At 44.4% G+C, this 72,089-nt stretch overlaps 1 protein-coding gene, 2 long non-coding RNA genes and 1 pseudogene across 3 annotated transcripts; 2 read left to right on the top strand and 2 right to left on the bottom strand.

Moving 5' to 3' along the window:
* Positions 1–19,280: 19,280 nt before the first annotated feature.
* LOC115539377 (uncharacterized) lies at positions 19,281–20,090 on the top strand. The gene is made up of 2 exons (XR_003975859.1): positions 19,281–19,502; positions 19,871–20,090. It is a non-coding gene; the product is annotated as an uncharacterized LOC115539377 (long non-coding RNA).
* An 8,095-nt stretch (positions 20,091–28,185) lies between these two features.
* Positions 28,186–34,256, top strand: LOC115539353 (EP-cadherin-like; annotated as a pseudogene).
* Positions 34,257–40,132: 5,876 nt separating this feature from the next.
* LOC115539367 (class I histocompatibility antigen, Gogo-C*0101/C*0102 alpha chain-like) lies at positions 40,133–45,247 on the bottom strand (the record flags this gene model as incomplete). The annotated part of the gene is made up of 5 exons (XM_030350400.1): positions 40,133–40,481; positions 43,557–43,626; positions 44,351–44,377; positions 44,626–44,727; positions 44,980–45,247. Coding segments are annotated over 4 exons (462 nt in total), but the record flags the coding sequence as incomplete, so codon positions are not given.
* A 12,953-nt stretch (positions 45,248–58,200) lies between these two features.
* Positions 58,201–60,199, bottom strand: LOC115539368 (uncharacterized). Its single transcript, XR_003975846.1, has 2 exons — positions 60,093–60,199; positions 58,201–58,431 (listed from the first exon to the last, which is right to left on the bottom strand). It is a non-coding gene; the product is annotated as an uncharacterized LOC115539368 (long non-coding RNA).
* Between the last annotated feature and the right edge of the window lie 11,890 nt (positions 60,200–72,089).

The raw sequence follows: 72,089 nt of genomic DNA, 5'->3' as shown, positions 1-72,089 counted from the left end.
TCCACTAGAGAACGGTCGTTCAGCTCATTCAGACAGTGAAACAGATTGATGCTTCTCTCTGGAGAGAGATTACCATCTAACTTATGCTTGATGTAAGACACTGTTCCCTTGTTGGTCTGTGAGCTACTTATTGTCTCTCCCAGCAGACCTCGTAGGAGAATCTGATTGGTCTCTAGAGAGAGGCCCAGGAGGAAGCGGAGGAACAAGTCCAGGTGTCCGTTCTCACTCTGTAAGGCCTTGTCCACAGCACTCTGGTAGAGGAGGAGTTCATCTTCACTGGAGGTTGGTGGTTCTTCTGAGAGCAGATTGACACCATTGTGGATGAAGGACCAAAAGACATAAAGAGCAGCCAGAAACTCCTGGAGGCTCAGATGGACAAAGCAGAACACCTTGTCCAGGTACAACCCACACTCCTCTTTAAAGATCTGGGTGAACACTCCTGAGTACACTGAGGCTGCTCTGATATCAATGTCACACTTTACCAGGTCTGCCTCGTAGAAGATCAGGTTGCCACTCTCCAGCTGGTTAAAAGCCAGTTTTCCCAGAGAAACAATGATCTCCCTGCTCTGTGCAGTCCAGTTTGTGTCTGTTTCAGTTAACAAACGATACTTCCTGTCCCCTTGTATGGACTGAACCCTCAGGAAGTGGCTGTACATCTGAGTCACGGTCTTGGGCGTCTCTTCTCCTATCTGGGATGTTTTGAAGAAGTCCTCCAGGACTGTAACAGTGATCCAACAGAATACTGGGATGTGACACATGATGTGGAGGCTTCGTGATTTCTTGACGTGGGTGATGATTGTGCTGGCCAGCGTCTCATCTTTGAATCTCTTCCTGAAGTAGTCCTCCTTCTGTTGGTCGGTGAACCCTCTCACCTCTGTCACCATGTCAACACAATGAGCAGGGATCTTATTGGCTGCCGCAGGGCGTGTGGTTATCCAGACGCAAGCAGAGGGTAGCAGGTGGCCCCTGATGAGGTTTGTCAGCAGCATGTCCACCGAGGTGGACTTAGTGACATCATTCCATATCTTGTTGTTCTGGAAGTCCAGAGGAAGTCGACACTCATCCAGTCCATCCAAGATGAAGACAACTTGGAACCGGTCGTATCTGCAGATTCCTGCTTCTTTGGTCTCAATAAAGAAGTGATTAAGAAGTTCCACCAAGCTAAAATGTTCCCCTTTCAGTAAATTCAGCTCTCTGAAAGTGAGGAGAAATGTAAAGTGTATGTCGTGGTTGGCTTGTTCTTCAGCCCAGTCCAGGATGAATTGTGTGTTAAGATGGTTTTACCAATACCGGCCACTCCAGTTGTCATTATTGTCCTGATTGTTGATCGTGTCCAGGTAAGGGTTTAAAAGAGTTCGGCACATTGATTGGTGTTCCTTCATTGGCTGGTTTCCTGGAAGCGGTTTTCAATCCGTCTGACCTCATGTTCCTTGTTGGACCTCTCCACTGCCTCTCTCTGTGATGAAGATCTCTGTGTGAACTCATTCAGAGGTGTTGAATGACCTGCTTTAGCGATTCCTCAAACACACACGCTGAAATTTTTTCTTCAAATGAGTCTTGATTTTATGTTGGCAACTCGACAGCAGCAGCTCCTAAATGAGAAAAAACATTAGACATCAGTAGTGGATGGTGGCATCAGTTGGAACATGTCAATATTTCCTGTTGAATTATCAATTTCATGATATTTAGTGGCTTCATTACTTGTGGTCAGAAAAGCTGGTTGTGACAAAGACTGCATGTTACAGATTCAAAATGTTCAGGACTTTCGTTTTTCCACAGCAATATGATTGGTCTAATGATAATACTAATGATAATGAATTGTGTAAAATGAAATGCTGATATAACAAGATAGTGTTGCATCTCTTCCACTGAGTTATTCTGCTGTTGATCTGCAGCTTATGTTTAATATTATTATTAATTATAATAATATTAATAATTACATTGAATAACATTTTATTTCAAGGCGCCTTTCATGACACCCAAGTTCGCCTTACAATTCATAAAACAATCTAGGGTCAAAACACAGCAAGAGCTGCATCGCCAACAGCATGATCAAAACAAGACATAAGACCCATGTAGGAGGAGGGTAAGAACAGCAGTGAGGAGACCCAGGTAGGAGGGGGTAAGAACAGTGAGGAGACCCAGGTAGGAGGGGGTAAGAACAGCAGCGAGGAGACCCAGGTAGGAGGGGGTAAGAACAGCAGTGAGGAGACCCAGGTAGGAGGGGGTAAGAACAGTGAGGAGACCCAGGTAGGAGAGGGTAAGAACAGTGAGGAGACCCAGGTAGGAGGGGGTAAGAAACAGCAGTGAGGAGACCCAGGTAGGAGGGGGTAAGAACAGCAGTGAGGAGACCAGGTAGGAGGGGGTAAGAACAGCAGTGAGGAGACCAGGTAGGAGGGGGTAAGAAACAGCAGTGAGGAGAACCAGGTAGGAGGGGGTAAGAACAGTGAGGAGACCCAGGTAGGAGGGGGTAAGAACAGTGAGGAGACCCAGGTAGGAGGGGTAAGAACAGCAGTGAGGAGACCCAGGTAGGAGGGGGTAAGGACAGTGAGGAGACCCAGGTAGGAGGGGGTAAGAACACTGAGGAGACCCAGGTAGGAGGGGGTAAGAACAGTGAGGAGACCCAGGTAGGAGGAGGTAAGAACAGTGAGGAGTCCCAGGTAGGAGGGGGTAAGAACAGTGAGGAGACCCAGGTAGGAGGGGGTAAGAACAGTGAGGAGACCCAGGTAGGAGGGGGGTAAGAACAGTGAGGAGACCCAGGTAGGAGGGGGGTAAGAACAGTAGCCCAACGGGGATACGAGGGGAACCCCCAGTAGGGGGTCATTACAGCGAGAAGGCCAGTGGGAACACATGTGTTTTGAGGAGGGATTCAATGTTGTCAGGGAGTCTCTTTCAGTTCAGCTCAGAGCCCCAGCACCCACGGTGCTGAGAGCCCTAGCACCCACGGTGCTGAGAGCCCTAGCACCCACGGTGCTGAGAGCCCTAGCACCCACGGTGCTCAGAGCCCAGGCACCCACGGTGCTGAGAGCCCTAGCACCCACGGTGCTGAGAGCCCTAGCACCCACGGTGCTCAGAGCCCTAGCACCCACGGTGCTCAGAGCCCTAGCACCCACGGTGCTGAGGCGGGAGGTCGGGACGGTGAAGACCAGCTGAGGATGACGAAGGGAGCGGCAGAGCCTGTCCTCCTGGAGGAGGTCGGGGAGATAAGTGGTGGGCCACGTTGTGGGGGGCTTTGTCGGTGAGCAGAAGGGTTTTTAAGGTCAGTCCGGTGTTGGACAGGAGCCAGTGTAGTCGACGAGAATGGGGTTGATGGTGGTTGGGGGATTGGTGCTGGTAATGATGATGTTTAACATTCTTTAACCTGAGACTCCACCATTACCCTACATATCCGGATCAAAACCATTTAATCTGATACCCCACAACAACCCTACATACTGGATCAAACCATTTAACACCAAAGAGGAAAAGATTGTCTCCACATTGAAGTTTGAAGTCTCACATTATGTCATTTAGTCCGAAGAGCACAAATAATATTCTCCTACTGCTCATCAAAATGTGTATTCTTCCGTTTTCAAAATAAGAGCCTCTTACCGCCCCACAGTTGTCGGCCAGTTCCTCCTGGTTCATTCCATCAGCAGAGGATTGTGATGTCCACCACTCCCTCTATGGCGCGCCTCCTCTGCTCCTCCTTCTTATCATCCACCTCCTCCTCCTCCTCCACTCTCTGACCCTCTGAGCATTGTGGGTAATCTGAGAAGAGATCCCTCCAGAGCTTCTTCAGCTCCTTGTCTAGAAAAGCGTGTGCGTTCTCCTCAGCCCTCTGGAACAGAACAAACATCAAGGAGAACTTTACTCTGAACTCACTGAGGACATCAGAAGCATCTTGTCCCGCTGGACAAGAGATGCTTTCTAATGTTCATGGAGAGCTGAAGTCAAACGTCTCGGTGGACATTTACACACCTTGATCAGCTCTGTTTGATGTTGCAGAGACTGAGCACTGGTAACCTTTGACGTCATCTGGGTGTCTTTGGGGAACACACACACACACACACACCACACACACACACACACACACACACACACACACACAACACACACACACCACACACACACACACACACACACACCACACACACACACACACGTAGATATCAGTAAGTCTGAAAACAACCAAGTGGTCTGTTTCATCGTCTGTTTGAACCCCTACCTCTCCTCTCTGGAGGGGCGTCCATCTTTAAAGTACAATGGTACATCCATAGAGCGGTCACTCTTCATGGAGACACAGCTGGGTCCAGGGGAGTCTGTTCTCTGCTGCTGCTCTGGGCTACAAGTTAGGCTGGGCGATAAACCAATTTTATCGATTAACTCGAGTGTGTAGCTCACATCGACTTGTTTAAATGAAAATCGGTTTTCTCTTTTTTTTAAAGGACAGTGCACATTGATTAACATTTCTGTAAATGCGCCAGTGTTAGCCAGCAGGCTAATTTTCAACTGTAGTCCTTTGTAAAGATGTTATACTAGGCACATGGTGGCTGAAAATAAAATAACATTAAATCACACAGCAATTGATATACAGTAATAAAACATCTTCAACATCCGCCAACGCTTCCCTCTCAGCTGCCGTAGTTCGGAATGGGCTCAGCCCTCCCCCCGCACAGGGTGGCATTTACCAAAATGATACACAAACATGGCAGCGAGTGTGACAAGTTGTATACAACAATTTATTTCATGTATGTATAATCTATTTTGAGGTAAACATAATTCATTTGAAATATATCTGTGTGGTTTAATAATTCGTCGATCTGTTGGTAATGCCTCGGGGCTCCAGTAGGGGGATCGCGCTCCTCTTCCTCATTCAATACAGAAGAGTGAAGGGAAGAGCTGCGTGTGTGTCTTTCTCATTCTTCTCCCGTTACTATTCCCTTTTTTTTTAAAGGCAATTACCGTTTGCAAAACACTGTATATTTATGAACACATGTTGAAAGTTTGAATGTTATGTTGGCACTTTATCAGAACTACCTCTTATTATTAGTAATATGTTATGTTTACAGAAATATTTTATTTATATTTTACATTGTATGTAATGTTACAGGTTACACTGTTTACAATGGCAGGGCCTGCCATAATGCCCTTTTCTGTAAATCGATTTAAATCGGAAATCTGATTTTTTTGTGAAAAAATCGGGGATTCTTTTTTTAGGCCATGTCGCCCAGCCCTAGCTACAACACACACACACACACACACACACACACACACACACACACACACACACACACACACACACACACACACACACACACACACACACACACAACACACACACACACACACACTTCGCCAGATTTGTTAGATATCTGTAGTCTGAAAACAACCAAGTGGTCTGTTTTCATCGTCCGTTTGAACCCCTACCTCTCCTCGCTGGAGGGGCGTCCATCTTTAAAGAACAATGGTTCATCCATAGAGCGGTCACTCTTCATGGAGACACAGCTGGGTCCAGGGGAAACTGTTCTCTGCTGCTGCTCTGGGCTACAACACACATATTAGTAATATTTTATGTTTACAGAAATATTTTATTTTATATTTTACATTTTATGTAATGTTACACTGTTTACAATGGCAGGGCCTGCCATAATGCCTTTTTCTGTAAATCGATTTAAATCGGAAATCAGATTTTTTGTGAAAAAATCTGGGATTCTTTTTTAGGCCATATCGCCCAGCCCTAGCTACAACACACCACACACACACACACACACACACACACCACACACACACACACACACACACACACACACACACACACACACACACACACACACACACACACACACACACACACAGCCAGATTTGTAGATATCTGTAGTCTGAAAACAACCAAGTGGTCTGTTTTCATCGTCTGTTTGAACCCCTACCTCTCCTCTCTGGAGGGGCGTCCATCTTTAAAGAACAATGGTACATCCATAGAGTGGTCACTCTTCATGGAGACACAGCTGGGTCCAGGGGAGTCTGCTCTCTGCTGCTGCTCTGGGCTACAACACACACACACACACACACACACACACACACCACACACACACACACACACACACACACACACAACACACACACACACACACAACACACACACACACACACACACACACACACACACACACACACACAATTCTATTTCGCCAGACTTGTAGATGTCAGTATCAGTAGAGACTGATAACAACCAAGTGGTCTGTTTTCATCGTCTGTTTGAACCCCCTACCTCTCCTCGCTGGAGGGGCGTCCATCTTTAAACACCAATGGTACATCCATAGAGCGGTCACTCTTCATGGAGACACAGCTGGGTCCAGGGGAAACTGTTCTCTGCTGCTGCTCTGGGCTACAAGTTAGGCTGGGCGATAAACCAATTTTATCGATTAACTCGAGTGTGTAGCTCACATCGACTTGTTTAAATGTAAATCGTTTTTCTCTTTTTCTTTTTTTAAAGGACAGTGCACATTGATTAACATTTCTGTAAATGCGCCAGTGTTAGCCAGCAGGCTAATTTTCAACTGTAGTCCTTTGGCAAGATGTTATACTAGGCACATGGTGGCTGAAAATAAAATAACATATTAAATCACACAGCAATTGATATACAGTAATAAAACATCTTCAACATCCGCCAACGCTTCCCTCTCAGCTGCCGTAGTTCGGAATGGGCTCAGCCCTCCCCCGCACAGAGTGGCATTTACCAAAGTGATACACAAACATGGCAGCGAGTGTGACAAGTTGTATACAACAATTTATTCATGTATGTATAATCTATCTTGAGGTAAACATAATTCATTTGAAATATATCTGTGTGGTTTAATAATTTGTCGATCTGTTGGTAATGCGTCGATCTGTTGGTAATGCCTCGGGCTCCAGTAGGGGGATCGCGCTCCTCTTCCTCACTCAATACAGAAGAGTGAAGGGAAGAGCTGTGTGTGTCTTTCTCATTCTTCTCCCGTTACTATTCCCTTTTTTTTTTTAAAGGCAATTACCGTTTGCAAAACACTGTATATTTATGAACACATGTTGAAAGTTTGAATGTTATGTTGGCACTTTATCAGAACTACCTCTTATTATTAGTAATATTTTATGTTTACAGAAATATTTTATTTTATATTTTACATTTTATGTAATGTTACAGGTTACACTGTTTACAATGGCAGGGCCTGCCATAATGCCCTTTTCTGTAAATCGATTTAAATCGGAAATCTGTTTTTTTTGTGAAAAAATCTGGGATTCTTTTTTTAGGCCATATCGCCCAGCCCTAGCTACAACACACACACACACACACACACACACACACACACACACACACACACACACACACACACACACACACACACACACACACACACACACACCACACACACACACCACACACACACACACACTTCGCCAGATTTGTAGATATCTGTAGTCTGAAAACAACCAAGTGGTCTGTTTTCATCGTCCGTTTGAACCCCTACCTCTCCTCGCTGGAGGGGCGTCCATCTTTAAAGAACAATGGTACATCCATAGAGCGGTCACTCTTCATGGAGACACAGCTGGGTCCAGGGGAAACTGTTCTCTGCTGCTGCTCTGGGCTACAACACACATATTAGTAATATTTTATGTTTACAGAAATATTTTATTTTATATTTTACATTGTATGTAATGTTACAGGTTACACTGTTTACAATGGCAGGGCCTGCCATAATGCCTTTTTCTGTAAATCGATTTAAATCGGAAATCGGATTTTTTGTGAAAAAATCGGGGATTCTTTTTTTAGGCCATATCGCAGCCCAGCCCTAGCTACAACACACACACACACACACACACACACACACACACACACACACACACACACACACACACACACACACACACACACCACACACACACACCACACACACACACACACACACACACACACACCATTTTACTCAGACTAATGATGGAGTCATGATGCATCACTGCTGAGCTCTAAGAGTGACAGCAGTCACAGACAGAGAGATCCTCTTCTTACCTCTTAGCTTTGCTCCGGCGGCCATGTTCCCCAGGAAGAGGGGTCTTAGAGGTAGGACCTCCCTCCTCTCTCTCCTCATCCATAATAGACTGGAGACCTGGATACAAACACAACTCCTCCATCACTTCCTTTGCCTTCTGAACTTAGGCTGTTTATTGAGAGAGAAGTTCATAAAAGCATTATGGACGTCATAGACCATCGATATGAACCCCACAACATAACCGCACTGCCCTCACTACAGTACAGATGTGTACAGCAGATGACAGATGAATTATTAAACACCTTGTAACTGTGCTTAAACTACAACACAAAAAGGATATACAATAGACTTAAAAAATGCATTGCGGTACCATTAAAGTAAAGAACGTTAGAATAATTTCTCCACTGGACCAAAGTCTGAATTCTGTCACTTTACTGAACCACAGATTCCCTATAGATCAACTGGTGAAGCTCAACACATCGATAGTCAATACGCACAAATATTAACTTTTTTAAATATCAGCACATTGAAAGGACTTCTGTCACGTCCTTATTTTAATTCGGAGTAGCATCAGGACAAACGAATCACTTGAATATTGAACGCAGTGTTCGATTTACCACACGGGTCAGAAAAGCAGTGAAACATGAACCAAGGTTGCATTCTCTACAGTAAACTGTCTTTAATTGATAAGCGATACACGGAGACATATACCGAGATGAGGTCAATATTAACGAGAGTAAGCTGGTTGTTCATTATCATATACATAAACGAAAGACAATAAAAACGGTATACTGTCGGCCTACCTTACCTTATCTATTCCGTGATTAAAATGCGTCCATACGGTATAAAGTAATACAAGTATAAATGTAAGGGAAGAAACTGAGGTTAAAGTGTTTACCTTTAACCTTATACAAGTTAATCAGGTGAAAGGTTTAAAAAGCGGAGAAAGAAAGGCTCCAAGCTGCGAAAACTTATGAGGAAGTGAGCTGAACCGGTTTGACTCTCAGCCGCACCTATCAGCGCAGGTAACGTGTTTTCGGGGAAACGCACACGCGCACACACAGACACACAGACACACAGACACACAGACACACACACAGACACAGACACAGACACAGACACAGACACAGACACAGACACAGACACACAGGCACACAGACACACAGACACACACACACACACACACACACACACACACACACACACAAAATAAGAATATAAAATATATACATAGTACTGTTTATATACATGACTCCATGTGTTCTGGTCTACCGTTGTGACAGGTTCATGGTGCTGAGATCAGCAGGACTGTAGCGCCCCCGTGTGGCCGGACGGTGAACCGCAGCCGCCTTTGGGTGAATTATGAATGCGATAGTAGGAAAACAACGCCCTCACAAGTAAATGGCGTGTCATAACCGAAAGTACAGGACAGTAGTAAAAACCGACGCAAAACTATACAAAGATCAAAAACATGTGAGCAAAAAACAACACAAGTCAAGGTTATTAAAGTAATGATGAAATAGAACTCAGTATCTCCGGTGATGTGCTCGAGGTGTGGGTGTGTCCGTAGCGCTGCGGGGGGGGCGTTATCAACACAGTGAGAGCCGACTGTTCTGGTAGCCGTTGAATGAACCGGCACAACTGAAAGAGAAAGTAACCGAGTGACGCAGTAAACCCGCTCAGACCTGCTCCGCTCCTGGTTCCCGGTCAGACCAGGCAGTGGGCATTTCAGGCACGGGCAGCCGCCCGCGCGCCACTAGCAGTCAAAAATAATAATCATCCGCGACGCGAAGCGGTATTCTATGAAGTACCATAACATTGTGTGGGAAATTGGCGTATTGGCGCCCCCTCTGGCTGAAGGCGCACCGCTGAAAAGATGCCGTGCACAAGACGGACTAAAACTCCCACTGAAGTGGCGTAGGGTCATGATACCACCTCTCCTGGTCCCGGGTGAGGTCATCCTTCGGAGGCTGACACGATGCTGAGCAGCGCGGCGGTGCTAGGGTTAGGGTTAGGGTCAGGGTTAGGTTTAGGGTTACGTGTGTCATCATCATTTACTTTGTCCATACTTTATATTTCACTGACGATACCCGTCATGACCACTAGATGGAGCCAGATCTCCTTGGATTCCTTCGTCTCCGACAAACTGCTCCAAAAGGTTGAGAATGATCGGGGCCGCGGCAAGGTAAGTGCAGACCACTTTCCAGAGAGATTGATAGAACGACGTCCTTCTTCTTTTAGATAGTTATTCCCAGACTCTGATTGGCTGACGTTTCACCAAAGTAGGCTATTTTATTTCATTAGCCAAGTCCCTGATATATAAAAGCACTGGGCCGGTGGAATGCAGACATCATCCTTGAGGAAGTCCCAACGAATCTGTAACTAGATAATTATTCTGTCAACTGGACACCGCGATCACACAGTAATGGATTGGATTCTCCTGTAAACAAACAACTTTTGATTTTTTTTTCTCCCTTTTCGAGGTTAGGATTTGCTTGTCTCGTTTGTTTTTGTCCTCGCTTCGTGTATTTAGTGAACGATCATCTATAATCCATCTGTAAAGACGGCATGCTTACGGAAGTCAATTCCCTTTAGAATGTCTCTGCATGAGTAAAACATATTTTAGTACACCTGTGTATCAGGTGATTTGGCCGCCCCTGTCATCCCAAAATCAAGTTGGTCATTGCAATAATAATAACCCGGAATTGCTGAGTAGCTATAGGAATCAGATCACAAACCAGGTCAATTTTGTTATAAATGATTTTTAGCCTCCGAGCGTTTTTTAGTGAGTTGTGGGCCTAGAGGTAGTGTGCATACCTTTAAACTTTTATTTGATACATTCTATTCACTTCTATTATTCTTCTCGAGTCAATCCAATTAGTAGATCCTTAATCACAGTCACAGCCTCAAAGGGCTACTCTACTCTACTGTCTGCATTCGATTAAATTCTATTCTATTCTACTCAGCACTGCCTCTTTCTCTAGAGTCCCTGTACCGTAGACGTTCCTCTATCTCTGTGGTTCGTGTCTGTTTCTTTATATTTGACAGGAGGATGCTGTTGAAGTTGCGGGCGATCCTGCAGTATGGCTCTCAGCCTCTCCACAACGCTGTGGTCAAACAGAGGAGCTCCTTCAGTGAGACTCATTGCTCCTAAATGCACCACTGAGCACCACAGGAAGTCATTCCTGCCTGTGGCCATTAAACTCTAGAACTCCTCCCTCTGATAATCTGACAAAGGACTATTTAAAATAAACAAGCTATCATTTATTTATTCATTCACTCTTCATTTTCATTGCTATTTGCACATGAAACAGAACGTTAATATTGTATTGTTAATTTGTGAATCTAACCCACTAAGAGATGGCATGAACATTTCACTTTATGGGGTTTTCTAACGTTAATATGAGTTCCCCTAGCCTGCCTATGGTCCCCCAGTAGCTAGGAATGGCGTTAGGTGTGAAAAGAGCACCAGGTATTCTGCTCCGCCTTAGAAATATGAAAGCTCAGACGCCCCGATCTCTAATGTGGCCCCAAATGTCGTCCGAAGGGGCCAAGTTACCTCCCCTTCCTCTGCCTTAACCGCCCAGAGAATGTAGCCCACCAATGAGACAATGAGCTACGACCGTGCGAGCGCCACATGTGTGTGTGTGTGTGTGTGTGTGTGTGTGTGTGTGTGTGTGTGTGTGGGTAGTGTACACACACTGTAACGCAAGTGTTGTACACTTCTTTGTATTTGTTTAACCGTTCTGCTGTTGGTGTTATGGCGCGTAACCCGTCGGTTCTCTGACGTCTCTGGTCTTTCCACCATGAGACTCGTAGTGGGGGTTATCTCTGCCCTGGTTGAGAAGGAATTGGGGGAAAGGAACTTTGGCTTTGACTCCCTCAAGTGCATGAACCGCGACGTGGAGGAGAAAGGGATCGTCTCCCCCGGAGCCCCCGCTGCCCGCTGCCGAGGCGGCTGGTGCCTCGGCAGCGGGCAGCGGGGCTCCGGGGAGACGATCCCTTTCTCCTCCACGTCGCGGCTCAGTCTACTTCAGATTGATGTGGAAGTGGAAGAACCAGAGACGTCGGAGAACAAACGACAAACGACACAGTCGTTTTGAGGCGCACAAAGCCTTTGGCCGTGTTCTGTGAATATTCTAGAACACTCCGGGTGCTCCGGCGGGAGTCCTGGAGCTCTATATCTAAATAATATCATATAATACATAGATATCTATATCATATAATATTAACTATCACGGCCAAAAGCTGTGTGCGCCTCCAGACGATATTATGACTTTCAAACGACAGCGTCGGGTTCTCCGACGTCTCTGGTTCTTCCACGTCCACATCAATCTGAAGTGGACTGAACCACGACACGGAGGAGAAAGGGATTGGTGTCCAAGATTGTCTCCTCGGCAGGGGCAGCGGGCAGCGCTTAGGCACCACCGCCTCCTGCAGCGGGCAACGCCGAAGCGTGGTCCCTCGGCAGCGGGAAGCGGGGCTCAAGCGGGAGACAATCGCGGGCAACAATCCCTTTCTCCTCCATGTGACTCAGTCTACTTCAGATCGATGCAGACAAACCCTAACCCCAAGTGAAGCACCGAACGGGCAGAAGAGCCTCCAGAGAGGCCTGGAGACCTCCGTGTTAACCAGATTAAACCCAACATGAGACAGCAGACAGGGACAGACCCTGTGTGTGTGTGTGTGTGTGGTGTGTGTGTGTGTGTGTGTGTGTGTGTGTGTGTGTGTGTGTGTGTGTGTGTGTTAGCCCTTACCCTAACCCTAACCCTTGCCCCCATCTTATCTATGATTTTATTCATTCTAACCAGTTCTTTTAAAGTCCCATTCTCTAAGCGATCTGGTTTTTACCCGTTTCATTTCCTTCCTGTATGTGTTTGAGGGCCATCCAGGTACATTTATTGAGCAGAACAGCACTTTTTTATTCCTTATATTCCTTTGATTCCGTTCTACCCTTTTCACATCCCTGGATTGTCATTTATACAGTTCTTTTGAGAGGTAAGCGCTTACCTTGGGGGGGGGGGGGGGGGTTAAGGAAACTCAGGCCAAAGGACATCTCAAGGGCAGGCCTACCGCCTGGAACCCACCGACGTCCAGTACAACCCCCCCCCACCCCAAGGGCCCCCAGCCCTCAGGGCCCCACTAGGGGCCTCTCTCCAGTTAAACCCCCCCCCCACCAAGGGCCCCAGCCTCAGGGCCCCACTCGGGGCCTCTCTCCAGTTACCCCCCCCCCCCCCCCCCACAAGGGCCCCAGCCTCAGGGCCCCACTCGGGGCCTCCTCTCCAGTTAACCCCCCCCCCACAAGGGGCCCCGGGGTACACACCAGGCGCTTCCTGCGCTCCATCTTGTCCGGCCAATGGCGGAGCTCGGGCCGCGGGCCATCTCGGGGGAACCCCCCCCGTCTGGGTCTTCGTCCAGACGAGATAACCAAAAGCCTCCAGGATGTCCTGGTGGGGGCCGCTTCTCTCCACAGATATCAGAAAGCCCCCCCCCCCCCCCTCCACACCAAAGCCACTCACCCGACTTAAACAGCTCTTATATACTATACACGTAGGCACACTCAACACTCACATCGTCCAACACTTCCAAACTCACCCCATCACCTCACTGTTCATCACCGGGCTGGAGGTGAAGGCGTGCTGGGCGGACAGACAAGAGGAAGGAGGCGGAGCAGAGGTGGAGAGCCAAGCTTAAGACCCCCCCCCCTTGGGCCTGAACATCAGGGAGTGGGGGCCGCACTGGGACGCTGCTGGGGAGCGCTGGGGGGTCCTGGGAACTTCCTCCTGGGGGGTTTCCCTGCATGGCGTCGGGTCGACTGTGCGTTTTAATATGTTACACGTTTTATCCTTACTGTTGCTTCCTTCACATCATGATCTATTGAGGCCTTCCACCTCTTTCACTCTTCCTTTTATTCTGTTGGAGGCTTCTCTTATGTGAAGGATGGTATGAATGTGTGAATGGCTTCACTTATGCCTTATTTATCTTTATTTCATATACCCCATTTATTTATCTATTTACTCAGTTTCATCTATTTTGCACATTATCTGCCAGCACTTATTTGTGTGTTTTTAATACTTCCTGCATGCTTTTTGCCATGTTTATGTGTATTTTTATGTCTGTGCATTTTTTTAATTAAAAGGTATCCTGCATTCCTTCACCCATGAGTCTTCTGAGATCACAGTGTGCTCCTTTTTATTCCCATATTTTGTATTTATGCGCATGATTGAATGATTGACTGAGAGGAATGTGTATGGATGGTGCGTACTTTGCTATGAAATCGTTGTCTGTAGCCCTTCTCTGATCTCCGATGGAGGATACATGAAGGAGGCTGAGCAGTTCAGAGGTTATCTTTAATGGATTACCAAACAGAGCCACCCTCATCTCCAGGATTAAAGACGTGTCTTCCAGGGACTGTAGAAAGACGCGTGACTGATATGGATGAAAACGTACGACACCAGTAGACTCCTGTTCAGAGGAGCTGAACCGTTAGGTTTACCTCCATAGGTGACGGCATTTTAACTATCTTCACATTGCTATCATCGGAATGATAATAATTAATAATGTAATCATTATCTTTCATAATAATATATTTATCCTCCTACACATTCTCTATTTTCTTGTTTCACTTCTTGTCTGTTTCTTGGTTCTCTCATATTTCTTATTATTCCGATGTTTGGTCATCAACACTAGGTCTACCTTAGCGTGGCACATGGAGTCATTCCCGTTATCTGGGCTGGCAGACCACTTTAAAGAAGGGACATATTTGGAAGCATTGTTTTTTTGCAACAGACTAACGATGCATGCAGTGATGATATGGTACACTGATCGTTTAAAACAGCCCTTATGGAACGTGACCACATCTTTACTTTCTGTCTCCAGAGAGAGAGACCCGAGTCTCCAAGCAGTCAAGTCTCAAGTAGGTCAAGTCCAGAACAGTCTCACAGCAGGGAGTCAGAGTCCAATCTCACAGCATGGAGTCAGAGTCCAGTCTCACAGCAGGGAGTCAGAGTCCAGTCTCCCAGCAGGGAGTCAGAGTCCAGTCTCACAGCAGGGAGTCTGAGTCCAGTCCTCACAGGTCATGTCAAGCCTCAAGTCTCCAGCTCTGCTTTCACACATATTATTTTAGATTCATAATGACTTTTTTTTAAATTAATTTAGCAATTTGAATGTTATTTTATCCATAGAATGTGAACTATTCTAATGTTGTTTCAGACTGGACAGTCCCTGTGTCTCTTTAATAACCTGCTCAGGGTTGTTGGCCGAATTCTGCTCTGTTGACAAGTGATTGATGAGGACGCATCGACTCTGTGGGCAGCTATGGGATTAACACATTATTACCCAGCATACATTTGGAGGCGATACGCCTGCGTCTGTATGTTTTAACGTTAACTGCTAGTGGGAAAATAAAACAACTGTTCATTCAACACAAAGTTCACTGTACAAAAAAAAATCTTATTTATTTAATTGCTTGGTTGCAATCTCATTCTCCACCTAAAACAGCTGCTTAATAACATCTGTAATGTATTTGTAACTGTACATTGGTTACTTTATAAACCAACTGTAGATTACATGGAGAATTATCCACCCGAAACAGCAAAAAAACTGCATAATAACATCAGTAAATATCAGTAACAGTACATTAAGTTACTTTATAAACCAACTCTTGATTATAAAGCATTATCTCAAACAGCAACATGTATACATAATACTGTACACCAGTTCTAGGCAGTGGCGCCTCCAGAAGGTTATTCCAGTGGGTGGCCAATGAGGGCCACAGCAAATCTTAGGGTGGCATACTAAAAAAGAAAAGAACGTACGCAGTTACGTCTCCGGGCAGCGATTGTTGACGGTGGGGGGGGGGGTAGGGGGTTGTTGTATCGTGGACCTACGGATTCCAGTGACGGTTTCATTCCGTCTATACGAGCAGGTGTGCGCCTACAGCCAGAGGGGGCGCCAAAATACCTATTCCCCACACAATGTTATGTCGTACTTCATTGATAACCGCTACGCAGCGCATTGATTGACAGTATTTCTCTTATTCTTGTGTTGACGAACTTCACCAACTACCTATCAAATCTGGGGTGGCCACAGGGGTGGCCAATGAGCTTTCAGGGGTGGCCCTGGCCACCCCAGGCCACCCCCTAGAATCGCCACTGGTTGTAGGCCCATCCTGCCCCGCCATTCCTCTGCTCTCATCTCCTCCACTAGAGGCAGTCACGGCCTGTGAATGCAGAGTGACAGTAGGAGGGGTTATCTCCTCTGAGCCATAGAGTGGGAGGGGTTATCTCCTCTGAGCCATACAGTGGGAGGGGTTATCTCCTCTGAGCCATACAGTGGGAGGGGTTATCTCCTCTGAGCCATAAAGTGGGAGGGTTTATCTCCTCTGAGCCATAAAGTGGGAGGGGTTTTCTCCTCTGAGCCATACAGTGGGAGGGGTTATCTCCTCTGAGCCATAAAGTGGGAGGGGTTATCTCCTCTGAGCCATAGAGTGGGAGGGGCTATCTCCTTCAAATTCGCATATCATTGCGAATTTGAAGGATATAATATGGCTCTGGCCAAGGCGACTCTTGACCAATAGTCTATGAATGGAGTTTTTTATTTTTTCTAAGTCATTAGTACTGATATCAAATAAATCCCGTGGTCGTCTGAAAGAGAAAGTGACTCTTTCCTCCGCGTGGGTTCAGACGAGGCGACGCGGGCTGGATATCGGTTTACTAGACTGAACATTTATCAATTACTGCTGAAGCCTAATGTGACGAGACAGATACACACTTTAGGTCCTTTGTACCAGGAAACTACGTAGATGGGGTGTGTGTGTGTGTGTGTGTGTGTGTGTGTGTGTGTGTGTGTGTGTGTGTGTGTGTGTGTGTGCGTGAGAGGGAGAGAGGGAGAGAGAGAGCGTGTGTGTGCAGTGTGGGTATGTTTGTTTTGTGCCACAGGAGTCAGGAGACAAGATGGAGGCAATTTACAATACAGTTCATTAAACGCAACACAACATTGTAAAATAATCTTGTATCTTTAAATATGACTGTTAATCTATTACTGTGATGCAGTACTGTTAAAATATGACTATTATCTATTACTGTGATGAAGTACTGTTAAAATATAACTATTAATCTATTACTGTGATGAAATTCCGTTAACATATGAATGTTAATCTATTACTGTGATGAAGTTCCGTTAACATATGGCTGTTAATCTATCACTGTGATGGATTATTGTTTAAGTATTACCATTACTGTGATAAAGTAGGCTGCTGATAATATATAACTTTTAACATATGACTCTGAATAAGTATTGTAAAGTGGTAAAGTACTGACTGTGGTCATAGGTTGGGCCTCAGGAGCGGATTCTGCCCCTCAGTGTTCTCAGAGCAGCTGTCAGAAGAAGCTGGGATGTAGCAGAATGGGAGGAGGTGAGGTCATGAGCTAGATGTATCTAGATCTATAGAGCTGTATAGTCCAGTGAGCTAGATGTATCTAGATCTACAGAGCTGTATAGTCCAGTGAGCTAGATGTATCTAGATCTATAGAGCTGTATAGTCCACTGAGCTAGATGGTTCTAGATCTATAGAGCTGTATAGTCCACAGAGCTAGATGGTTCTAGATCTATAGAGCTGTATAGTCCACTGAGCTAGATGGTTCTAGATCTAAAGAGCTGTATAGTCCAGTGAGCTAGATGGAGCTAGATCTATAGAGCTGTATAGTCCACTGAGATAGATGTATCTAGATGTTTCTAGATCTACAGAGCTGTATATTCCAATGAGCTAGACAAGTCACCAAGGTCTCTGTATTGGTAAAGTTCAAAGTTCAAAGTACTTATTTGTCATTGCCATAAAGACAACGAGACAGTAGAGGCAACCAGACTTACACAGCTAAATAATAATAAAAACAATTGATAAATAGATTCATAAATATCATGCATAAAATAATAATAAAAATAATAAAAGCAATATATCTCCATATCTCCATATTAAGGTGCATCAAGTCTTAGAGTGCAGTCCATGGGGGGCAGGGAGGGCTGGGCCGGGGGCGGGGGAGATGAAGGGGGGTGGGGAGTGGGGTGGTCAAGCTGTTGAGGAGCCTTATTGCACAGGGATAGAAGCTCTTTGCCATCCTGGAGGTGCGTGCCTTTTTTGATCTGAACCTTTTCCTGACGGGAGTAACAGGAACAGATGATGGGCAGGATGAGAAGGGTCTGTGAGGATGCGTTTAGAGCGCTGCAGGCAACGGGAGGAGGAGATGGACAAGATGTCGGGCAGCTCTACTCCAATGATCCTTCCCGCTGTTTTAATCAGCCTCTGGATGGCTGCCTGCTCCGCCTTTGTACAGCCGAGTCAGCTGTTCTGTCGGCCCGGTAGACGGTGCGGCCTGCTAGCTGGATAGCTGCGTCTGGTGTGGTGCTGTCTAACCACGTCTCGGTGAAGATCATGCAGCAGCAGTGAGTCAAAGTCCTCTGTGCTGTGAGTCGAAGTCTAATCTCGTCCAGTTTATTCCGTATTGAGCGAACATTGGCTAGGAAGATTGAAGGAAGCGGTGGTTTGGATGGGTTAGCCTTTAGCCGAGCTCGTACACCGGCCCGCTTCCTCGCTCCTGCTTCCGCTCACAGCGTCTCCTCTGCCGGCCTGTTGAGGCAGAGCTTCCGCTGGCTAATCTGCGGATCTCGGCAGGGATGGATATCTCGCTTGACAGTCGATGTACATCACGATTTATGACCAGAGAGCTCAACACGGCTATACTGTTTTGCCAGTAGAGGGCACATTAGTGTTAAAAAAAACAAACTAAAAAAACAAAAACGTTTAGCCTGGAGAGCTGTGTATCCATCGCCATGGCAACCCAAGTAAACAATTACACTAAAACTAAAATAAAACTACAACTAAACTATTACGTACAAAAATCTTGGTCAGGAGACCCCCAAGATGATTGCGTGGCAACAACTTCACAATTAAACTTAAATTAAACTAAGACTACAACTAAACATTTATTGACAAAACCTAAGGCCCAATCCCATTTCTAGCCCTTACCCCTTCCCCTTACCCCTCCCCCTTACCCCTCCCCCTTAGGGTGCGTCCCATTTCTACCCCTTACCCCTCCCCCTTACCCCTCCCCCTTGGTTTGAAGGGGTAAGGGTGTCCCAATTCTCATTTTGGTTAAGGGGTAGGGAGAAGACAAAAGGCTACGTAGCCCTTGAAACGAAGCGAAAATGTAGCTTGAAACGAAGCTATCCAAGGACCACACTTCAAAGGGAGGGCTTCGAGGAAAATCCGGCCGAAAAATGCATTTTTACTAGTTGTTATCATTCGGACTCATGATGTAAAGTTGACTGTATATTCAGCTCGAAGTCATACACGGACAATGCGATCTCTGAGCTCGATATAAAACATGACATAACGGTAAATAACCGTTGAACTATACAAGATTTTAGCGCTCTCTAGTGGCCAACCGAAATCGCCAAATAAACAAACAGCAGCGATGGTTCAAGCGAAGGACACGCACACATGTAAGTATTTTCAGCACTTTAATTACGGCAGACTGGTGTAATAATACTATTTTCGAGCGGTTTTTAATTGTGAAGTTAGTTTTGAATCACTAGTCAAGTTTGTTTTGATTCACTAGTCAAGTTTGTTTTGAATCACTAGAAGCCGATGCTAATGTGTTCCGCTATCGCTATTTGTTGAGATAGATATCCGATAACCCTTGACATGACATGTTAAGGTTTCAAGTAACATTTGTGTGCAGTGGATATGCTTACTACTACTATTCCTTGGTTGATTATACCGGCGCACTGCTTTGATATCGGTAAAGCTGCCACCTAGGCTACGTCGCTCGCCTGTCAAACTGAAGATTTCCTTTCCACCTTTACCTCAGGGACACCACAGGAGACCAGACGGCTCATTCATTTCAGGGGGACCAGGGACAATGAGTTCCTAAAATCGGAAATGATCGCCAGAAAACAGTGGGAATGAGTCTTACGTTGTTCAATCTTTTCATTCTTGCGTCTGTTTTCTACTTTGGTATTTCTGTGTTGAGCTCAATAGCCCACTGAATGTCTGTGTCATTATACCAATTGCCTAATGAATGTATCAACCAAACGAGACCATTGTTTTTGTTGTAATTTAGTATTTTGGTGTGGTGTGTGTGTGTGGTGTGTGTGTGTGTGTGGGTGTGTGTGTGTGTGTGTGTGTGTGTGTGTGTGTGTGTGTGTGTAGCCGAGCTAAATTTAATTTGATTTTGTTTTATTTTTTATCATTGTTCATACCTTTTTTATGTGAACTCCACCAAATATTGGTTCCTAAGTAAGTTGGTTTCGTTGTTCCCTATGGCATGCCTTTGTTTCCCTGGGGAGTGGTTTGACGTTGCACCTGTGTGTACCTGTGTGTACCTGTGTGTATGTGCAATGACAACAAATAAAATCCTATCCTATCCTATCTATCCTATGGAAATGTTTTGATATGTTGAGGGAGTGTCTTATGTCTGCATTTATTTGAAAGAGCATATGCACAGAAAAGCAGACGGACGGAGTTACAATGGAGATCCAGCGAGTTTTTAAAGCCATGTGACGCGTCGCATCACATAGGGAAGTTAACGCCAGCATTTCTGACGTTTTTATCCACTAATTCATTATGTTATGTGAGGCAACGCAACGCAACGTATGCTTGATCTGAAACATGCCTACTCGTGGCTTCTGTTGACATAGCAGTCAGCGACGATGAAGCCATGAAATGGAGGGGCGTCCCATTTCTTAGGGGAACGTTTTACCCTCTGTATGAGGGGCAAGGGGAAGGGTAAGGGGAGGGGTAAGGGGAGAGGGTAAGGGGGAGGGGTAAGGGGAAGGGGTAAGGGCTAGAAATGGGATGGGCCTTACCCCTCCCCCTTTACCCCTTCCCCTTGCGCGGTATAATCAACCAAGGAATAGTAGTAGTAAGCATACCACTGCACACAAATGTTACTTGAAACCTTAACATGTCATGTCAAGGGTTATCGGATATCTATCTCAACAAATAGCGATAGCGGAACACATTAGCATCGGCTTCTAGTGATTCAAAACAAACTTGACTAGTGAATCAAAACAAACTTGACTAGTGATTCAAAACTAACTTCACAATTAAAAACCGCTCGAAAATAGTATTATTACACCAGTCTGCCGTAATTAAAGTGCTGAAAATACTTACATGTGTGCGTGTCCTTCGCTTGAACCATCGCTGCTGTTTGTTTATTTGGCGATTTCGGTTGGCCACTAGAGAGCGCTAAAATCTTGTATAGTTCAACGGTTATTTACCGTTATGTCATGTTTTATATCGAGCTCAGAGATCGCATTGTCCGTGTATGACTTCGAGCTGAATATACAGTCAACTTACATCATGAGTCCGAATGATAACAACTAGTAAAAATGCATTTTCGGCCGGATTTTCCCGAAGCCCTCCCTTTGAAGTGTGGTCCTTGGATAGCTTTGTTTCAAGCTACATTTTCGCTTCGTTTCAAGGGCTACGTAGCCTTTTGTCTTCTCCCTACCCCTTAACCAAAATGAGAATTGGGACACCCTTACCCCTTCAAACCAAGGGGGAGGGGTAAGGGGGAGGGGTAAGGGTAGAAATGGGACGCACCCTAAAAGTCTGGAGAGCCCCAAGCCGCTGCGTGTGTACGCGCCGCCGTGGAGACGGACTCACTTAGCAATAGTAGGTAGTAGCAGTAATCATAAGAGCAGAACTGCAATAAAACATATTTTACTCACCAACTGGTTTGTGACGCTTGTCTGAATCTAAGGATCAAGAGAAATGATTAGTGTTGTATCAGTGGTGAGTATCCTCATGTTATTATACTTTCATATTCCCCTCTCCTACCCACTTGAACTTCTTCTTCGAATGAGTCTTGATTTTATGTTGGCACTCGACAGCAGCAGCTCTAAATGAGAAAAAAAACAGTAGACATCAGTTAGTGGATGGTGGCATCAGTTGGAACATGTCAATATTTCCTGTTGAATAATCAATTTCATGATATTTAGTGCTTCATACTTGTGGTCAGAGAAGCTGGTTGTGACAAAGACTGCATGTTACAGAATCAAAATGTTCAGGACATTTCGTTTTCCACAGCAATATGATTGGTCTAATGATAATACTAATGATAATGAATTTGTGTAAAATGAAATGCTGATATCACAAGATAGTGTTGCATCTCTTCCACTGAGTTATTCTGCTGTTGATCTGCAGCTTATGTTTAATATTCTTATTAATTATAATAATATTAATAATACATTGAATAACATTTTATTTCAAGGCACCTTTCATGACACCCAAGGTCGCCTTAAATTCATAAAACAATCTAGGGTCACAAAACAGCAAGAGCTGCATCGTCAACAGCATTATCAAAACAAGACATAAGACCCATGTAGGAGGAGGTAAGAACAGCAGTGAGGAGACCCAGGTAGGAGGGGGTAAGAACAGTGAGGAGACCCAGGTAGGAGGGGGTAAGAACAGCAGTGAGGAGACCCAGGTAGGAGGGGGTAAGAACAGTAGCCCAACGGGGATACGAGGGGAACCCCAGTAGGGGGTCATTACAGCGAGAAGGCCAGTGGGAACACAGTGTGGATCTTTGTAGACCAATGGGCCTGTTTGGTGGCTGGGAGTGGATACTCCTCGTCTTCGCCCAGGTGAGATTTCCTCTGACTTTTGTGTGAGCTCCACGACGCCATTCTCTGTGCGTCCTACGCCTACTTCGTACTTTTACATTTGACGCTGTCCAGTGATAAGTTTTAAATCATAAACATTAAAATAATATAGCCTCGGCCTATTACATTTTCCATATTGCTCGCAGACCTTTTGTTATTTCGGGTTTTTTAGTGTGAATCTGCGTTACAAACTAATGTAATCATGTATTCTACTATACTAGTTTAACTAGTCATGTATTCTAGTGTAACTAGTTTTGTATCACAGCTTAATCAACATTTCAGTGGAATATGTGAAAACATTGGTAACTAACTAAACCTCATCACGTCGGTACAGGCCTATGAGCCTACATGCATACATGTTGAATTGAAATACTATACATACTACATACATACATACATACATACATACATATTGAAACACATAACATAAATGTTGAAAAACATTACATAGGCTACATGTGAAATATCGTGTGCCTCCTGGACCATCCTGGGCTACAATGATCTCTCCTCAAACCATCAGATATAGGTTCCACTGTAACTTATTCCCCTGAACGTATGTGCTTTTCTTCTACAGGCTTGGGCATCATCTCCTGAAAAGCCAAAATGTCTGCTGGTTTCAAGAAGGATTCTAACCTTTTCGAAGTAGACAGAAGACATCTTCATAGCGGACGGTCCTTGGCAAAGGTAACAATGGTTTTCTATATGCCGTCATGATTCTTGAGTACATACGGCAAATGTATATAGCTGGGCCTGGGCCTACCTATAATATAGACCAGTTCAACTAGTATACTTTAGCTGGAAATAATTCCATACGACTAATGTCGTGCCGTTCAGTGCACTTAGCTACAGACAGGGGAGTGGTGTATTGCTAGTTTTATGGCTCAACAACAGGGGCGTAGCCACATGGGTGGCCAGTCTGAAAAAATAAAATTAAAAATCCTCAACGGACATGGTCGAAAGAAAGCTGAAATATTTGCACTATTAGTTTGATCTAAACTTTGACTTATTATTCTTATTAAAGTGTTGTATTTTGACATTACGAATAAGTATTGCACTTAAAATACCACCCCCACCCCCCCCCCCCCCCCCCCCCCCCCCCCCCCCCCCCCCCCCCCCCCCCCCCCCCCCCCCCCCCCCCCCCCCCCCCCCCCCCCGAATCGAAATATTATGATGAGACTGAATGAGTATTGAAGTTGCCTTTCTCACAGTATTTCTTTTGTACAGTATACTAATTGTACGATACGACAAAATATACGATTACAATGTGCAAATTGTTTGGACAAACATAAAGATGATTATTGGGGAATCATTTATTTTTAATGACCTGGAAGTTACTTGTTGTCAACACCCCCAACGTCCAGGCTTGATGCTCTCATATCAGGGATGAGCAATGCCTCCTAATTTTCTTTTCAATTAGATACCAAAATATACCAATATATTTTATAGACAAGTATCCTGATGCTTTAAACTCTTCTTGTGAACACAATTACACTCATTATTTCGATTAATTGGTGAATTCTCAAAAACAACGCAAAATATGTAAGGGATAATGTATACGTCGGATGCAACTCCGCTCATTTACTTTTTTAAGCTGATTTATTACATTATAAATTTGCCGTTTTTTTCTCATTTTTTCTTAACTATTATCAAGGGGGTCGTCAATATCACTGTTTCATGTAACGCCGGATGCAACCACTCCTTTCTACTACTTTCAGTTGGTTTCATTGAAGCCGTCTGGTCAACCTCTGACAATTCAACACATTGTAACCAATTCATTTTTTAAATCAATGAAAAGATCTACACACTTGTATCTTCAATAATATCTAAGCGAAATTTCGATAGCTTTAATACTTTTTTCAGAATCACAGTTTTAGTTTCATACCGGCATAGTTTTCAGTTGCTGTCATTGATTTTCTTTTGTCGCCAGAGCGTGAGGACATTCATGCACACACGCAATAGATCCGCCACATAACCGCGTTTATGGACACTTTTGATCCAATTAGAAGTGGAAGAACAGCTCAATCAGAATTAGAAATTATCAAATATACGCCTCAATCGGAATGATCCATACATCGATTAATTGGCGAACGATCCAACTGCATCGATGCAACGCCCAAACATCGATGCATATCACCGTATTATACGCTTTTATTTTGACAATCTCCTTGCGCGGGTGTTAATGAAACTATTTCTGCGCAAGTGCGCCTATCGGCTCGTATCCGTTCATCAGTAAAACGAGGCACATGTGTGAGCGCGAAGATGTCTAGTTTCGGTTTGTTTTGCCAGATTTCCAGTTTTTCCAGTCTAACGTGATTATAAGTAGCCAAATTTGGTGGGAAAAGTTGCTCTATCTGGCAACACGAATGGCTTATCTTAAAAGCCAAGATGATTCCGAGGGATGTTTTGTTTTTAGAAAGAAACTATCCACACAGATAGGTATGGTCTATGTTCAAAATGAAAGCTCTTTAATTTAATAAGCTCTTTAATTTAAGCCATAAAAAAACCTTTTGCACTGAAATGCAATGTGGACTTTTATTATTTGCATTAAAATGGATTGTTTTGGTTTTAAATATCCGGAATAGCAAAGAAATAAAATGAGGAAATTATAATTAAGTTTATGTGAGTTGAAGTGAATGTAAGAGGTTGTGTTAAATGGGCATAGGATATCGCCTCATATCAATCGCATATTCCTGAATCAAATCGAAATCGTATCGCGGCAGATTTTTTATATCGGCAAATATCGTATCGTTGTCTAATGAATCGATTTAATATCATATCGTGATGAAACCAGAGATTTGCGCCTCTAGTGGCTGGAGCCACACTCAAGGCCACGTGTTTGGTGGGGCCGAGCCATGTTGTGTCTATGAAGTTTGTCTTATACTTTAAGTATCCGGGAAGCTTGACCCTCTCTCTAATGCTGTGCCGCCTGTTGATCCTTACTTCGAAAGAGTAAAAGGCACTTTGACGTCACGAAAAAAGAACACATCTGTGTTCGAATTGGAACTTTTTCACAGTTTGGCAGGCTCACACTAGCAATTTTCGGCTAGAACGCTAAGAAACATTCATTACTATTAAACTATCTCCCAACACACAACCATCTTGAATTTACATTTCTAATTAGTCATTGCGTTGGGTTGCTTTTCACCTAGTGTGCACTGGACTTTTCCTACTTGTGCATTCAACAATTCATTCATCCAGGCCAGATGTAGCATTTATTATAAATTAACCTCTTTAAAGTAACGATGTGACGTTAACTTAGCGTGGTTTTGAAGGCCACCTTTGGTTAGGCTACTGGTGCTTGGAAAACTATCTCGGGAAATGGGTATTTTAGCTCGGTTGCTGTGTTACACGACCTAAAAGCTGAGGCCAATTCAGTTTTTCTCACTACACGGAACCACTAACTGCGTTCACACCAAACGAATCACGCTGCAAAGACGCTTTGGTCGCTCACAAAGTATCGCTGCGAATATTTCTGTTCGCTTTTGTCGCTCATGACGTACAATTCAATTTTGCACACGCATTTAAAGGAGCCGTATGCTTTTAGTACAGACAGCCATATCAAAGAGTGAACTCCCATACACTTTGGCCATATTGCAAAGACGGTTTTGCTTGTTGGATAAATGCTTTGACAGCAAGTAGGACAGTGATTCCCCTCCTATATATATATATATATATATATATATATATATATATATATATGTATATATATATATAAAACTCCTAAAATGAAATTACAACTGAGAACAAAAAAAGGTTATATGCTGTAGTAGGCTAGTTAAAATATGTTTCACTGATCTGCATCTGCAAATCATGATCTGCACTCATTCGTCAAACAAATTGACATTGGCGCACATGGCTAATTTGCATACGTGCACAGGACTGGCTGGCTCCGCAAGGCAAATAATAGAACCTATTTATCCATGCCAATCTGTCTATCTATCTATCAACGCGTGTCTAGTTTTAATGTGATGTATTTTGTGTCCAGTCAGACTTGTCTCCCTTGTTCTATGTGGTCTTGTAGGCTACTGTCCTGTGTGAGCCGAATCACCTAAATTAATTCCCGACAATTTGTGTGTTGACTAGGCTATCTATCTATCTCGACTATTTAATTAAAAATGATTCACCTCAGGCTCCGTGAATAGTGGGGAATAGTGGGAATAGAGGGATAAAAGACAAGAGATATATCCCTTGTCATTTATCCCTCGTTTTGTCGAATAGTTTGTGTATGTGACGATTTCAAAAACGTGTTTTGTTTAAAGCATGACTACACGCGATTGGTTGGTTTGATTGGTGGTATGGAGAGCAAATGACAATGATTCCCGCTTAAATAAGAACGTTCTAGATCGCAAATATTTTCTATAAATACTCCTGCTTATCATCACTTTGATCAAAATCACTATGGATGTTGCACTCATTAACTATTGAACACACAACAGAAAACACAGCTGTCATTATCACTCTCACTGACAGCGATATATTGTTTCACTTCTTATGACAAATGTACTTATTGTAAGTCGCTTTGGATAAAAGCGTCTGCTAAATGGTCATTTGTCAGCTGTCTATCCTCCATTAAACTGCATTGAAGTGACACGTTTGTTCCGTGCATTATTATTTCATTATTATGCATGCATTATACCTTTGCACAACGTATTATTCCTTTGCACAACGTAGGCTATGTATTTTCGTAATTTGAAAACGATATTGTCCCATTCAGAGCAAGGAAGATTAGTATGCTAGGATCTCGGTTAGCAGGTATGTATCGCGCCTATTTTACAATAATCTCAAACGTTTCATTAACTCGCACACCAGACCAACCAACCAGGTGTGACACCTCCGCCCAGGCCAGAGCCTTTTTGTTGCGATTTCTGAAATGAAAAAGGCTCGGATCGTACAACACCGGGTGCCCAGTTACAGCCGCGATTCATTTTTCAGTCGACATTTTGTACATTCAGTAGGAACCAAAAAAAAAGTGCCGGTGTTCGGTGTTCCCTGGGATCCACGCAAGCAAAGAGCGTCTACATTCCGATTGGCTGTCAGTGTTTTGCCGCTGAAACGCGTCATAGTAATTTGCATAAAGTTTAGCCGTCTTCAACTTTTTTTGGTCGCTCTGGTCACTCACCTTTCGCCGCTGGTAGCGTTTGACGCTTGTGTCGCTTTGTCGCTCTTGCCCATAGAAAGGGAATGACTTCTGGTGATTTCGCAGCTCAATTCGCTTTTGGTGTGAACGCACAGTAAGAAGCCTATCTTTGTCTGTTTGAAAATAAATGGGTTAAATTCTTAACTTTCCCCTTTGAAGCTGCAGAGAAGCTTCAAATTCATCATCCCTTGTCTCTCACTGCGTTGGAATTTAGATAGTTGTTCACTTGAGAAGCACAAACTATTACTAGCTTACCCTCACCCTACCTCTGACATCTGATCTAAAGAATGTGCCTTACATTGTTCAAGTTCAAGTTCAAGTGTTTTTATTTGTCACATACAATAAATTGAAGTGAAATGTTAAAGGGTCAATGCTCCACACTGTTGTTGGTGGTGAAGAGTAGTAGTAAAAAGAGACCAGCGTTTGGTTCAGTGCTAATTTCTCACCATTGCTCCTATTTCTTGTGTTTCGACTCAGGATTTATTCAGACGCAGTGTATAAAGGTTAACTTCTATTGTGCTGACATTTCAGTTGGTTTTGATGACTGCATGGCCCGTAAAAGATTCAAATTCGGCAGCAGCGACCGCCATTTCCATGTGGAACAGGACGGAACATTAATGGTAAGTGTGTGTTTTGAGATGCATAAATATAGCCTCTGTCCTAGTTTTGGAAGTAATGTGGTATTTTGTGAAGGTGACGAGAACTACCATGCATGGAAGAAAAAGGGACTTCCTCATCTCTTCCCTGAATTCCTAGGGGCAAAAATGTGGTACAATAATCAGGGTGCAACTCCATGGCAATGGCCATCATCACCCTGGACGTCACCCCATGAAAATTCAGGCACATCAGAATCCAGGAAAGGAACTGCAAAAGAGGGCAAATGTGGACCCTTCCAATAAGAAAGAGCTATCTTTGTGGTCCCAGTCATAAAAAACTGTTTATTTTCTGAGATGTATATCATTGTTTGCGATGCCAATTTCTCAACCTTAATTCTCTTCTTTTCTTTTTGCAATTCCATCCCTCCTATTTTAAATTCAACATTAATCCTTGAACTCCTTTTAGGTTATTCAAAACCTGCCAGTTTTGCGCTTTCTTAACTTTTCTAAGAGGCGGAAGAGAGCCTGGATTATCCCTCCTCTCAACATTCTGGAGAATGATAGGGGGCCCTACCCCAAACTAGTGGCCCAGGTAAGATGACGTAAGGGTACTTTTTAACTTGAACTACATGTGAAGACAATATCGAAATCCAAAGTGAAAAAGGTATTGAATTACTATTCAGTTTTACCAGGGTAACAATGTTTTTATGCATTATCTTCCTTTAGATTCGTTCTGATAAAGATAAATGGTCAAGAATGGAGTACAAGATAACGAGTTACGGAGCAAAACGGCCTCTTCATTATCGACAGAAACACCGGCCCAGCTTTATGTGACCAAGCCCCTAGCCGGGAGAGGAAATCCCAGTACATGGTAGGGAAAACCTGCTGGCCAAATTAAAAATGTGTCAATATGCACGACCCTTGCATGTAAAATAATCAATATTTATCTATGCAGTTAGACGTTCTTGCCAACTTTGCGAGCATGGTGAACGCTCAGGCTGAGTCAACCATGGCCGTCATTGTAAATGTCCTCGACATGAATGACAACAAACCAGTCTTCACCCAAGATCCCTATGTCGCAGAAGTTGCAGAGGCTTCAGCGATAGGTAATGCCACGCAGAGGAAATCAAAACCATTTCTATAGAATGTGTCGACTGGGAATTTGAGATTAATCCTCCGATGACTTAATTACAATTAGACAACTAATTGTAATTAAGCACCTCCTGACCTAAGCCAACCCCATATTTATTAATTAAAAACCACCACCACTTACTAGTTAAATGCTTTTAAAATGTAACTCTATTGGAATAAACATGGAACAGAATTAATTGAATGCACCTGAATCATAAATCAACACTGCAGCTTATATTTTGTGCCCATCTCTGCAACGCATGCTTCTCTTCATAGTCGATTTTTGTAATTATTTTTTTGGATTCATTTAGTCTATAAAATGTGCTTAGTTTATCTGACAACCCGCACTATGCTATAGTTCATATGAATATCCATGCACAAAATATTTAAATTGAACTGAAGCATTAAGCAGCAAATCTTATCTGTGCTTGATAAATTATTCAAACAATTGATTTATTAAAATTAGAATTGATTAATTGTCGGGGGGGGGGGCTAAGGGAACATATCGAATAATTGACTTATCGTTGCAGCCCTACTCTACATCCTAATTGTTTTCTAGATGTGACCACCTACTACAACTGGAGCGCTTCATGTTTTTGTAAATCCATTCTTCGGCTTTCCCCTGTCTTTCTCCTGTCTTTCCCCTGTCTTTCTCCTGTCTTTCCCCTGTCCTTTCTCCTGTCTTTCCCTTGCAGGCTTTGAAGTGATTACAATCAGAGCCCACAGATCTGGACGACCCAAATTCTGATAATTCTTTAGTCCACTATAAAATTCTGAGCCAGGACCAAAGTTGCCCAATGCTATTTGTTTGCCATAAACCCTGTTAGTGTAGCCATCAGAGTCAACAAAATAGGGCTCGACATAGAGGTACGGATTTGTATTCATTTATCCACGGCAGTCATTTTCAGCAGAAAGGTTTCCATATGCACAATTATTTTATTGAAAATGGACTTCAATCTGTATATTTTTCTGCAGAAATACCCGAAGTACACTCTGGAAGTAGAAGCTGCAGACATGAGAGGAGAAGGCCTGACTGTTAACGGGCATGTTCACCTCACAGTTACTGATAGTAACGACAATGCCCCGGCCTTTGAGATGGCTCAGGCAAGTAAACGTGTGAAGACCTTTCCTTCTTTATGGAACCAGACCCATTTCTTCTCGATTTTGGCTTGTGACGTGTCAATATCAAACCGCTTGGAGACTCTGACTTGACTTCGACTCGCCTCTTGTGAGACTTACTCAACTGCTTTGAGGCTGAAGTCTTGCTTGAGAAAACAATTTGCTCTGATTCTAAGGGCTATGGTAAATTGTCATTGCCCAGTGCCCTCCAAGATAAAACACATGGCTAATAGGCTTATTGACTTTGTAACGTGACTGTCTAGTAGTCAGGGTATTTCCCGAAAATAGTTTTGCTAAGGGGGATCAGAGAAAATGCCCTGATTGTTCAGAAATTAGGGGGAGTTGTGGACTGGAACGACTGGGACAATCCCTGGTCCATTTATAGTGGTGTTAACTGAAAACCTAAACGCAGAAACAATGGCGTTAAAGTACGGTTCATAGACGTGATCCCTGTTCAGGTTTTAGCAGTCCACACAAACCCCCAGTACAGATCTTCATGGGTCCAAAACCACGATTATGATTATGATGATTATGCAAACTGGACAATTCCAGGCCATCCATTCAGTTCCAATCCACATATTGGGCAAAATTGAATTGCATCATTATTTAATGGTTTATATGGTTACATTTTATTTTCCTTTATCGTTCTTTCTGGTCAAAAATGCACAGTATGAGGCCAGTGTCCCAGAAAACAAAGTGGGAGCGCTGGTTGTGAAGATGTCTGTAACGGATCGGGACGAGCTTCGGTCTCCAGCCTGGAACGCAAAGTTTCAAATTTGTTTATGGAGATAAGAATGGCCAATTTGCCGTGGAAACCGGACCTGGCAAGCAAGAAGGAATCATTACAACTGTGAAGGTGGGGTTGAATCTTGAGTAGTGGCTTAAGAAAAATGTTCTGTACACGATACTACAAAATACATTAAAATGTACCAATATTTGATAAAAATCTCTACATTGGAATCAACTAATCAAAACCTCTGTTTTAGGGTCTGGACTATGAGATGACCAAGACCTTCACCCTGCTTGTGACCGTTGAAAACGAGATTCCCTTTGCCATCCGCCTTCCGACAGCCACTGCCACGGTGGTGGTTTCTGTAGAAGATCTGAATGAGGTTCCTGTGTTTAGGCCAACCATTCAGGTTGTGAAGAGGAAGGAAGATCTCGCAGTTGCCAGTGAAATTGTGCAGTACACCGCAACCGACCCTGACACTGAACGCAGTCAGAATGTCTCGTAAGTTAAAATCGTTTGTTTAATTAACGATTACTTTCCATTTCTCAAACAACCACTTTTATTTATTTTTATTGGATCATGAAGCATTTGCATGTCACTTTCCACTTTGTATATCCAGGTACAAGATCATGAAGCATTTGCATGTCACTTTCCACTTTGTATATCCAGGTACAAGATCATGAAAGACCCAGCGCGGTGGCTCAGTGTGAACCCGGACACGGGTTTGATTAGAGTGAAGAACGGCATGGACAGAGAGAGCCTATACGTTCAAGACGGCAAATACACTGCCCTGATAATGGCATATGACGATGGTATGTAGGAATTATAAAGAATCATTATGTTTAAGAAATATTGGTGCAAAGTACAATTATAATTTTCGGGGTAATGATGCATTTGATTTATTTTCATTTGAAGATGTTTCCCCAGCCACTGGTACAGGAACCCTGGAAATTATACTAGAAGATGTTAACGACAACATCCCTTCAATCAATGAGCGCAACATTACGGTGTGTGTGTGTGTGTGTGTGTGTGTGTGTGTGTGTGTGTGTGTGTGTATGTGTGTGTGTGTGTGTGTGTGTGTGTGCGTGCGTGCGTCATTAAGCACATGCTTTTCTCTACCTTCTTCAGGTTTGCAATACGGAATCTGCCCCTCAGCTACTCTCTGTGACGGACGCCGATGGGCCAGACTTTGCTGCACCCTACACGGTATCACTAACGGGCAGGTCCAAGAATAACTGGACTGCTACGATGGATGACACAAGTGATTAATGGATACGTGAAGTAGCTGTTATTGTAAATCGATTGACATTTGAACATCATCCATTATATTTATGGGACAGACCCTGTTCACAGCTTAAAAAATCATTAAAATGATGGTGTCTGGATTTATCTTTCTCATCCTTCCCTCTTTCTTTAATCTAGGAACAGGGATAATCCTGACATTAATCAGGGCCCTTCCCATGGGAGACTACAATGTAGTCCTGAGAGTGGCAGACAACCATGGTCTAGAGCAAGACAACATTGTCATGGCCACAGTTTGCGACTGTACAGGAAATGAAGTGACCTGCAAAGTTGGGATCCGTGAGGGAGGCATTGGTCTGCCGGGCCTCCTAGTAAGATCAGGAGCTGTTCTGCTGCTGCTATGTAAGTTTGCTATGTACGTTTATTTTCTAAAATAAGACAGTCACAAAACGTTCCTTCAACTCGTGATTTCAATTGGCTATTCTTTTACTCTTTATTTGTGTAAAGAAGACAACATTTGAAGGGTTATTCCGGTGTAAAATGGATTTGGGATATATTTTGTATGATAACGAGTTGAAACGTTCAGTTTTGGAGCACAAAATAGAATACCGCATATAGACGCTTTCTTCAGAGGGCTGTTTTAGCCGATTCCTTCAAAACACTACAAACTTGGAAGGATGGGGGAACTGGTTATGGTAAAAACTAAATCCCTATTTTAAACCACTTAAACTCTTCTTTGGTAGTAAAATAAGGGGTCTTAACATATAAAACAAGGCATTGAGACTTTGAGAAATGGCGTTGACGGGTGATCTACTGATGGTGGAAAATGTCCTTTATTTAATAAACAATCCGTACACAACGCCACCAATGCTTTGTTTTGTATGTTAAGACCCTTATTTTACTACCAAAGAAGTGTCGGGTTACTTTTAGCCTTTTAAGAGGTTTAGAATAGCGATATACTTTTTACGATAACCAGTGCCCCCATCCTTCCAAGTTTGTGGTGTTTTGATGGGATCGGCCTAAAAGCGCCAACATGAAGATATGCGTTTTAACTCGTTATCATACAAAACATATCCCCAATCCATTTTACACCGGAATTACCCTTTAAAACAGCCAAAGCTAAATACGCTTTGCCTATTATGGCATGATTGTTTTTGTGGTCTATTTGGACTCCAATCATATCAATAAACATGAAGTCATCGGGGTACTTCAGTTTGGTCAGCTTGAATCACCATGAGGCCAGCCCTCATGGCAATTTTCCTTTTCAGCTCTGGCAACCAACATTGGTTAAATGTTATGAATTTTTACAATGATTTAATACTGTGGACAGGGCTACAGTTTATATTAATGTATAGCTAAACATGTCGAGACACATCCTTTGCTGAATGAGGACACTGGGATGCTATTAATGATTGAAAAGTAAATTCAGCAACTTGCCCATCTGATCTAATAAGACGACTGTTTTATCTCTGCAGTGCTGGCATTGCTGCTGCTAATATTCATTAGACGCAGAGGTGGAGATCAAGAATGAGCCTTTACCACCAAATGAGGACATCAGGGATAACGTTTACTGCAACGATGAAGAAGGGGGAGGAGAGGACCACCAGGCACGGCCCCGATATTGGCTCAATTGATCAAGAAATCTGTTTAAAAAGTGATGATGTAATTGTTGTTTAGGAGGGCTGTTTTTACTTCTGTTGCACTTCTGTTGCGTCATTTGCTCATTACCTGCTGTGGTTTGACTTATATTTTGTTCTTTAAGGTTAATTATGATCCGAGTGTGCTCCATCGTGGTCCGGACGACCGCCCGGAGGTCTTCCGGAAGTGACGTCATGCCATGCTTCATGCCTAAAGCCGAGTATCGACCTCAGCCTGCCAATCCTGAAGACATTGGCAAATTTATTGATGATGTGAGTCAATCGTGATATTAAGTGTAATTTAATTTCATGATGATTCTTCAAAATTATTGCTTTATTAAAAAGCATCAAAGCAAGTTACTTAAAGCATCGGTTGGTGTCATTTACTTGAGTTTCACAGAAAATGTTTACACCCTAATCCGGCCTTTCCTATGCTTCTAGCTAACTTGTCATATCAAGCTTATAGCTGGTCATGGTGAATGGGAAAATAAAGTTTCACTCCACCGTATGCTACTGTTGTATTTGTCAAGCAAATGGAGATCTCTCTGTTTGAATGTAATAATGCAATGGACCCACTATATTGTACGCCCTCTTCAGAACCTGACGGCAGCAGACCGCGACCCGCTGGCAGCCCCCCTCACACTGTTGATCTATCCTGTGTTTTCTTTTCAATTCTTATTTGCTGGTACTGATTTATATTTGTAAGTTGATGAAAATGTTATTTTTTTCTCTTAAGTTGGCTTTAACATTTTATATTGAAGCTTGTACTTTTTTCATTTTTCAAGTAATGACATCAGATGATGTTCTGTAAGAACATGTTTTTTTTAAAGCTTTTTTTAAAATTGCAAATTCCTTATTTTCCTAGGATGTATTTCAACTAGGTAGATAGGATGACGAAAGTAAAGGGGACATTACGGGAAACGTTTTGAATACATTTACTTGCAAAGTTTGTTGGTGTAATCAAGCCGAAATAAAAAAATATATGCTAATCTGAGAATGTCTTCGCATAAACCTTCTGTGTGCTATTTTTCGAGGTTAGGTTAAGGATGGATGTGTTTGTGTAGTCTTGCAATCTTGGTCATTTGGTTTCGCTTTCTACAATGATGTTTTGTAGAGCTTTGGGCTGTTTCAAACATTTTTAAGAGGAACAGTGTGGAATTGTTGAAGGACATTTATTAAGTTAATGCAGTGTCAGAAATGGCCGCCTGTATTAATGGTTGCACACAGAGGCTGGGTTCCAAAAGGCCTTTGTGCCGTTCACCACTCAGTTCCTTCAAATCTTTAGATGTTATCTTGATCTCCATTGTACCCACGTTGGCTGCAGCTGCATTGACGAGAAAGCTTGGCGGCTGAATTGTGATGTGGACTGATAATCAGTGTATCCTAACGAAATGTTTTAGAGATTATCATCAGACAAGTCATTTATGGGCACATATAACAAACGTGATTTGTTTATATGTTATAGGTTGTCTCGCAGCTTCGCTGCTTGACACCCAATTATTCTCTTCACGGGCGCAGCCATTTTTGTTTTCGAGTCGTATGGTCATGGTGTTTCCTGATCCTCGGATGCCAGCCTTCCGAGTAGCACTTTTGACGTAATTTCCGGTCTCCGAGCATTTATAGCGTTACTGTTCGTCTCTGTGATTGTGTCATGAAATTGGCTAGTCGTTGTTTATTGTTAGCTACATTAGCCTCTTTAGCAAACCAGCCCAGAAAACAAACAACACCATTACATTGAATTGCACGCAGAGCAAGACCATGCAATGTATAAATTGGTGACGGGATAAAGTAGCAATGTAATCAAGTGTGTAAAGAGCATTTAAAAATGACACTAAAATGAACCAACGAAAAAAAATCTCTTCACGGGGCAAGCCATTTTGTTGAAAGCAGTCATCACTGCTCTCGGTCTACTCTCAGATTTCCAAAAGTTGGAGACAAAAAGGGGGCGCGCCTCCGAGAATGCCGCAGAAATGCTTGGAGATCTTCGACTTTCGACTCGGATGTCCAGGCGTCCGAGGATTGAGGAACACACCATCAGCTTCACTGAACTAGGTCTACTCTCAGAACTACGAGTAGGAAGGTTTCGGAAGGTTACTACCACCAAAAGGGTGCGTGCCTCCGTGAAATGCCACAAGAAAAGCTCTGAGATTTACACCTTACAACTCGTACGGGTTGGCGTACCATACAAATGGATAGCACCATCAGTGGAAGCAGTCATCGACGACTTGACTTACGCGCGGGGGGTAAATGTTTCCGTGGTAACCACCGAGCTTCACCAATCAGAGACGTCGTGTTAACACTTTAGGATTGTGGCATCGCGAATAATATCGTCTCAAAAACTTTGCATTCATCTATTGCTTCTACAGGAGCATATACCATCTTTTCAGCAATGTAACAGCTTGCTGGTAAGCCAACCTTGTGTTACGAGAGTAGCGTATGTGTGTGCGCGAGAATGACTGTGTGTGTGTGAGTGACGTCAGCGAGTGAGTGAACGAGAGAGTGAGGCGAGCGATAGCGTGTGTCAGTCTAGGGAAGAACGGAACGAGTCCGGTTACGTTCGGGGCAGATGTGTACTGTAGGGTCGTTGAAACTGTGGAATGAAGTATCCAGCCAGTCAAGAATCAGTGCCTGTGTCATTCCGACCTAAGACCAGACCCACTGCCGGTCAGAGTGAAGGGTGTTACCCCCCCGAAAGGACATCGGCCCTGGAGGGGGCGTCTCCCCTGTGCTCCCCGACTACGGTCTGGCAGTCAAAGAGCAGGAAAGGTGTAACATTGGCGACCACGAAGGGACGGTTTGAATGGGCTGTCATGCCAAATTATTTCAGAGAGCGGTGTGGCCAGTGACTTCAACAAAGTCCAGGAAGTGCACTGAATGGCCAAGACCGACGTCGCTCCAAGATGTCCGTCGCTTTGTGGGTCTGGCATCTAACCATCGGCGATTCGTTAAAGACTTTGCGTCCATTGCAGAACCTCTCCATGTCCTGACCAAGAAACATGCCCAGTTTTCTTGGTCTGAGGAATGCCAGGCAGCATTTAACGAACTGAAAAGCCTGCTAACAACCGCGCCAATCCTGGGCGAACCCCCTCGAGGCAAGACAACATGATACTGGACACAGACCGCCAGTGACGTCCGTATCGGCAGCTGTTCTCTCGCAGGTTCAGCAGGGTGTGGAACGTGTGCTCACCTATGGAAGCCGCAAGCTGTCCACAACTGAACAGAATTACTGCACCACACGGCGAGGACTGCTAGCCATGGTCGACTTCATGGCACACTGTCACCAAGTATCTCCTGGGGCGGCGCTTCACATGTGCACCGACCACAGCAGCCTTCGGTGCCTAACAAGGATGAAGGAGCCTGAGGGACAGCTCGCCAGGTGGCTCGAGAGACTTAGCGAATACCACTTTGAGATCATCCATCGCCCTGGCCAGCTTCACGGCAACGCAGACGGCCTCTCCCCGGAGACCCTGCCGTCAGTCCTGTCCTTGTAGGCTCCCCAGCCCGCCTCCTCCTCAGTTGAACGTCAGCCACCAGGCTGTGCTGTGCGATTGGACTCTGACATCCACCAGGCGATGCTGAGTCCAGTGGGGATGGAGAGACACCCAGCTCCCGCAGAAGTAAGTCTAGTGGGGGTAGACAGGTCCTGGTGGGGGCCGCTTCTCCCCAGATATCAGAAGCCCCCCCCCTCCACACCAAAGCCACTCACACCGACTTAAACAGCTCTTATATACTACACACGTAGGCACTCTCAACACTCACATCGTCCAACACTTCCAAACTCACCCCATCACCTCACTGTTCATCACCGGGCTGGAGGTGAAGGCGTGCTGGGCGGACAGACAGAGGAAGGAGGCGGAGCAAGAGGTGGAGAGCCAAGCTTAAGACCCTCCCCCCCTTGGGCCTGAACATCAGGGAGTGGGGGCCGCACTGGGACGCTGCTGGGGGCGCTGGGGGGTCCTGGGACTCCTCCTGGGGGGTTCCCTGCATGGCGTCAGGTCGACTGTGCGTTTTAATATGTTACACGTTTTTATCCTTACTGTTGATCCTTCACATCATGATCTATTGAGGCCTTCCACCTCTTTCACTCTTCCTTTTATTCTGTTGGAGGCTTCTTTTATGTGAAGGATGGTATGAATGTGTGAATGGTTTCACTAAGCCTTATTGATCTTGATTTCATGTACCCATTTATTTTACTCAGTTTTATCTAGTTTTGCACATTATCTGCCAGCACTTATGTGTGTGTTTTAATACTTCCTGCATGCTTTTGCCATGTTTATGTGTATTTTTATGTCTGTGCATTTTTTAATTAAAAGGTATCCTACATTCTTCACCCATGTGTTCTTCTGAGATCACAAGTGTGCTCCTTTTTATTCCATATTTTGTATTTATGCGCATGATTGACTGTTTATGAGAGGATGTGTATGGATGTGTGTGCGTACCTTTGCTATGAAATCGTTGTCTGTAGCCTTCTCTGATCTCTGATGGAGGATACATGAAGGAGGCTGAGCAGTTCAGAGGTTATCTTTAATGGATTACCAAACAGAGCCACCCTCATCTCCAGGATTAAAGACGTGTCTTCCAGGACTGTAGAAAGACGCATGACTGATATGGATGAAAACGTACGAAACCAGTAGACTCCTGTTCAGAGGAGCCGAACCGTTCAGGACAGGTTTACTTCCATAGATGACGGCATTTTAACTATCTTCACATTGCTATCATCGGAATGATAATAATTAATAATATAATCATTATATTTCATAATAATATATTTATCCTCCTACACATTCACCGAGCGAAGATTATGACGGTAAAATGCACATTTCTCGCTAGAAATGTTTACATAAACACTTTTAATGGCGTTACTATACTAACCCAAATTATCATATTTTCCACCCAGAATAAAAAGTATGTCCGCCATATTCACAGAAAAAAAATCTAAAATTATCCAATAGGAAAGATGCTCCCAGCGTCTATTAGAGCCGTAGTCTGGGTTAAAACAGGAGTGAATGGGCTGCTGGAGCACCCGCTCTGAACGCCAAACATCGCCGGGGATGGCGTTACATTGTAGTGAGTTGAACCCCTCTCCGTCTGCAGAATACTCAGAAGGGCACCTTTACCGTCAGTGACAGACGCTAAGGTGCCCTTGACAACAGTTGGAATTTGAAGTGAGACTGTGTCGGTTATCCCCGAGTGTCTGACAGTTTATTCCCGAGTGTCTGACAGTTTATCCCCGAGTTTCTGACAGTTTATTATTATTGTTATTGTGTGTGTGTATAAGTGACATATTTGTTAGCATTGTTTTTTTTGGAATAATTATGCAACAGACTAACGATGTCAGGTGATGATATGATACACTGATCGTTTAAAACAGCCCTTATGGAACGTGACCACATCTTTACTTTCTGTCTCCAGAGAGAGAGACCCGAGTCTCCAAGCAGTCAAATCTCAAGTAGGTCAAGTCCAGTCTCAGAGCAGGGAGTCAGAGTCCAGTCTCACAGCAGGGAGTCAGAGTCCAGTCTCACAGCAGGGAGTCTGAGTCCAGTCTCCCATCAGGGAGTCAGAGTCTCCAGCTCTGCTTTCACACATATTATTTCAGATTCCTAATGACTTTAGCAATAAGAATGTTATTTTATCCATAGAATGTGAACTATTCTAATGTTCAGACTGGACAGTCCCTGTGTCTCTTTATAACCTGCTCAGGGTTGTTGGCCGAATTCTGCTCTGTTGACAAGTGATTGATGAGGACGCATTGACTCTGTGGCAGCTATGGGGATTAACACATTATTACCCACATACATTTGGAGGCGATACGCCTGCGTCTGTATGTTTTAACGTTAACTGTTAGTGTGCAAATAAAACAACTGTTCTTTCAAAACACAAAGTTTGAAAAATCTTTATTTATTTAATTGTTTGGTTGCAATCTCATTCTCCACCTAAAACAGCTGCTTAATAACATCTGTAATGTATTTGTAACTGTAAATTGGTTACTTTATAAACCAACAGTAGATTACATAGAGAATTATCCACCCGCAACGGCAAAAGCTGTATAAAAACATTAGTAAATATCAGTAACAGTACATTAGTTACTTTATAAACCAACTGTAGATTATAAAGCATTATCTCAAACAGCAACATTTATACATAATACTGTACACCAGTTGTAGGCCCATCCTGCCCCGTCTTCCTCTGCTCTCATCTCCTCCACTAGAGGGCAGTCACGGCCTGTGAAGTGCAGAGTGACAGTAGGAGGGGTTATCTCCTCTGAGCCATAAAAGTGGGAGGGGCTATCTCCTCTGAGCCATAAAGTGGGAGGGGTTATCTCCTCTGAGCCATAAAGTGGGAGGGGTTATCTCCTCGGATCCATAAAGTGGGAGGGGCTATCTCCTCTGAGCCATAAGTGGGAGGGGTTATCTCCTCTGAGCCATAAAGTGGGAGGGTTATCTCCTCGGATCCATAAGTGGGAGGGGTTATCTCCTCTGAGCCATAAAGCGGGAGGGTCTATCTCCTCTGAGCCATAAAGTGGGAGGGGCTATCCCCTCTGAGCCATAGAGTGGGAGGGGTTATCTCCTCTGAGCCACAAGTGGGAGGGGCTATCTCCTCTGAGCCATAGAGTGGGAGGGGTTATCTCCTCTGAGCCATACAGTGGGAGGGGTTATCTCCTCTGAGCCATACAGTGGGAGGGGTTATCTCCTCTGAGCCATACAGTGGGAGGGGTTATCTCCTCTGAGCCATAAAGTGGGAGGGGTTATCTCCTCTGAGTCATAGCTGCTCATGTTAAAATGGGGCGTCTTTATGAGATCTTATTTTGTGGCATTGTTGTCGCTCATGAACGCTTCAAATTCACATATCATTGCGGCCCTGGCCAAGGCGACTCTTGACCAATAGTGTATGAATGGAGTTTGTTTATTCTTTCTAAGTCATTAGTACTGATATCAAATAAATCCCGTGGTCGTCTGAAAGAGAAAGTGACTCTTTCCTCCGCGTGGGTTCAGACGAGGCGACGCGGGCTGGATATCGGTTTACCAGACTGAACATTTATCAATTACTGCTGAAGTCTAATGTGACAGGATATATACACACTGTAGGTCCTCTTGTACCAGGAAACTACGTAGATGGGGTCTGTGTGTGTGGTGTGTGTGTGTGTGTGTGGTGTGTGTGTGTGTGTGTGTGTCTGTGTGTGTGTGTGTGTGTGTGTGTGTGTGTGTGTGTGTGTGTGTGTGTGTGTGTGTGCGCGAGGGAGGGAGAGAGGGAGAGAGAGAGAGAAGGGGAGAGTGCGTGTATGTGCAGTGTGGGTATGTTTGTTTTGTGCCACAGGAGTCAGGAGACAAGATGGAGGCAATTTACAATACGGTTCATTACACGCAACACAACTAGGGCTGCAACTAACGATTATTTTAATAATCGATTAATCTGTCAATTATTTTTCGATTAATCGATGAATCGGATAGAAAAAAAATTTAAATTAAAAAAATAGGAATTGAACGCATCTTTATTCAAAAACTGAACATCACTTCAAATTCACAATGCAGACTGAAGTGTAAAAAACACCAGGTTATTGCTCCAACGTCCTGGAACTATTAAAAGTAATATCAAATAATAAAAAGATTAAAAAACATAACTGGGATAACACAAAAAAAAACATACAATGTATGATATACTTTTATATGTATATAAGGGATGTCCATAGCCTGGCTCCGCCCGCCTAAGTACTTCCGCTCAATTTGAATTTCCCTTCAGTACTAGGTCTGGACCTGCTGTATGTAATTTGGTTTTCTTGTGCCGCCACAGCGGCCACCAATCAGCGAACAGAGTGCGTGTCTGAGAACAATGACGATGAAGTCGTACGCCAGTTTGAGTTGTTGTTGTAGGTCGGTAGTTGATTTACAATGTGCAATTTTTTCCCTGATAAATTAAATTCGACGAACAAAACCTGCAGCTGTCGTTGACGGACATTTCCGTGCAGACGCGCAAGGTGTTTGGTCTGTGTACAACCTGCGCGTGATTCCCGGCGCATGACATACGTCACAACCAAACGTTAGCGATTGTTTATGGCAGATCCAGAGTGGCACTGGGCAGATCCAATCATTTTAGACTTCAACAGACACCACCGCCTTCAAGTGAGTTAACGTTTGTCAATTGATTAGGTCCAGACTCTCTGTACAAATGAAATGGAAATGAAGTGAAGTACGAGAGTCTGGTAGAACCAGGCTAGGATGTCCATGGTTAACCAGTCAAACCTATTGATGCCATTTTCGAGACTCCTTGAAATATAACTTTTAATATTGCTTTAATTGCTGATAAGATGATGATAGTTCAAGATAGGACATTAAACAGGTCATAATTCTATCTTTACTATCTATTTTATATTACTGGGAAAACAAGTTTCACCAAAATCTCTATTATTATTTATTTTTTTCTGCTGCATTTGAACGCATCAAACATATTACTGAGGCCACCTGAACACATCACATTTGACACTTTTTGTGACCATAGGTTCGTTTTTTTTTAAGCTAAATAGCTCTATATCCTGCCGATTTTAACATGGATTTAAAAACTGCAATACTATTTTTGACTGACGGGACTTTCTACACCGTCCGGTTGTGTGATTACTACCGCTGCTTTGAATGACTTGATGCACGCGGTGCCGACTCCGAACCCGTCTGCACAACGTCTGCAGCAGCAGCAGCTGACAGAGTTTTCGGCTGGACTAGACGGATACTGAGTTGAAGGAGTTTTTTTAACCCAAAGACAGTGAAGGTACAACACTTTTATGTAGGCCTACAGTCCAGTTTTAAGATTTGACCAAAATACAAGCTGTGGTCGCTCACACTGCTCGCTGTGGGCGTGCATGAACCGTGAACCAACCTGTTGGCGGCTGGCTGTAAACAGTGCTGCGCCTATGAGTAACTTATTAATCGCGCGACACAACGAATCGACGACCAAATTCGTTGCCAACGCATTCAGTAATCGATTTTTATCGATATTATCGATTCGTTGTTGCAGCCCTAAACACAACATTGTAAAATAATCTTGTATCTTTAAAACATGTTAATCTATTACTGTGATGAAGTACTGTTAAAATATAACTATTAATCTATTACTGTGATGAAGTTCCGTTAATTTATGAATGTTAATCTATTACAGTGATGAAGTACTGTTAACATATGACTGTTAATCTATTACTGAGATGGATTATTTTTAAAGTATTACAATTACTGTGATAAAGTAGGCTGCTGATAATATATAACTTTTAACATATGACTCTGAATAAGTATTGTAAAGTGGTAAAGTACTGACTGTGGTCAGAGGTTGGGCCTCAGGAGCCGGATTCTGCCCTCAGTGTTCTCAGAGCAGCTGTCAGAAGAACCTGGGATGTAGCAGAATGGGAGGAGGTGAGGTCATGAGCTAGATGGATCTAGATCTATAGAGCTGTATAGTCCAGTGAGCTAGATGTATCTAGATCTAAAGAGCTGTATAGTCCACTGAGCTAGATGTATCTAGATCTATAGAGCTGTAGTCAGTGAGATAGATGTATCTAGATCTATAGAGCTGTATAGTCCAGTGAGCTAGATGGATCTAGATCTATAGAGCTAGATGTATCTAGATCTATAGAGCTGTATAGTCCAGTGAGCTAGATGTATCTAGATCTATAGAGCTGTATAGTCCAGTGAGATAGATGTATCTAAATCTATAGAGCTGTATAGTCCAGTGAGCTGGATGGATCTAGATCTATAGAGCTGTATGGTCCAGTGAGCTAGATGTATCTAGATCTATAGAGCTGTATAGTCCAGTGAGCTAGATAGATCTAGATCTATAGAGCTGTATAGTCCACTGAGCTAGATGGTTCTAGATCTATAGAGCTGTATAGTCCAGTGAGCTACATGGATCAAGATCTATAGAGCTGTATAGTCCACTGAGATAGATGTATCTAGATCTATAGAGCTGTATAGTCCAGTGAGATAGATGTATCTAGATGTTTCTAAATCTACAGAGCTGTATAGTCCAATGAGATAGACAAGTCTCCAAGGTCTCTGTATTGGTAGTATCATTAATCATAAGAGCAGAATTGCAATAAAACATATTTTACTCACCAACTGGTTTGTGACGCTTGTCTGAATCTAAGGATCAATAGAAATGATTAGTGTTGTATCAGTGGTGAATATCCTCATGTTATTATACTTTCATATTCTTAATGCCACAACATCTCTGTGGACATTGGAGAAGGTTCATCATTCAGAGGTGGAGAGGTTTCTACCACCAGACCTCCAGTGTATGAAGACAACCAATCAGATTCTAGGAAGGGGACAGGAAGTAAGAGCAGGTGGAGATCAGGTGTTTGTCCTCCTGGAGAGTTTGATCCACTCACCGTTCCTCTTCTGGTACACAAAGACTCCAACAACAGCAGCAGCAACAACCACAGCAGCAACAGCGACACCAACGAGGATGAAAACAAGGAGGTGACTCTTGCCTTGAAGGTAAATCAAGAAAATAAAATCAGGTGTGTAATAATAGATGTTATTACAGACCCTCCCCGTCCAACCCTCCATCATTGAACCCCAGGTCTACGGTCACGTGATGCTACACAACGTCAGTGTAACTATTCCTCTAAAATGTGTTCTGGAGCTCAGGGTCACTCAGGGACTGATCTGAGCCTAGCCCTATTCATGGAACTCATTTACCCACAATCCACCAACTCCATCCCCTCCAACACCAGTCTTACCCCCGTTGGTCCTGATGAGGGCGGGGTCCAGGGGGGTGGAGATGTCCTCGATGCCTTTCAGCTGGACCACACACTCGTACCTCCCCCAGTCCTCTTGTGGGACGGCCGTGAGGTCCAGGTCCACGCTGACCTGGAAGGTCCCGTCGTGGTTGGGGAGGACCTCCCCGGGGTCCACCTGCTCATGGAGCTCCTGGCCGTCTCTCCTCCAGAACACCACCACCCTGTCAGGGTAGAAGCCTGTAGCATGGCACACCACTGGGGAGGAGGGGCTCCTCTGGAGCAGAGACACCCGCGGACGCTCTGGAGAGAGAGGGGGGGGGGGGAGAGAGAGGGGGGGGGGGAGAGAGGGGGGGGAGGGAGAGGGGGAGGGGGGAGGGGGAGGGAGAGGGGGATGGGGGAGGGAGAGAGAGAGAGACAGAGACAGAGTCCGGTCGTCTGTCTGTGGTTTCTTTCTACAACCGACACAGAGCCCCCCCCCCCCCCTCAACCAAAACCCAGGGAGGAGGTCCCAGAATAATATCAGAAAAAACATTTGTTGCTCTATTTTTAATTTCTGATTAATATCTTATTATTCTTAAGGCACTGATGGAAGCATTAATCACTAATAAAACAAGAAATCATCGGCTGAACACACGAGAACATTCAGTTGGATCCACTGAGTTGTTTATTGCAATTATGCTTCACTAACAAATGAGACAGAAAAATAGTCCCTTACATGTACACAATAAACACAAGGACTAAAACAATAGAAGCAGCAGACTTTACAAATCATCAACAGGTGTGCACGTATCTTTAATAACTGAACATGTTCTGCAGCCACTTGGTTCCAAACAGAACCCAAAAAAAATCAAGATTCAGCCTAAAGTAATTTACAACATGCAACATTATCCCATAGACCACTTGGTTATTAAGAATAAAACATAAAATCTGCTTTAAATCAGGTTGTAAATCAGGATTATGACAACAATTATGATATAAGAGCCCTTAAGACCAAAACTGGTGAAGTCTGAAAATATACAAAGATGAACCATCAATAGGTATTTTATATACATTACAAATAATAAACGTTCTTATCTAACGTATTTTCATGGTTTATCATGCTATACTTTAAAGAACAGACAGACAGACAGACAGACAGACAGACACAATGTAATTGTGTGTAAACACAGACACTGAGTCATCAGTCCTCTCTGTGCGTGCGTGCGTGCGTGTGTGTGTGTGTGTGTCCTCCTCCCCCGCGCCCGTTTGCTTTTTCTACAACCGACGCCGCCCCCCCCCCCCCCCTCTACCGCGGAGGGATCACAGAGACACTGCTCCCCAGCCCCCCTACCCAGAGCCCCGGGAGGAGGTCCTCCTGGGTGAAGGAGGACCAGAAGGTGTGGATGTGTGTCAGTGTGTCTGAGGACCCTCCTCCACCTGGGGACACTCTGTAGAAGGACAGAGAGCCAGCAGGCCGGTCCAGATACACTCCTACTCTGGAGGAGCCAGCGGGGGGGAGACGGAGGGCTGGTCCTCTACCGTTGTACCAGGCAGAGTAACCAGCATCAGAACAATAAAGACACCAGGACTTGTTGTTCCATCCAAGCCCGCTGTCATGACCCCCTCCTCTCCTGGTGATTCCTCTGTATGTCACTCCTATACCAACCCGTCCTTCCCTCTCTACCTCCCAGTAACAGCGGCCAGTCAGAGCCTCTCTACCCAACACCTGGGGCCGGGAGTCAAATCTGTCTGGGTGATCCGGATACGACTGGTCCACAACCCGCGTCACCTTCCTGTTGTCCTCAGACAGAGAGAGTCGTCTGTGGGCCGTGTTGGGGTCCAGTGTGAGGTCACAGGCATCTGAGGGAGAACCAGACATGATGAGCTGCTGAACCGCTCTTCATCCTCCTCATCATCACCAGTACTGTTCTCCTGCGCTCTGTGTACATATACATAGATATGAACACATACATACATATACATATGTACACATTCATAGATACACACACCCCAACAACAACGTTATGAAAACAACAACAATATTATGAACAGATCAACAACAAACATCTCTCCTTGGATCCAGGCTGCTCTTCTTCTTTTTATTCTCTTTCAGACTCTTTTTGTGATCGCTCTCTCTTCTTCTTCAGCCCCCCCCCCCCCCCCCCCCCCTCATCCCTCTCCCCCTCAGCCCCTCCCCCCCTCATCCCTCTCCCCCTCAGCCCCTCCCCCCCTCATCCCTCTCCCCCTCAGCCCCTCCCCTCCTCATCCCTCTCCCCCTCAGCCCCTCCCCCCCTCATCCCTCTCCCCCTCAGCCCCTCCCCTCCTCATCCCTCTCCCCCTCAGCCCCTCCCCCTCACCAACCCCCCTCCCTCTCTCCCCCCCTCAGCCCCTTCACCCCCCCTCCCCCTCCCCCTCACCAACCCCCCTCAGCCCGGTCACACCCCCTCCCCCTCTCCCTCAGCCCCTTCATCCCCCCCTCCCCCTCCCCCCTCAGCCCGGTCACCCCCCCCCATCTCAGCCCCCCCTCAGCCCGGTCACCCCCCCCACCCCCCCCATAGTCCTCCCCCTCAGCCCGGTTGCCCCCCCCCCCCCCCCCCCCCTAGTCCTCCCCCTCAGCCCGGTCGCCCCCCCCTCAATGTAACAATGTAATACCTGCTGGGTTTTATACAAGTAGGTTTAACTGTGATGCTCGACAGTATTAATATACGGAAGATACATGAGGTCAGCCATCATCTTCATTTCCAGTAGGATGTGACCTCACTTCCTGCTGTGTGGATGGACTTCCCGTCTCAATAGTGAGTGTGTGATGTGATGAATCAAACAGACACTTACACTTCTTTAGAGCTGGTTTCAGCCTCCACACTCCACCGTGCTCCACACTGGGGGGGAAACAAAGTGAGAGCAGCATGTTGAAACATTCACCTTCATCATCTGTTGTCTCATCACGTTCTACACAACATGAGTGACAGCTGCCTCTTCAAACCACTTCATCTAGCAGCATGAATCCTAGTAGGAGACTTTGTCCCTGAGTGGTGAGCTGTCCTCTCCATACCTGAGAGTGTCCAGTCTCCAGAGTGGATCCTCCAGTCCAGCAGAGAGCAGCGCAGCTCCAGAGTCTCCTGGGTGATTGTAGCTCAGGTCCAGCTTTCTCAGATGGGAGGGGTTGGAGCTCAGAGCTGAGGCCAGTGAAGCACAGCCTTCCTGTGTGACCAGGCAGCCAGACAAGCTACACACACACACACACACACACACACACACACACACACACACACACACACACACACACACACACACACACACACACACACACACACACACACAAGTGTAAAATCCTGTGTTTTTCCAGTCTGCCAACCACTTAGTGAACGTCCTACTCCAAACACAGGTGGCGTTGCCTTGATGACGTAGAAGGTCCTTTTATGAAGCACTTCCTGGTCCATTGAAGGGACCATATTTGAGGATAAAGAATTAGCAATTAAGATAATGAGTACTGGATATTAGGGGGTTACAAAAAAATGTAAACGTTTACACGACCCCTACTTTTTCGTGTACACGGTTAACCGTTTCTTTATTAATTAATGGACCGCAGTCGCGCTATAGGGGGATTATTTGTTTATCGATGCGCGAGCAGAATGATCGCAAAAAATAACTTTTGTTTGACCGGTTGCCATGGTTATCTCCACGTGGTTCATTTGCAGTTGCGGTGTTAATTAGGATGTTTTCAGCTTACTGTTACATTAAACTGTAATAAGAAAACGCGGTTATATGCTAGTATAGACCCTATAGTATCGGTGTTATAAAGGCTGGGACGGATTTCAAATTATAAATATGTACACTTTATGTTGAAAGTATAGACCGTTGCTATTCCCATTGAAACGAATGGTGCGGTGATTATTCTTCAAAACGAGAGCTGGTAAATTGGGAAAAATGAATTAAACTGTAATCAGACAACGCGGTTATATGCTATAGACCAGTGGTTCTCAATCTTTTTTGAGCAAACCTGACCTTACCCTGATCCTCTGGGCCCCCCCCCCCCCACCCCCCTATCATTTATTTTTAATAAACTAACATCCCCACTCACACTCGTGTTATATTGCTTAAAGCTATTAATGCATCGTTTTTCATTGATTTTGCGGTGATCACTAATAGCAATGAATGCCCTCTGAGTCGGTTTTGGTGAAAGAAATATTAAAATAGTCATGACATGCAAATGTCTCACTTCTGATTGGCTAACGGCACTGTCCATCACTGTAATAAACCCAATTAAACTTCCAGAGCGACGAGAGAGAGAGACTAGAGAGACAGAGACACAGAGACGACAGACAGAGACAGAGACAGAGACAGAGAGAGAGAGAGAGAGAGAGAGAGAGAGAGAGAGAGAGAGGCCTCGTCTCCCGTCATCCTTGACCGGGACCACGGCACTCCCGCGACTCCCGCCGTGCCCCGTGAACGAATGAATGAATGGCCCGGGTACCAAGGATACCGTGGCCCGGGCAACTTGGGCCCCACGAAAACTGATTGCGCACAGAGGGGGGGGTGTTGGGTTATGTTGCGCAGGGGTTACCAATTTGTTGATATTTTCATCTAGTGTTGAACAGTGCACAGCGAACAGTGAAGGTAACAAACTCTTAAAAAAGAACGTGAATTTGAACAAGTGAAAAATTAACTAATAATATATAATAATATATTGAACTAAACTTGAAGTAACATCTATCAAGTGTAAACATGCAGAATATGTCAGTTTGGCGCGTTTGTGAGGCCACAGAATAGGGTACAATTCATTTTAATCAGTGGGAGCCCTGTGCTTGTTTCCCTGCAACAAGAAGGTTCCATCTGGGGGTGATGGAAGACAGTGTTTGTAATGTCTAATCGATTGCAGAATTTTGTTTTAGTTGCAGTCATTGCGGAAAACCCGGTCTTGCATAGGTACGTGGTGGGAAATGGAAGCAACGTTATCAGTGCTTTTATGGATATCTCGGGATAATCCGCTTTGGTTTTGATCCAAAAACCCGCCAGAGAGGTTTGCTCAAACACACTTTTACGACCACCATCATTTGCTGTTTCGATCAATTGAGCTTCCTCCTGCACGACAAGTGGTTCGGGACATTGACAAATAGGTTGCGGATCCACTCATTTGTTCGCCTTGGAACTTTGGAGGATGGGAAGTGAGGTTCGAATTCATTTGAAAGCGAACAAGGTGATCGCGCACCAGCTGCGAGAGAATGGGCCCTGCCTGAGTCTCTCCCAAAATCCCCACTAATGTTTGGAACATATCGAATACTCCCCTGTCCACTCGTTATCCCCACTAATCAAGCTTGGCTTTAAATGCAGCAATTTTATCTGCGAGTTTAAAGACAGTCGTTATTCTTATGATTTACTAACCAGTTACACATGTACACGTGTACCCGTGCACACCCCCACTGGATATATTAAGCTTTAAAACACGTTTTTTTTAAATCTTTCCAGAGACCCTCTAAAATGTTTCTGTTGAGGCTTTCAGGGGGTCTGAGGTGTCCAACTAGGGGTAACAGCCTCCAAAGACCCCCTGCACTAAACTATCACCGTCCCGTATACGGGGGACAGTGGGGGGGCAATATAATTATATTCTGAGCTCATTTTTATTTTTATAATTGATAGGTTGCAGGCATATGGATGTATTACAATATCCACCCCTCATCAAAAGGTGTTACATCTCCAATGATACAAAATCACGGATGTGGTCATCACAGGTACTGAGTTATATAACTATCCTCTGATGTGGAACTTGAGGTGTAATTGTTTGACCATTGAGTAAAACTGACCTGAGAGTTTCCAGTCTACAGTGTGGACTCCCCAGTCCAGCAGAGAGCAGCTTCACTCCTGAATCCTGCAGATCGTTGGAACTCACGTCCAGCTCTCTCAGATTACAGGAGTTGGAGCTGAGAACTGAGGCCAGAGCTTCACAGCATCTCTCTGACAGATGACAGCCATTCAGCCTGCACACACATAACACAATATGTTAGGGACTGTGATTAGAATGACCCACATCTTTTACTTTAAACTTAATGGAGGATTTTTCACTTTTTTTCAGGAGCACTCGTGCCCCCAAGTTAAAAAATGTAGGAGCACAATAGGTTTTTGTTTAGAACATTTATCAGCCTGCAGAAATTGCACACACCAACAGCACCAATTTACTAAAGCAAAATTAAGACTAACAAATAGGGAGATGACATTTAGGCTACACAAAACAGCACCAATTTCGGCTTCCACCGTACCAGGGTTATTGGGCTGGGACTGGGTTCGATTTATATAGAAATCGGGACAGCGAGAATGCCTAGTGGACTCGATGTGTTTCACCACAGCATCGCGTATCAGATTAGGGTTCCCCGTTCTAAACAGAGAGGAGCCTGCCATTGCCGATGGGGCTTCCTTACAAAATGTACAGACTTGGCATCATAAACTAGCCACCCGAAATCCTTCAACCAGTCGGGGGTTGAATTTGTAGACTTTATCGACTACAGTAACAGCATTAACTTTCTCCACGCAGTCTATTCATAATATTGTAATGACCACGGAAAAGGCAGTGAATGAAGTATGATTAGACAGCGATTTAGATAATAAACCGTTGGGACACACAAGACTGGTAACTAGGGGTGTAAATCTCTGGTTTCATCACGATACGATATTATATCGATTCATTGGACAACGATACGATATTTGCCGATATCAAAAGTCTGCCGCGATACGATTTCGATTCAGGGGCATGCGATCGATATGAGACGATATCATATGCCCATTTAACACAACCTCTTACAATCACATCAACTCACATCAACTTAATTATAATTTCATCATTTTATTTCTTTGCTCTTCCGGATATTTAAAACAAAAAAATCAATTTTTAATACAAATAATAAAGTGCCACATAATTGCATTTAAGTGCCAAAGGTTTTTTATGGCTTAAATTAAAGAGCCTGTAATGATCTTTCATTTTGAACGTAGATCATTCCCAACCTATCTGTGTGGATAGTTTTCTTCTAAAAACAAAACATCCCTCGGAATCATCTTGGCTGATAAGATACGCCGTCCGTGTTGCCAGATTGGGCACATTTTTCAGCCCGATTTGGCTACTTTTAATCACGTTAGGCTGGAAAAATGGGACATATGCCCAATCTGGCAACACAAACCGAAACTAGACATCCTCGCGCTCACACATGTGCTCGCTGTTGCCTCGTTTAACCGTTGAATGGATACGAGCGGCTTGGCGCTTTGCGCAGAAATAGTTTCATAAACACCCGCGAAAGGAGATATAATAATAAAAGGGTGTAATACTGCGATATGCATCGATGTTTGGCCGTTGCATCGATGCAGTTGGATCGTTCGCCAATCAATCGATGTATCGATCTACATCGATGTATCATTACGCCCCTACTGGTAACCATCGAAACGTAGGTAAACAAACCCGCTAAACCCTCCCGTAGCGCGGGCGCACAGAGCTTTTGGCCGTGATATTATGTATACAATACAATTATAATATATTATATACAATTCTATAGAGCTCGGGGAGTCGCAAACGGCAACAATCATTTTCTCCTCCATGCTGCGGTTCACCCCGGACTGCACTGCAGGGAACGGTTGGCAGGTTGAAAACTGATTGGCTGTTACGTTACACACGTCACTCAGTGGCCACGCTGTTGGGATTCAGGGGTATAATTGATAGATTGCAGGCATATGGATGTATTGCAATATCCACCTAATCAAAAGGTGTTAAATCTCCAATGATACAAAATCACGGATGTGGTCATCACAGGTACTGAGTTATAAGCTGAGTTATATAACCGTCCTCTGATGTGGAACTTGTGGTGTAACTGTTTGACCATTGAGTAAAACTGACCTGAGAGTTTCCAGTCTACAGTGTGGACTCCCCAGTCCAGCAGAGAGCAGCTTCACTCCTGAATCCTGCAGATCGTTGGAACTCACGTCCAGCTCTCTCAGACTACAGGAGTTGGAGCTGAGAACTGAGGCCAGAGCTTCACAGCATCTCTCTGACAGATGACAGCCATTCAGCCTGCACACACATAACACAATATGTTAGGGACTGTGATTAGAATGACCCACATCTTTTACTTTAAACTTAATGGAGGATTTTTCACTTTTTTTCAGGAGCACTCGTGCCCCCAAGTTAAAAAATGTAGGAGCACAATAGGTTTTTGTTTAGAACATTTATCAGCCTGCAGAAATTGCACACACCAACAGCACCAATTTACTAAAGCAAAATTAAGACTAATAAATAGGGATATGACATTTAGCCTACACAAAACAGCACCAATTTCGGCTTCCACCGTACCAGGGTTATTGGGCTGGGACTGGGTTCGATTTATATAGAAATCGGGACAGCGAGAATGCCTAGTGGACTCGATGTGTTTCACCACAGCATCGCGTTTCAGATTAGGGTTCCCCGTTATAAACAGAGAGGAGCCTGCCATTGACGATGGGGCTTCCTTACAAAATGTACAGACTTGGCATCATAAACTAGCCACCCGAAATCCTTCAACCAGTCGGGGGTTGAATCTGTAGACTTTATCGACTACAGTAACAGCATTAACTTTCTCCACGCAGTCTATTCATAATATTGTAATGACCACGGAAAGGGCAGTGAATGAAGTATGATTAGACAGCGATTTAGATACCTAATAAACCGTTGGGACACACAAGACTGGTAACCATAGCAACGTAGGTAAACAAACCCGCTAAACCCTCCCGTAGCGCTCCCCGCGCTACGGCCATCCGGAGGCGCACAGAGCTTTTGGCCGTGATATTATATATACCAGTGGTTTTCAAACTGTGGGGCGCGCGAGTTCTTCAGGGGGGGCGCGACGTGAGAAAAAAAAAACCCGAAAAAAACCCTGAAAGTCGATGATTCAAATCATCAGTCGTACTTCAACTGTAGAAGTAACATAACTAAATCAATTTTCAACCGTTTATCTTCGTGCAAACCATTTAACAAATCTACACACTTGTATCTTCAATAATATTTAAACAGAATTTCGATATCATTTAAAATGTCTTCAGAATCACAGTTTTAGTTTCATACCGCTTCGTTTTCAGCTGTTTTCATTGAAGACGTCAGCCCATTCTGATATACCTACTTCTAGACATCGTAACCAGTGGCGGTTCTACGGTAGTACTACAATGTTATGTAGTACTTCATTGATAACCGCTACGCAGCGCGATTTCTTTTTTACTGCTCGTGGCGCCCCCCATGTGACTTGGCGCCCCCCACAAATATGCCGCCCCGGGCGGCTGCCTGGTTCGCCCGTGCCTAAAACCGCCACTGATCGTAACTCATTCCTTTTTCAACCGTTTACCATCGTTCAAACCATTAAACAAATCTACACACTTGTATCTTCAATACTATCGAAACAGAATTTTGATAGCATTTATACTTTTTTCAGAATCAAAGTTTTAGTTTCAAACCGGCGTCATTTTCAGTTGCTTATAATAATTTAGGTCACCATAGCAACGCCGGTAAACAAACCCCGCCGAATAGTCGAATCTCTGGACTGAAAAGGCAGATCTGATTCGACTCAGAAAACTCAGAGTCGGGGACCCTGAATGAATCTGTAAACTGGCAGTTTACACAGATTAAGATGTTCAAATGTATTTAAAAAAGGTTAAGCTAAAACATGCTTAGATAAAGTTGTTAAATTGTGTTGTTTAAAAACGCAAAAAGATGATGTAATGTTTCAGAAATATGTTTAAAAAATATGTTAAAAAATTTGTTTCAAATGTTTCAAAAATATGTTCCAAATGTTTTAAAATTATGATCGGAGATGTTTGAAATGTGTAAAATAATTAAAATAGCTTTCAAAACACAGGTATTTAGAAAAAAAAATTGGGGGGGGGGGGGCTCAGCTGAATTTTTTTCTCTGAGGGGGGGCTCACTCTCACACTTTGAAAACCCCTGATATACACAATACAATTATAATATATTATATACTATTCTATATAGAGCTCGGGGAGTCGCAAACGGCAACAATCACTTTCTCCTCCATGCTGCGGTTCACCCCGGACTGCACTGCAGGGAACGGTTGGCAGGTTGAAAACTGATTGGCTGTTACGTTAGACACGTCACTCAGTGGCCACGCTGTTGAAAACTGATTGGCTGTTACGTTACACATGTCACTCAGTGGCCACGCTGTTGAACGCTGATTGGCTGTCATCACGCGAATGTCGCGGCAAAGTTTCAACTCGAGCAAAAGTGGCGTGCTGCAAATCCACCTGAAATCCACGTGAACGCGCTCGCCCGTGCCGGGCAAAAGTGTTGCGATGCAAATGGAATCGCTGCTTTGTATGGAATCGTTTCGCCCCTTCGCGTTTGGTGTGAACGCACAGTATAGTGCGCTGTGGAGAAGTCACTCGCACGCGTGCTCCTGTTTTGTTTTTCTCGTTCGCACACCGAAATATTCACTCGCAAATGCGAGTGAAATGGGCGCACTGTAGAGCCCAGGATGAAGTAGTTCCACCAAGCTAAATTGTTCCCCTTTCAGTAAAATCAGCTCTCTGAAAGTGAGGAGAAATGTAAAGTGTATGTCGTGGTTGGCTTGTTCTTCAGCCCAGTCCAGGAAATCTGCTCAATGTCCCCTGATGTAGAACTTGTGGTGTAACTGTTGTGGTGCAACTGAGATATTGAGTGAAACTGACCTGAGGGTTTCCAGTGTACAGTGTGGACTCCCCAGTCCAGCAGAGAGCAGCTTCACTCCTGAATCCTGCAGAAAATTGGTACTCACGTCCAGCTCTCTCAGACTAGAGGAGTTGGAGCTGAGAACTGAGGCCAGAGCTCCACAGCATCTCTCTGACAGATGACAGCCATTCAGCCTGCACACACATAACACAATATGTTAGGGACTGTGATTAGAATGACCCACATCTTTTACTTTAAACTTAATGGAGGCTGTGTGTAGCAACCAATAATGTTATAGTGGCCAATTATGTAATAAATGCCAATAACATAAAAATGTAAATGTAATAAAGCCAATAACTTAATAACTTGCCAACAATGTAATAAAGTTGTTGAGCCAATACCGTTATAACTTTTTGCCAATAATGTTATAACTTATTACGTTATTGGCTGCTTACTATTATTTTAACAGAACCCTAAGAGTAACGTATAAATCCAAATTCCCTCTTTGCTCCTTTAAGGCATCATCTGGAGGGTGTATGAGGGTGGAGGGGTAACGGTTAGGTCAGATATTTAAGCGTTTGATGCAAGATGCAATAATAAGGTTAAGTGTGACAAATTCTCTCCAGAAATTGAAAATAAAATAAAGAGATACCTAATTTATTGCATTATTGGCTCAGTTATTACATTTTCTAAATATTATTTACACAAAGCCAATAACGTAATAACCAGCCAATAACGTTATAAGTTATAACATTGTTGGCAAAAAGTTATAAAAGCTTTAATAAGATATGTTTTATTAATTGAACTACATTAGATCCTTAAATGTTAATTTAATAATCTGCGTAACTTTTACTTTTAACGTAATTAAGTTAATGTCTTCCATCTTTATTAGAAAAGTGGGTTAGTGGGTTTATTGTAATACATGTTATTAGTGAACCTATATATGTTTTGTTAGTTATAACTTATATATTCTACCATCAGGTATATTGTGTTGTGTATTGTCATACATTATTATAAGTAAACCTACAGTGATCTTTTGGAGGCTTTGATCACTGGCAGCAGCATCAGAAGACCCTCCTCTGAAGCTTTGTATTTCTTCAGGTCAAACATGTCCAGTTCCTCTTCTGATGTCAGTAAGATGAAGACCAGAGCTGACCACTGAGCAGGAGAGACATCTGTTTCGAAGAGACTTCCTGATGTCAGGGACTGTTGGATCTCCTCCACTAGAGAACGGTCGTTCAGCTCATTCAGACAGTGAAACAGATTGATGCTTCTCTCTGGAGAGAGATAACCATCTAACTTATGCTTGATGTAAGACACTGTTCCCTTGTTGGTCTGTGAGCTACTTCTTGTCTGTCCCAGCAGACCTCGTAGGAGAATCTGATTGGTCTCCAGAGAGAGGCCCAGGAGGAAGCGGAGGAACAAGTCCAGGTGTCCGTTCTCACTCTGTAAGGCCTTGTCCACAGCACTCTGGTAGAGGAGGAGTTCATCTTCACTGGAGGTTGGTGGTTCTTCTGAGAGCAGATTGACACCATTGTGGATGAAGGACCAAAAGACATAAAGAGCAGCCAGAAACTCCTGGAGGCTCAGATGGACAAAGCAGAACACCTTGTCCAGGTACAGCCCACACTCCTCTTTAAAGATCTGGGTGAACACTCCTGAGTACACTGAGGCTGCTCTGATATCAATGTCACACTTTACCAGGTCTGCCTCGTAGAAGATCAGGTTGCCACTCTCCAGCTGGTTAAAAGCCAGTTTTCCCAGAGAAACAATGATCTCCCTGCTCTGTGCAGTCCAGTTTGTGTCTGTTTCAGTTAACAAACGATACTTCCTGTCCCCCTGTATGGACTGAACCCTCAGGAAGTGGCTGTACATCTGAGTCACGGTCTTGGGCGTCTCTTCTCCTATCTGGGATGTTTTGAAGAAGTCCTCCAGGACTGTAACAGTGATCCAACAGAATACTGGGATGTGACACATGATGTGGAGGCTTCGTGATTTCTTGACGTGGGTGATGATTGTGCTGGCCAGCGTCTCTTCTTTGAATCTCTTCCTGAAGTAGTCCTCCTTCTGTTGGTCGGTGAACCCTCTCACCTCTGTCACCATGTCAACACAATGAGCAGGGATCTTAATGGCTGCCGCAGGGCGTGTGGTTATCCAGACGCAAGCAGAGGGTAGCAGGTGGCCCCTGATGAGGTTTGTCAGCAGCATGTCCACCGAGGTGGACTTTGTGACATCATTCCATATCTTGTTGTTCTGGAAGTCCAGAGGAAGTCGACACTCATCCAGTCCATCCAAGATGAAGACAACTTGGAACCGGTCGTATCTGCAGATTCCTGCTTCTTTGGTCATAATAAAGAAGTGATTAAGAAGTTCCACCAAGCTAAATTGTTCTCCTTTCAGTAAATTCAGCTCTCTGAAAGTGAGGAGAAATGTAAAGTGTATGTCGTGGTTGGCTTGTTCTTCAGCCCAGTCCAGGATGAACTTGTGTGTTAAGATGGTTTTACCAATACCGGCCACTCCAGTTGTCATTATTGTCCTGATTGGTTGATCGTGTCCAGGTAAGGGTTTAAAGAGGTCGGCACATTTGATTGGTGTTCCTTCGTTGGCTGGTTTCCTGGAAGCGGTTTCAATCAGTCTGACCTCATGTTCCTTGTTGACCTCTCCACTGCCTCTCTCTGTGATGAAGTTCTCTGTGTAGAACTCATTCAGAGGTGTTGAATGACCTGCTTTAGCGATTCCCTCAAACACACACCAGAACTTATTCCTCAAATGAGACTTGATTTTATGTTGGCACTCGACAGCAGCAGCTCCTAAATGGGAAAAAAAACATTAGACATCAGTTAGTGGATGGTGGCATCAGTTGGAACATGTCAATATTTCCTGTTGAATTATCAATTTCATGATATTTAGTGGCTTCATTACTTGTGGTCAGAAAAGCTGGTTGTGACAAAGACTGCATGTTACAGATTCAAAATGTTCAGGACTTTTTGTTCAGGACGTTTTTCCACAGCAACATGATTGGTCTAATGATAATACTAATGATAATGAATTTGTGTAAAATGAAATGCTGATATAACAAGATAGTGTTGCATCTCTTCCACTGAGTTATTCTGCTGTTGATCTGCAGCTTATGTTTAATATTATTATTAATAATTATAATAATATTAATAATTACATTGAATAACATTTTATTTCAAGGCGCCTTTCATGACACCCAAGTTCGCCTTACAATTCATAAAACAATCTAGGGTCAAAAACAGCAAGAGCTGCATCGCCAACAGCATGATCAAAACAAGACATAAGACCCATGTAGGAGGAGGTAAGAACGGCAGTGAGGAGACCGAGGTAGGAGGGGGTAAGAACAGTGAGGAGACCCAGGTAGGAGGGGGTAAGAACAGCAGTGAGGAGACCCAGGTAGGAGGGGGTAAGAGCAGTGAGGAGACCCAGGTAGGAGGGGGTAAGAACAGTGAGGAGACCCAGGTAAGAGGGGGTAAGAACAGCAGTGAGGAGACCCAGGTAGGAGGGGGTAAGAACAGCAGTGAGGAGACCCTGGTAGGAGGGGGTAAGAACAGCAGTGAGGAGACACAGGTAGGAGGGGGTAAGAACAGTGAGGAGACCCAGGTAGGAGGGGGTAAGAACAGCAGTCAGGAGACCCAGGTAGGGGGGGGTAAGAACAGCAGTGAGGAGACCCAGGTAGGAGGGGGTAAGAACAGTGAGGAGACCCAGGTAGGAGGGGGTAAGAACAGCAGTGAGGAGACTCAGGTAGGAGGGGGTAAGAACAGTAGCCCAACGGGGATACGAGGGGAACCCCCAGTAGGGGGTCATTACAGCGAGAAGGCCAGTGGGAACACATGTGTTTTGAGGAGGGATTCAATGTTGTCAGGGTGTCTCTTTCAGTTCAGCTCAGAGCCCTAGCACCCACGGTGCTACGAGCCCTAGCACCCACGGTGCTGAGAGCCCTAGCACCCACGGTGCTCAGAGCCCTAGCACCCACGGTGCTGAGGCAGGAGGTCGGGACGGTGAAGACCAGCTGAGGATGACGAAGGGAGCGGCAGGGCCTGTCCTCCTGGAGGAGGTCGGGGAGATAAGTGGGGGCCACGTTGTGGGGGGCTTTGTCGGTGAGCAGAAGGGTTTTAAGGTCAGTCCGGTGTTGGACAGGGAGCCAGTGTAGTTGGACGAGAATGGGGTTGATGTGGTCGGGGATTTGGTGCTGTAATGATGATGTTTAACATTCTTTAACCTGAGACCCCCACCATTACCCTACATACCCGGATCAAACCCATTTAATCTGATACCCCACAACAACCCTACATACTGGATCAAACTATTTAACACCAAAGAGGAAAGATTGTCTCCACATTGAAGTTTGAAGTCTCACATTATGTCATTTAGTCCGAAGAGAACAAATAATATTCTCCTACTGCTCATCAAAATGTGTATTTCTTCCGTTTTCAAAATAAGAGCCTCTTACCGCCCCACAGTTTGTCGGCCAGTTCCTCCTGGTTCATCTCCATCAGGCAGAGGATTGTGATGTCCACCACTCCCTCTATGGCGCGCCTCCTCTGCTCCTCCTTCTTATCATCCACCTCCTCCTCCTCCTCCACTCTCTGACCCTCTGAGCATTGTGGGTAATCTGAGAAGAGATCCCTCCAGAGCTTCTTCAGCTCCTTGTCTAGAAAAGCGTGTGCGTTCTCCTCAGCCCTCTGGAACAGAACAAACATCAAGGAGAACTTTACTCTGAACTCACTGAGGACATCAGAAGCATCTTGTCCCGCTGGACAAGAGATGCTTTCTAATGTTCATGGAGAGCTGAAGTCAAACGTCTCGGTGGACATTTACACACCTTGATCAGCTCTGTTTGATGTTGCAGAGACTGAGCACTGGTAACCTTTGACGTCATCTGGTGTCTTTGGGGAACACACACACACACACACACACACACACACACACACACACACACACACACACACACACACACACACACACACACACACACACACACACACACACACACACACAGATTTGTAGATATCAGTAGTCTGAAAACAACCAAGTGGTCTGTTTTCATCGTCTGTTTGAAACCCTACCTCTCCTCGCTGGAGGGGCGTCCATCTTTAAAGTACAATGGTACATCCATAGAGCGGTCACTCTTCATGGAGACACAGCTGGGTCCAGGGGAGTCTGTTCTCTGCTGCTGCTCTGGGCTACAAGTTAGGCTGGGCGATAAACCAATTTTATCGATTAACTCGAGTGTGTAGCTCACATCGACTTGTTTAAATGAAAATCGGTTTTCTCTTTTTTTTAAAGGACAGTGCACATTGATTAACATTTCTGTAAATGCGCCAGTGTTAGCCAGCAGGCTAATTTTCAACTGTAGTCCTTTGTAAAGATGTTATACTAGGCACATGGTGGCTGAAAATAAAATAACATTAAATCACACAGCAATTGATATACAGTAATAAAACATCTTCAACATCCGCCAACGCTTCCCTCTCAGCTGCCGTAGTTCGGAATGGGCTCAGCCCTCCCCCCGCACAGGGTGGCATTTACCAAAATGATACACAAACATGGCAGCGAGTGTGACAAGTTGTATACAACAATTTATTTCATGTATGTATAATCTATTTTGAGGTAAACATAATTCATTTGAAATATATCTGTGTGGTTTAATAATTCGTCGATCTGTTGGTAATGCCTCGGGGCTCCAGTAGGGGGATCGCGCTCCTCTTCCTCATTCAATACAGAAGAGTGAAGGGAAGAGCTGCGTGTGTGTCTTTCTCATTCTTCTCCCGTTACTATTCCCTTTTTTTTTAAAGGCAATTACCGTTTGCAAAACACTGTATATTTATGAACACATGTTGAAAGTTTGAATGTTATGTTGGCACTTTATCAGAACTACCTCTTATTATTAGTAATATGTTATGTTTACAGAAATATTTTATTTTATATTTTACATTGTATGTAATGTTACAGGTTACACTGTTTACAATGGCAGGGCCTGCCATAATGCCCTTTTCTGTAAATCGATTTAAATCGGAAATCTGATTTTTTGTGAAAAAATCGGGGATTCTTTTTTTAGGCCATGTCGCCCAGCCCTAGCTACAACACACACACACACACACACACACACACACACACACACACACACACACACACACACACACACACACACACACACACACACACACACACACACACACACACACACACACACACACACACTTCGCCAGATTTGTAGATATCTGTAGTCTGAAAACAACCAAGTGGTCTGTTTTCATCGTCCGTTTGAACCCCTACCTCTCCTCGCTGGAGGGGCGTCCATCTTTAAAGAACAATGGTTCATCCATAGAGCGGTCACTCTTCATGGAGACACAGCTGGGTCCAGGGGAAACTGTTCTCTGCTGCTGCTCTGGGCTACAACACACATATTAGTAATATTTTATGTTTACAGAAATATTTTATTTTATATTTTACATTTTATGTAATGTTACACTGTTTACAATGGCAGGGCCTGCCATAATGCCTTTTTCTGTAAATCGATTTAAATCGGAAATCAGATTTTTTGTGAAAAAATCTGGGATTCTTTTTTTAGGCCATATCGCCCAGCCCTAGCTACAACACACACACACACACACACACACACACACACACACACACACACACACACACACACACACACACACACACACACACACACACACACACACACACACACACACACACACACAGCCAGATTTGTAGATATCTGTAGTCTGAAAACAACCAAGTGGTCTGTTTTCATCGTCTGTTTGAACCCCTACCTCTCCTCTCTGGAGGGGCGTCCATCTTTAAAGAACAATGGTACATCCATAGAGTGGTCACTCTTCATGGAGACACAGCTGGGTCCAGGGGAGTCTGCTCTCTGCTGCTGCTCTGGGCTACAACACACACACACACACACACACACACACACACACACACACACACACACACACACACACACACACACACACACACACACACACACACACACACACACACACACACACACACACACACACACACACACACAATTCTATTTCGCCAGACTTGTAGATGTCAGTATCAGTAGAGACTGATAACAACCAAGTGGTCTGTTTTCATCGTCTGTTTGAACCCCCTACCTCTCCTCGCTGGAGGGGCGTCCATCTTTAAACACCAATGGTACATCCATAGAGCGGTCACTCTTCATGGAGACACAGCTGGGTCCAGGGGAAACTGTTCTCTGCTGCTGCTCTGGGCTACAAGTTAGGCTGGGCGATAAACCAATTTTATCGATTAACTCGAGTGTGTAGCTCACATCGACTTGTTTAAATGTAAATCGTTTTTCTCTTTTTCTTTTTTTTAAAGGACAGTGCACATTGATTAACATTTCTGTAAATGCGCCAGTGTTAGCCAGCAGGCTAATTTTCAACTGTAGTCCTTTGGCAAGATGTTATACTAGGCACATGGTGGCTGAAAATAAAATAACATATTAAATCACACAGCAATTGATATACAGTAATAAAACATCTTCAACATCCGCCAACGCTTCCCTCTCAGCTGCCGTAGTTCGGAATGGGCTCAGCCCTCCCCCCGCACAGAGTGGCATTTACCAAAGTGATACACAAACATGGCAGCGAGTGTGACAAGTTGTATACAACAATTTATTCATGTATGTATAATCTATCTTGAGGTAAACATAATTCATTTGAAATATATCTGTGTGGTTTAATAATTTGTCGATCTGTTGGTAATGCGTCGATCTGTTGGTAATGCCTCGGGGCTCCAGTAGGGGGATCGCGCTCCTCTTCCTCACTCAATACAGAAGAGTGAAGGGAAGAGCTGTGTGTGTCTTTCTCATTCTTCTCCCGTTACTATTCCCTTTTTTTTTTTAAAGGCAATTACCGTTTGCAAAACACTGTATATTTATGAACACATGTTGAAAGTTTGAATGTTATGTTGGCACTTTATCAGAACTACCTCTTATTATTAGTAATATTTTATGTTTACAGAAATATTTTATTTTATATTTTACATTTTATGTAATGTTACAGGTTACACTGTTTACAATGGCAGGGCCTGCCATAATGCCCTTTTCTGTAAATCGATTTAAATCGGAAATCTGTTTTTTTTGTGAAAAAATCTGGGATTCTTTTTTTAGGCCATATCGCCCAGCCCTAGCTACAACACACACACACACACACACACACACACACACACACACACACACACACACACACACACACACACACACACACACACACACACACACACACACACACACACACACACACACACACACACACACACACTTCGCCAGATTTGTAGATATCTGTAGTCTGAAAACAACCAAGTGGTCTGTTTTCATCGTCCGTTTGAACCCCTACCTCTCCTCGCTGGAGGGGCGTCCATCTTTAAAGAACAATGGTACATCCATAGAGCGGTCACTCTTCATGGAGACACAGCTGGGTCCAGGGGAAACTGTTCTCTGCTGCTGCTCTGGGCTACAACACACATATTAGTAATATTTTATGTTTACAGAAATATTTTATTTTATATTTTACATTGTATGTAATGTTACAGGTTACACTGTTTACAATGGCAGGGCCTGCCATAATGCCTTTTTCTGTAAATCGATTTAAATCGGAAATCGGATTTTTTGTGAAAAAATCGGGGATTCTTTTTTTAGGCCATATCGCCCAGCCCTAGCTACAACACACACACACACACACACACACACACACACACACACACACACACACACACACACACACACACACACACACACACACACACACACACACACACACACACACACACACACACACACACACACATTTTACTCAGACTAATGATGGAGTCATGATGCATCACTGCTGAGCTCTAAGAGTGACAGCAGTCACAGACAGAGAGATCCTCTTCTTACCTCTTAGCTTTGCTCCGGCGGCCATGTTCCCCAGACAGAGTGGTCTTAGAGGTAGGACCCCCCTCTTCTCTCTCCTCATCCATAGTAGACTGGAGACCTGGATACAAACACAACTCATCCATCACTTGCCTTTTGAACTTTAGCTGTTTATTGAGAGAGAAGATCTTTGTGACTGCTTCACACTAAAGCATTATGGACGTCATAGACCATCGATATGAACCCCACAACATAACCGCACTGCCCTCACTACAGTACAGATGTGTACAGCAGATGACAGATGAATTATTAAACACCTTGTAACTGTGCTTAAACTACAACACAAAAAGGATATACAATAGACTTAAAAAATGCATTGCGGTACCATTAAAGTAAAGAACGTTAGAATAATTTCTCCACTGGACCAAAGTCTGAATTCTGTCACTTTACTGAACCACAGATTCCCTATAGATCAACTGGTGAAGCTCAACACATCGATAGTCAATACGCACAAATATTAACTTTTTTAAATATCAGCACATTGAAAGGACTTCTGTCACGTCCTTATTTTAATTCGGAGTAGCATCAGGACAAACGAATCACTTGAATATTGAACGCAGTGTTCGATTTACCACACGGGTCAGAAAAGCAGTGAAACATGAACCAAGGTTGCATTCTCTACAGTAAACTGTCTTTAATTGATAAGCGATACACGGAGACATATACCGAGATGAGGTCAATATTAACGAGAGTAAGCTGGTTGTTCATTATCATATACATAAACGAAAGACAATAAAAACGGTAGGATACTGTCGGCCTACCTTACCTTATCTATTCCGTGATTAAAATGCGTCCATACGGTATAAAGTAATACAAGTATAAATGTAAGGGAAGAAACTGAGGTTAAAGTGTTTACCTTTAACCTTATACAAGTTAATCAGGTGAAAGGTTTAAAAAGCGGAGAAAGAAAGGCTCCAAGCTGCGACAAACTTATGAGGAAGTGAGCTGAACCGGTTTGACTCTCAGCCGCACCTATCAGCGCAGGTAACGTGTTTTCGGGGAAACGCACACGCGCACACACAGACACACAGACACACAGACACACAGACACACACACAGACACAGACACAGACACAGACACAGACACAGACACAGACACAGACACACAGGCACACAGACACACAGACACACACACACACACACACACACACACACACACACACACACACAAAATAAGAATATAAAATATATACATAGTACTGTTTATATACATGACTCCATGTGTTCTGGTCTACCGTTGTGACAGGTTCATGGTGCTGAGATCAGCAGGACTGTAGCGCCCCCGTGTGGCCGGACGGTGAACCGCAGCCGCCTTTGGGTGAATTATGAATGCGATAGTAGGAAAACAACGCCCTCACAAGTAAATGGCGTGTCATAACCGAAAGTACAGGACAGTAGTAAAAACCGACGCAAAACTATACAAAGATCAAAAACATGTGAGCAAAAAACAACACAAGTCAAGGTTATTAAAGTAATGATGAAATAGAACTCAGTATCTCCGGTGATGTGCTCGAGGTGTGGGTGTGTCCGTAGCGCTGCGGGGCGGGGGGCGTTATCAACACAGTGAGAGCCGACTGTTCTGGTAGCCGTTGAATGAACCGGCACAACTGAAAGAGAAAGTAACCGAGTGACGCAGTAAACCCGCTCAGACCTGCTCCGCTCCTGGTTCCCGGTCAGACCAGGCAGTGGGCATTTTAGGCACGGGCAGCCGCCCGGGCGCCACGAGCGGTCAAAAATAATAATCATCCGCGACGCGAAGCGGTTTTCTATGAAGTACCATAACATTGTGTGGGAAATTGGCATATTGGCGCCCCCTCTGGCTGAAGGCGCACCGCTGAAAAGATGCCGTGCACAAGACGGACTAAAACTCCCACTGAAGTGGCGTAGGGTCATGATACCACCTCTCCTGGTCCCGGGTGAGGTCATCCTTCGGAGGCTGACACGATGCTGAGCAGCGCGGCGGTGCTAGGGTTAGGGTTAGGGTCAGGGTTAGGTTTAGGGTTACGTGTGTCATCATCATTTACTTTGTCCATACTTTATATTTCACTGACGATACCCGTCATGACCACTAGATGGAGCCAGATCTCCTTGGATTCCTTCGTCTCCGACAAACTGCTCCAAAAGGTTGAGAATGATCGGGGCCGCGGCAAGGTAAGTGCAGACCACTTTCCAGAGAGATTGATAGAACGACGTCCTTCTTCTTTTAGATAGTTATTCCCAGACTCTGATTGGCTGACGTTTCACCAAAGTAGGCTATTTTATTTCATTAGCCAAGTCCCTGATATATAAAAGCACTGGGCCGGTGGAATGCAGACATCATCCTTGAGGAAGTCCCAACGAATCTGTAACTAGATAATTATTCTGTCAACTGGACACCGCGATCACACAGTAATGGATTGGATTCTCCTGTAAACAAACAACTTTTGATTTTTTTTTCTCCCCTTTTCGAGGTTAGGATTTGCTTGTCTCGTTTGTTTTTGTCCTCGCTTCGTGTATTTAGTGAACGATCATCTATAATCCATCTGTAAAGACGGCATGCTTACGGAAGTCAATTCCCTTTAGAATGTCTCTGCATGAGTAAAACATATTTTAGTACACCTGTGTATCAGGTGATTTGGCCGCCCCTGTCATCCCAAAATCAAGTTGGTCATTGCAATAATAATAACCCGGAATTGCTGAGTAGCTATAGGAATCAGATCACAAACCAGGTCAATTTTGTTATAAATGATTTTTAGCCTCCGAGCGTTTTTAGTGAGTTGTGGGCCTAGAGGTAGTGTGCATACCTTTAAACTTTTATTTGATACAATTCTATTCACTTCTATTATTCTTCTCGAGTCAATCCAATTAGTAGATCCCTTAATCACAGTCACAGCCTCAAAGGGCTACTCTACTCTACTGTCTGCATTCGATTAAATTCTATTCTATTCTACTCAGCACTGCTCTTCTCTAGAGTCCTGTACCGTAGACGTTCCTCTATCTCTGTGGTTCGTGTCTGTTTCTTTATATTTGACAGGAGGATGCTGTTGAAGTTGCGGGCGATCCTGCAGTATGGCTCTCAGCCTCTCCACAACGCTGTGGTCAAACAGAGGAGCTCCTTCAGTGAGACTCATTGCTCCTAAATGCACCACTGAGTGCCACAGGAAGTCATTCCTGCCTGTGGCCATTAAACTCTAGAACTCCTCCATAATCTGACAAAGGACTGTTTAAAATAAACAAGCTATCATTTATTTATTCATTCACTCTTAATTTTCATTGCTGTTTGCACATAAAACAGAATGTTAATATTGTATTGTTAATTTGTGAATATAACCTACTATGGCATGAACATTTCACTTTGAGGTTTTCTAACGTTAATATGAGTTCCCCTAGCCTGCCTATGGTCCCCCAGTAGCTAGGAATGGCGTTAGGTGTGAAAAGAGCACCAGGTATTCTGCTCCGCCTTAGAAATATGAAAGCTCAGACGCCCCGATTTAGAATGTGGCCCCAAATGTCGTCCGAAGGGGCCAAGTTACCTCCCCTTCCTCTGCCTTAACCGCCCAGAGAATGTAGCCCACCAATGAGACAATGAGCTACGACCGTGCGAGCGCCACGTGTGTGTGATTACACACACTGTAACGCAAGTGTTGTACACTTCTTTGTTATTTGTTTAACCGTTCTGCTGTTGGTGTTGTGGCGCGTAACCCGTCGGTTCTCTGACGTCTCTGGTCTTTCCACAACGAGACTCCTAGTGGGGGTTATCTCAGCCCTGGTTGAGAAGGAATTGGGGGAAAGGAACTTTGGCTTTGACTCCCTCAAGTGCATGAACCGCGACGTGGAGGAGAAAGGGATCGTCTCCCCCGGAGCCCCGCTGCCCGCTGCCGAGGCGGTGGCGCCTCGGCAGCGGGCAGCGGGGCTCCGGCGGGAGACGATCCCTTTCTCCTCCACGTCGCGGCTCAGTCTACTTCAGATTGATGTGGAAGTGGAAGAACCAGAGACGTCGGAGAACAAACGACAAACGACACAGTCGTTTGAGGCGCACAAAGCCTTTGGCCGTGTTCTGTGAATATTCTAGAACACTCCGGGTGCTCCGGCGGGAGTCCTGGAGCTCTATATCTAAATAATATCATATAATACATAGATATCTATATCATATAATATTAACTATCACGGCCAAAAGCTGTGTGCGCCTCCAGACGATATTATGACTTTCAAACGACAGCGTCGGGTTCTCCGACGTCTCTGGTTCTTCCACGTCCACATCAATCTGAAGTGGACTGAACCACGACACGGAGGAGAAAGGGATTGGTGTCCAAGATTGTCTCCTCGGCAGCGGGCAGCGGGCAGCGCTTAGGCACCACCGCCTCCTGCAGCGGGCAACGCCGAAGCGGTGGTCCCTCGGCAGCGGGAAGCGGGGCTCAAGCGGGAGACAATCGCGGGCAACAATCCCTTTCTCCTCCATGTGACTCAGTCTACTTCAGATCGATGCAGACAAACCCTAACCCCAAGTGAAGCAACCGAACGGGCAGAAGAGCCTCCAGAGAGGCCTGGGAGACCTCCGTGTTAACCAGATTAAACCCAACATGAGACAGCCGACAGAGGGACAGACCCTGTGTGTGTGTGTGTGTGTGTGTGTGTGTGTGTGTGTGTGTGTGTGTGTGTGTGTGTGTGTGTGTGTGTGTGTGTGTGTTAGCCCTTACCCTAACCCTAACCCTTGCCCCCATCTTATCTATGATTTTATTCATTCTAACCAGTTCTTTTAAAGTCCCATTCTCTAAGCGATCTGGTTTTTACCCGTTTCATTTCCTTCCTGTATGTGTTTGAGGGCCATCCAGGTACATTTATTGAGCAGAACAGCACTTTTTTATTCCTTATATTCCTTTGATTCCGTTCTACCCTTTTCACATCCCTGGATTGTCATTTATACAGTTCTTTTTGAGAGGTAAGCGCTTACCTTGGGGGGGGGGGGGGGGGTTAAGGAAACTCAGGCCAAAGGACATCTCAAGGGCAGCCTACGCCTGGAACCCACCGACGTCCAGTACACCCCCCCCCACCCCAAGGGCCCCAGCCTCAGGGCCCCACTAGGGGCCTCTCTCCAGTTAACCCCCCCCCACCAAGGGCCCCAGCCTCAGGGCCCCACTCGGGGCCTCTCTCCAGTTACCCCCCCCCCCCCCCCCACCAAGGGCCCCAGCCTCAGGGCCCCACTCGGGGCCTCTCTCCAGTTAACCCCCCCCCCACAAGGGGCCCCGGGGTACACACCAGGCGCTTCCTGCGCTCCATCTTGTCCGGCCAATGGCGGAGCTCGGGCCGCGGGCCATCTCGGGGGACCCCCCCCGTCTGGGTCTTCGTCCCAGACGAGATAACCAAAAGCCTCCAGGATGTCCTGGTGGGGGCCGCTTCTCCACAGATATCAGAAGCCCCCCCCCCCCCTCCACACCAAAGCCACTCACCCGACTTAAACAGCTCTTATATACTATACACGTAGGCACACTCAACACTCACATCGTCCAACACTTCCAAACTCACCCCATCACCTCACTGTTCATCACCGGGCTGGAGGTGAAGGCGTGCTGGGCGGACAGACAGAGGAAGGAGGCGGAGCAGAGGTGGAGAGCCAAGCTTAAGACCCCCCCCCCTTGGGCCTGAACATCAGGGAGTGGGGGCCGCACTGGGACGCTGCTGGGGGCGCTGGGGGGTCCTGGGACTCCTCCTGGGGGGTTCCCTGCATGGCGTCGGGTCGACTGTGCGTTTTAATATGTTACACGTTTTTATCCTTACTGTTGCTTCCTTCACATCATGATCTATTGAGGCCTTCCACCTCTTTCACTCTTCCTTTTATTCTGTTGGAGGCTTCTCTTATGTGAAGGATGGTATGAATGTGTGAATGGCTTCACTATGCCTTATTTATCTTTATTTCATATACCCATTTATTTATCTATTTACTCAGTTTCATCTATTTTGCACATTATCTGCCAGCACTTATTTGTGTGTTTTTAATACTTCCTGCATGCTTTTGCCATGTTTATGTGTATTTTTATGTCTGTGCATTTTTTTAATTAAAAGGTATCCTGCATTCTTCACCCATGAGTTCTTCTGAGATCACAGTGTGCTCCTTTTTATTCCCATATTTTGTATTTATGCGCATGATTGAATGATTGACTGAGAGGATGTGTATGGATGTGTGCGTACTTTGCTATGAAATCGTTGTCTGTAGCCCTTCTCTGATCTCCGATGGAGGATACATGAAGGAGGCTGAGCAGTTCAGAGGTTATCTTTAATGGATTACCAAACAGAGCCACCCTCATCTCCAGGATTAAAGACGTGTCTTCCAGGACTGTAGAAAGACGCGTGACTGATATGGATGAAAACGTACGACACCAGTAGACTCCTGTTCAGAGGAGCTGAACCGTTAGGTTTACCTCCATAGGTGACGGCATTTTAACTATCTTCACATTGCTATCATCGGAATGATAATAATTAATAATGTAATCATTATCTTTCATAATAATATATTTATCCTCCTACACATTCTCTATTTTCTTGTTTCACTTCTTGTCTGTTCTTGGTTCTCTCATATTTCTTATTATTCCGATGTTTGGTCATCAACACTAGGTCTACCTTAGCGTGGCACATGGAGTCATTCCCGTTATCTGGGCTGGCAGACCACTTTAAAGAAGGGACATATTTGGAAGCATTGTTTTTTTGCAACAGACTAACGATGCATGCAGTGATGATATGGTACACTGATCGTTTAAAACAGCCCTTATGGAACGTGACCACATCTTTACTTTCTGTCTCCAGAGAGAGAGACCCGAGTCTCCAAGCAGTCAAGTCTCAAGTAGGTCAAGTCCAGAACAGTCTCACAGCAGGGAGTCAGAGTCCAATCTCACAGCATGGAGTCAGAGTCCAGTCTCACAGCAGGGAGTCAGAGTCCAGTCTCCCAGCAGGGAGTCAGAGTCCAGTCTCACAGCAGGGAGTCTGAGTCCAGTCTCACAGGTCATGTCAAGCCTCAAGTCTCCAGCTCTGCTTTCACACATATTATTTTAGATTCATAATGACTTTTTTTAAATTAATTTAGCAATTTGAATGTTATTTTATCCATAGAATGTGAACTATTCTAATGTTGTTTCAGACTGGACAGTCCCTGTGTCTCTTTAATAACCTGCTCAGGGTTGTTGGCCGAATTCTGCTCTGTTGACAAGTGATTGATGAGGACGCATCGACTCTGTGGGCAGCTATGGGATTAACACATTATTACCCAGCATACATTTGGAGGCGATACGCCTGCGTCTGTATGTTTTAACGTTAACTGCTAGTGGGAAAATAAAACAACTGTTCATTCAACACAAAGTTCACTGTACAAAAAAAATCTTTATTTATTTAATTGCTTGGTTGCAATCTCATTCTCCACCTAAAACAGCTGCTTAATAACATCTGTAATGTATTTGTAACTGTACATTGGTTACTTTATAAACCAACTGTAGATTACATGGAGAATTATCCACCCGAAACAGCAAAAAACTGCATAAT

This window comes from Gadus morhua, unplaced genomic scaffold, assembly GCF_902167405.1.
Source record: "Gadus morhua unplaced genomic scaffold, gadMor3.0, whole genome shotgun sequence".
Lineage (NCBI taxonomy): Eukaryota > Metazoa > Chordata > Actinopteri > Gadiformes > Gadidae > Gadus > Gadus morhua.
Note: the sequence above shows the minus strand (reverse complement) of the source record. Positions and strands in the feature narration are given on the sequence as shown.